Source organism: Beta vulgaris, chromosome 6 (genome assembly GCF_026745355.1).
Source record: "Beta vulgaris subsp. vulgaris cultivar EL10 chromosome 6, EL10.2, whole genome shotgun sequence".
In the NCBI taxonomy this organism is placed as follows: Eukaryota; Viridiplantae; Streptophyta; class Magnoliopsida; order Caryophyllales; family Amaranthaceae; genus Beta; species Beta vulgaris.
The window spans coordinates 49859907-49931995 of NC_079207.1; the positions used below are offsets into that span (position 1 = coordinate 49859907).

The 72089-nt window shown below is 35.3% G+C and overlaps 1 protein-coding gene across 5 annotated transcripts; it reads left to right on the forward strand.

Annotated features, from left to right (window-relative positions):
- Positions 1 to 23967: 23967 nt before the first annotated feature.
- Positions 23968 to 51418, forward strand: LOC104897033 (hypothetical protein). Of its 5 annotated transcripts, none has more exons than XM_057395938.1 (12): positions 23968 to 24207; positions 25474 to 25620; positions 25748 to 25930; positions 29272 to 29354; positions 29452 to 29650; positions 30743 to 30864; positions 41145 to 41211; positions 44517 to 44567; positions 46545 to 46597; positions 46727 to 46937; positions 48458 to 48628; positions 48716 to 48736. In XM_057395938.1, exons 1-12 carry the CDS (start codon positions 24145 to 24147, stop codon positions 48719 to 48721), a joined length of 1356 nt encoding a protein of 451 aa, XP_057251921.1. In that variant the 5' UTR covers positions 23968 to 24144; the 3' UTR covers positions 48722 to 48736. The 5 variants fall into 5 exon arrangements, with proteins under 5 accessions (XP_057251921.1, XP_048502331.1, XP_010682144.2 ...); XM_010683842.4 differs by lacking the exon at positions 48716 to 48736 and adding an exon at positions 51090 to 51418 and having other exon boundaries at positions 23970 to 24207; XM_048646374.2 differs by lacking the exon at positions 48716 to 48736 and having other exon boundaries at positions 46727 to 46952; positions 48458 to 48593.
- The last annotated feature ends 20671 nt before the right edge of the window (positions 51419 to 72089 follow it).

The window sequence follows — 72089 nt, forward strand, 5'->3', positions numbered from 1 at the left end:
CATTCGTAATCTCAGAAGCTGAATTCCTTGCAGCCCAGATTTTCGCGTCTGTGTCCTTCTCATCTTGGCTCAACATTGTAATTTGGGACTAACTCCTAGCTCAGACCTCAAAATTGAGCAATTCAAAAGCCTGAAATGTTTTTTTACCATTTCTAAGGGGTTCGTGAGCTGAGAAGCTAAATTCGTTGAAGTCCGATTTTTCGCGTCCGTTTCATGCTCATCTTGGCCCAAAATCGTAATTTGAGCCTAACTCCTAACTCGGATATCATAATTGAGCGATTCAAAAGCCTGAATTGTTTTTTTACCATTTATAAGGGGTTCGTGAGCTCAGAAGCTGAATTCGTCGAAGTCCATTTTTTCGTGTTTGTTTCTTGCTCATCTTGGCCCAACATCGTAATTTGGGCCTAACTCCTATCTCGTATATCAGAATTGAGCGACTCCAAAACCTGACATGTTTTTTTTCCCATTTTTAAGGGGTTCGTGAGCTCAGAAGCAGACTTCCTTGCAGTCAGATTTTTTGCGTCTGTTTACCACTCATCTGTGCCCAAAATCGTAATTTGGGACTAACTCCTAGTTCGGACATCAAAATTGAGCGATTCAAAAGCCTGAATTGGGTTTTCACCATTTCTAAGGGGTTCGTGAGCTCAGAATATGAATTCGTTGAAGTCCGATTTTTCGTGTTTGTTTCATGCTCATCTTGGCCCAACATCGTAATTTCGGCCTAACACCTATCGCGGACATCATTATTTAGCGATTCCAAAGCCTGACATGTTTTTTTTACAATTTCTAAGGGGTTTGTGATATCAGAAGCTGAATTCCTTGCAGCCCAATTTTTCGCGTCTGTGTCCTTCTCATCTTGTCTCAAAATTGTAATTTTAGACTAACTCCTAGCTCGGACCTCAAAATTGAGAGATTCAAAGGCCTGAATTGTTTTTTTACCATTTCTAGGGGGTTCGTGAGCTCAGAAGCTGAATTCGTTGAAGTCCAATTTTTCATGTCTGTTGCATGCTCATCTTGGCCCAACATCGTAATTTCAACCTAACTCCTAGCTCGGACATTTGAATTGAGCGATTCAAAAGCTTGAATTGGGTTTTTACCATTTCTAAGGGGTTTGTGAGCTCAGAATCTGAAGTCGTTGAAGTCTGATTTTTCGTGTCTGTTTCATGCTCATCTGTGCCCAACATCGTAATTTGGGCCTAACTCCGGTCTCGGACATCAGAATTGAGCGATTCCAAAGCTTGACATGTTTTTTTTCCCATTTCTAAGGGGTTCGTGAGTCAGAAGCTGAACTCCTTGCAGTCAGATTTTTTGCGTCTGTCTACAGCTCATCTGTGCCGAAAATCGTAATTTTGGCCTAACTCCTAGCTCAGACATCAGAATTGAACGATTCCAAAGACTAACATGATTTTTTACTATTTCTAAGTGGTTCGTGAGCTGAGAAACTAAATTCTTTGATGTCTGATTTTTCGCATCCGTTTCTTGCTCATCTAGGCCCTTATCGTAATTTGTGCCCAACTCCTAGCTCGGACATCAGAATTGAGCGATTCAAAAGCCTGAATTGTTTTTTTTACCCTTTCTAAGGGGTTCGTGAGCTAAGAATCTGAATTCGTTGAATTCCAATTTTTGTGTCGTTTTCCTGCTCATTTTGGCCCAACATCGTAATTTGGGCCTAACTCCTATCTCGGACATCAGAATTGAGCGATTCTAAAGCCTGACATGTTTTTTTTACCATTTCTAAGGGGTTCGTGATCTCAGAAGCTGAATTCCTTGCAGCCCAATTTTTCGCATCTGTGTCCTTCTCATCTTGGCTCAAAATTGTAATTTGGGACTATTTTCAGCTTGGACATGAAAATTGAGCGATTCAAAAGCCTGAAATGTTATTTTTTACTATTTCTAAGGGGTTCGTGAGCTGAGAAGCTAAATTAGTTGATTTTGATTTTTCGCGTCCGTTTCTTGCTCATCTTGGCCCAAAATCGTAATTTGGGTCTAACTCCTAGCTCGGATATCAGAATTAAGCGATTCAAAAGCCTGAATTGTTTTTTTTACCATTTCTAAGGGGTTCGTGAGCTCAGAAGCTGAATTCGTCGAAGTCCGCTTTCTCGTGTCTGTTTCTTGCTCATCTTGGCCCAACATCGTAATTGGGTACTAACTCCTATCTCGGACATCAAAATTGAGCGATTCCATAGATTGACATGTTCTTTTCCCATTTCGATTTTTCGCGTCCGTTTCTTGCACATCTTGGCCTAAAATCGTAATTTGGGCCTAGCTCCTAGCTGCTAGCTCGGACATCATAATTCAGCGATTGCAACGCCTGACATGTTATTTTTACCGTTTCTAAGGGGTTCGTGAGCTCAGAAGCTGAATTCGTTGAAGTCCGATTTTTCGCGTCTGTGTCCTTCTCATCTTGGCTCAAACTTGTAATTTGAGACTAACTCCTAGCTCGGACCTCAAAATTGAGCGATTCAAAAGCCAGAAATGTTTTTTTTACCAGTTTTTAGGGGTTTGTGAGCTGAGAAGCTAAATTCGTTGAAGTTTGATTTTTCGCGTCTGTTTCATACTCATCTTGGCCCAACATCGTAATTTATTCCTAACTCCTATCTCGGATATCAAAATTGAGCGATTCAAAAGCCTGAAATGTTTTTTTTTACCATTTTTAAGGGATTTGTGAGCTGAGAAGCTAAATTCGTTGAACTCCGATTTTTCGCGTCTGTTTCATTCTCATCTTGGCCCAACATCGTAATTTGTTCCTAACTCCTATCTCGGATATCAGAATTGAGCGATTCAAAAGCCTGAATTGTTTTTTTTTACCATTTCTAAGGGGTTCGTTAGCTCAAAAGCTGAATTCGACGAAGTTTGATTTTTCGTGTCTTTTTCTTACTCATCTTGGCCCAACATCGTAACTTGGGCCTAACTCCTATCTCGGACATCAGAATTGAGCGAAGCCAAAGCTTGACATGTTTTTTTTCCCATTTCTAAGGGGTTCGTGAGCTTAGAAGCTGAATTCCTTGTAGTCAGATTTTTTGCGTCTGTCTAGAGCTCATCTGTGCCGAAAATCGTAATTTGGGCCTAACTCCTAGCTCGGACATCAGAATTGAACGACTCGAAAGACTAACATGATTTTTTATCATTTGTAAGGGGTTCGTGAGCTCAGAAGATGAATTCGTTGAAGTCCGATTTTTCGGGTCCGTTTCTTGCACATCTTGGCCCAAAATCGTATATTGGGCCTAACTCCTAGCTCGGACATCATAATTGAGCAATTGCAATGCCTGACATGTTATTTTTACCATTTCTAAGGGGTTCGTGAGCTCAGAAGCTGAATTCCTTGCAGCCCAATTTTTCGCGTCTGTGTCCTTCTCCTCTTGGCTCAAAATTGTAATTTGGGACTAACTCCTAGCTTGTACCTCAAAATTGAGCAATTCAAAAGCCTGAAATGGTTTTTTTTACTATTTCTAAAGGGTTCGTGAGCTGAGAAGCTAAATTCGTTGAAGTCCGATTTTTCGAGTCCGTTTCTCCCTCATTTTGGACCAAAATCGTAATTTGGGCCTAACTCCTAGTTAGCATATTACAATTGAGCGATTCAAAAGCCTGAATTGTTTTTTTTACCATTTCTAAGGGGTTCGTGAGCTCAGAAGCTGAATTCGTTGAAGTCTGATTTTTCGTGTCTGTTTCCTGCTCAACTTGGCCCAACATCGTAATTTGGCCCTAACTCCTATCTCCGACATCAGAATTGAGCGATTCCAAAGCCTCACATGTTTTTTCCCCATTTCTAAGGGGTTCGTTAGCTCAGAAGCTGAATTCCTTGCAGTCAGATTTTTTTTGTGTCTGTTTAGTACTCATCTATGCCCAAAATCGTAATTTGGGCCTAACTTCTAGCTCGGACATCAGAATTGAGCGACTCAAAAGCCTGAATTGGGTTTTTTTACCATTTCTAAGGGGTTCATGAGCTCAGAAGCTAAATTCGTTGAAGTCCGATTTTTCGTATCTGTTTCATGCTCATCTTGGCCCAACATCGAAATGTGGGCCTAACTCCTATCTCGGACATCAGAATTGAGCGATTCCGAAGCCTAACATGTTTTTTCCCCAATTCTAAGGGGTTCGTGAGCTCAGACTGAATTCCTTGCAATCAGATTTTTTTTGTGTCTTTTTCCTACTCCTTTGTGCCCAAAATCGTAATTTGGGCCTAACTCCTAGCTCAGACATTAGAATTGAGCGATTTAAAAGCCTAAATTGGTTTTTTTACCATTTCTAAGAAGTTCGTGAGCTCAGAAGCTGAATTCGTTGATGTCCGATTTTTCGCGTCCGTTTCTTGCACATCTTGGCCCAAAATCGTAATTTGGGCCTAGCTCCTAGCTCGGACATCATAATTGAGCGATTGCAACGCCTGATATATTATTTTTACCATTTCTAAGGGGTTCGTGAGCTCATAAGCTGAATTCCTTGCAGCCCAATTTATCGCGTCTGTGTCCTTCTCATCTTGGCTCAAAATTGTAATTTGGGACTAACTCCTAGCTTGGACCTTAAAATTGAGCGATTCAAAAGCCTGAAATGTTGTTTTTTACTATTTCTAAGGGGTTCGTGAGCAGAGAAGCTAAATTCGTTGATTACCATTTCTAAGGGTTTCGTAAGCTCAGAAGCTGAATTCGTCGAAGTCCGATTTCTCGTGTCTGTTTCTTGCTCATCTTGGCCCAACATCGTAATTGGGTACTAACTCCTATCTCGGACATCAGAATTGAGTGATTCCAAAGACTGACATGTTTTTTTCCCATTTCGATTTTTCGCGTCCGTTTCTTGCACATCTTGGCCCAAAATCGTAATTTGGGCCTAGCTCCTAGCTCGGACATCATAATTGAGCGATTGCAACGCCTGACATGTTATTTTTACCATTTCTAAGGGTTCGTGAGCTAAAAAGCTGAATTCGTTAAAGTCCGATTTTTCGTGTCTGTTTCGTGCTCATCTTGGCCCAACATCGTAATTTCGACCTAACTCCTATCTCGGACATCAAAATTGAGCGATTCCAAAGCCAGACATGTTTTTTTTACCATTTCTAAGGGGTCGTGAGCTCAGAATCTAAATTCCTTGCAGCCCAATTTTTTGCGTCTGTGTCATTCTCATCTTGGCTCAAAATTGTAATTTGGGACTAACTCCTAGCTTGGACCTCAAAATTGAGCGATTCAAAAGTCTGAAATGTTTTTTTTACCATTTCTAAGGGTTTTCTGAGCTATGAAGCTAAATTCGTTAAAGTCCGATTTTTTCGCATCCGTTCTTGCTCATCTTGGCCCAAAATCGTAATTTGGGCCTAACTACTAGCTCAGACATGAGAATTGAGCGATTCTAAAGCCTGACATGTTTTTTCCCCATTTCTAAGGGGTTCGTTGAGCTCAGAAGCTGAATTCCTTGCAGTCAGATTTTTCGTGTCTGTTTACAGCTCATCTGTGCCCAAAATCGTAATTTGAGACTAACTCCTAGCTCAGACCTCAAAATTGAGAGATTCAAAGGCCTGAATTGTTTTTTTACCATTTCTAAGGAGTTCGTGAGCTCAGAAGCTGAACTTTTTGAAGTCCAATTTTTCGGTCTGTTTCATGCTCATCTTGGCCCAACATCGTAATTTCGGCCTAACTCCTATCGCGAACATCAGAATTTAGCGATTCCAAAGCCTGACATGTTTTTTTACCATTTCTAAGGGGTTTGTGATCTCAGAAGCTGAATTCCTTGCAGCCCAATTTTTCGCGTCTGTGTCCTTCTCATCTTGGCTCAAAATTGTAATTTGGGACTAACTCGTAGCTCGGACCTCAAAATTGAGCGATTCAAAACCCTGAAATGTTTTTTTTTTACCATTTCTAAGGGGTTCGTGAGCTCAGAAGCAGAATTCATTGAAGTCCGATTTTTCGCGTCCGTTTCTTGCACATCTTGGCCCAAAATTGTAATTTGGGCCTAGCTCCCAGCTCGGACATCAAAATTGAGCAATTGCAATGCCTGACATGTTATTTTTACCATTTCTAAGGGGTTCGTGAGCTCAGAAGCTGAATTCCTAACAGCCCAATTTTTCGCTTCTGTGTCCTTCTCATCTTGGCTCAAAATTGTAATTTGGGACTAACTCCTAGCTTGGACCTCAAAATTGAGCGATTCAAAAGCCTGAAATGTTTTTTTACCATTTCTAAGGGGTTCGTGAGCTGAGAAGCTAAATTCATTGAAGTCCGATTTTTCGCGTCCTTTTCTTCCTCATTTTGGCCCAAAATCGTAATTTGGGCCTAACTCCTAGCTCGGATATCAGAATTGAGCGATTCAAAAGCCTGAATTGTTTTTTTTTTTACCATTTCTAAGGGGTTCGTGAGTTCAGAAGCTGAATTCGTTGAAGTCCGATTATTCGTGTCTGTTTCCTGCTCAACTTGGCCCAACATCGTAATTTGGGCCTAACTCTTACCTCGAACATCAGAATTAAGCGATTCCAAAGCCTCACATGTTTTTTCCCCATTTCTAAGGGGTTCGTTAGCTCATAAGCTGAATTCCTTGCAGTCAGATTTTTTTGTTTGTTTACTACTCATCTATGCCCAAAATCGTAATTTAGGCCTAACTTCTAGCTCGGACATCAAAATTGAGCGATTCAAAAGCCTGAATTGGGTTTTTTTTAGCATTTCTAAGGGGTTCATGAGCTCAGAAGCTGAATTCGTTGAAGTCTGATTTTTCGTGTCTGTTTCATGCTCATCTTGGCCCAACATCGTAATTTGGGCCTAACTCCTATCTCGGACATCAGAATTGAGCGATTCCGAAGCCTGACATGTTTTTTCCCCAATTCTAAGGGGTTCGTGAGCTCAGTCTGAATCCCTTACAGTCAGATTTTTTGTGTCTTTTTACTACTCTGTGCCCAAAATCGTAATTTGGGCCTAACTCCTAGCTCAGACATCAGAATTGAGCGATTTAAAAGCCTAAATTGGTTTTTTACCATTTCTAAGGAGTTCGTGAGCTTAGAAGCTCAATTCGTTGAAGTCCAATTTTTCGCGTCCGTTTCTTGCACATGTTGGCCCAAAATCGTAATTTGGGCCTAGCTCCCAGCTCGGACATCATAATTGAGCGATTGCAACGCCTGACATGTTATTCTTACCATTTCTAAGGGGTTCGTGAGCTCAGAAGCTGAATTCCTTGCAGCCCAATTTTTCGCGTCTGTGTCCTTCTCATCTTGGCTCAAAATTGTAATTTGGGACTAACTCCTAGCTTGGACCTCAAAATTGAGCGATTCAAAAGCCTGAAATGTTGTTTTTTACTATTTCTAAGGGGTTCATGAGCTGAGAAGCTAAATTCGTTGATTACCATTTCTAAGGGGTTCGTAAGCTCAGAAGCTGAATTCGTCGATGTCCGATTTCTCGTGTCTGTTTCTTGCTCGTCTTGGCCCAACATCGTAATTGGGTACTAACTCCTATCCCGGACATCAAAATTGAGTGATTCCAAAGACTGACATGTTTTTTTCCCATTTCGATTTTTCGCGTCCGTTTCTTGCACATCTTGGCCCAAAATCATAATTTGGGTCTAGCTCCTAGCTCGGACATCATAATTGAGCGATTGCAAAGCTTGACATGTTTTTTTTACCATTTCTAAGGGGTTCGTGAGCTCATAAGCTGAATTCGTTAAACTTCGATTTTTCGCGTCTGTTTCATGCTCATCTTGGCCCAACATCGTAATTTCGACCTAACTCCTATCTCGGACATCAAAATTGAACGATTCCAGAGCCAGACATGTTTTTTTTACCATTTCTAAGGGGTCGTGAACTTAGAATCTAAATTCCATGCAGCCCAATTTTTTGCGTCTGTGTCGTTGTCATCTTGGCTCAAAATTGTAATTTGGGACTAACTCCTAGCTTGGACCTCAAAATTGAGCGATTCAAAAGCCTGAAATTATTTTTTTACCAAATCTAAGGGTTTTCTGAGCTATGAAGCTAAATTCGTTGAAGTCTGATTTTTTCGCATCCGTTTCTTGCTCATCTTGGCCCAAAATCGTAATTTGGGCCCAACTACTCGCTCAGACATGAGAATTGAGCGATTCCAAAGCCTGACATGTTTTTTCCCCATTTCTAAGGGGTTCGTTGAGCTCAGAAGCTGAATTCCTTTCAGTCAGATTTTTCGTGTCTGTTTACAGCTCATCTGTTCCCAAAATCGTCATTTGGGCCTAACTCCTAACTCGGACATCAGAATTGAGCGATTCAAAAGCCTGAATCTATTTTTTTACCATTTCTAACGAGTTCATGAGCTCAGAAGCTGAATTTGTTGAAGTCCAATTTTTCGTGTCTGTTTCATGTTCATCTTGGCCCAACATCGTAATTTCTGCCTAACATCTATCTCGAACATCAGAATTGAGCGGTTCCAAAGCCTGACATGTTTTTTAACCATTTCTAAGGGGTTCGTGATCTCAGAAGCTGAATTCCTTGCAGCCCAATTTTTCGCGTCTGTGTCCTTCTCATCTTGGCTCAAAATTGTAATTTGGGACTAACTCCTAGCTCGGACCTCAAAATTGAGCGATTCAAAAGCCTGAAATGTTTTTTTTTTACCATTTCTAAGGGGTTCGTGAGCTGAGAAGCTAAATTCGTTGAAGTCCGATTTTTCGTGTCCGTTTCTTGCTCATCTTGGCCCAAAATCGTAATTTGGGCCTAACTCCTAGCTCGGATATTAGAATTGAGCGATTCAAAAGCCTGATTTTTTTTTTACCATTTCTAAGGGGTTTGTGAGTGCAGAAGCTGAATTCGTCAAAGTCCGATTTTTCGTGTCTGTTTCTTGCTCATCTTGGCCCAACATCGTAATTTGGGCCTAACTCCTATCTTGGACATCAAAATTGAGCGATTCCAAAGCCTAACATGTTTTTTTCCCATTTCTAAGGGGTTCGTGAGCTCAGAAGCTGAATTCCTTGCAGTCAGATTTTTTGCGTCTGTTTACAGCTCATGTGTGCCCAAAATCGTAATTTGGGCCTAACTCCTACCTCGGATATCAGAATTGAACGATTCCAAAGACTAACATGATTTTTTATCATTTGTAAGGGGTTCGTGAGCTCAGAAGTTGAATGCGTTGAAGTCCGATTTTTCGCGTCTATTTCTTGCTCACTTGGAACTAAAATCGTAATTTAGGCCTAACTTCTAGCTCGGACATCAGAATTGAGCGATTCCAAAGCATGGGAGGTCGCCTCTGCCACATTGCCATAGTGGAGAATCCTGTTGCAGCTCTAGTGAGACGATTACCACGTTCACTGACGGTCCGACGAAGTTGTTTACACCTGACCTTGTCATGTGAACTAACACTAACCACAAACCTAAGAACTAAAGGATAACGAAAAAGGAAAAAATTAAAAAAGGGGGAAGGGGATGGGCCCAACAACCACCGTGATGCGTCGGAGGCGGTTCAGGCGACTATCGAACTTCCTAGGGTTTGGTTGGGGAGGTGAGGTGTTTCGGGGGAGGGGTTTTGTTTGCTTAGGGTTTTCTCTCCCAGAAGCTTATCTAGCAAAAGCAATCTAAGTAGGGTGACTTTGAAGTGATCTAAAATCATTATGGAAATTTCTTATATTTTTTTTTAATTTCCTCAGGTGGAAGTGGTAAAGGGTAATAAAGGAAAAAAAATGAAGAAGGACCCTTAAAAGGTAGAATTATAGTTATATAATTAGTAATAGAAGCCTATAATAGCGAGAACAACTATATATTGTTGCTTTTGATCTTTTAGGAGTTTACTAACGTGTTCATACCTCCTATCGTATTAGGTGGGGTTTTATGTTTTATGTTTTTTTCATTCTTCTATGAAAATGTAAGTAACAAGGATAATTTGTTAATAATCTTTAATTTAAAAAGTAACAACACATTGATGTCCGATGGTGATACTAGGTTTAACCATATCATAAATAAAATAATCTAAAATATATTCACCCAACAATATAGTTTGAGTACTTGAGTGCGAACACAAAGACTTTGTAGAATAAATAAATTGGAATTTCTGTTTCAAAAAAATAAGTATAGAAGAATTGAGACTCGAAATGGATTGAACTTACATTACATAGCTGTTTAGTAAAAAAAAAAATATTTAACGTGAACATTTATAACTTTTCAAATCAACGTACTTAATTGGTTAAGTAATAAATATAATTCTTAGGCCTCTAAGAATGTGCTGATACCTCTAACATATTGGTTACAAAATGGCTGCTAAATAGATTGATGTTATACTTGCTGTCGATTTCAAGTTTTGCTATTCTCTACAATCTACCTTAGGGTGGATTTTCTATATTTTTTCCCCGTCAAAGTCATGAAATTAAGAACATCTGATTTTCAGTCTAGAAATCTAATTATTTGACTTTGATTTCCATATTAGAACAGGAATTTTCCTTAATGAATTTCATCCTCCAACTTTCGGCCAATATAAAGAACATTCTAAAGATTGATTGTCCATGAAATTTTCCAATCTTTAACCTTATACATTTTAATCTTTGAACATTCTTCGTAAAGAAAAGAAAAAAAATGTGGAGATTTTCTCTAACTAATTTTTGTGGGTCCATTTATATCATATACCGTGCAATTAAGAGAAGATGTGGATTTTTTTTAAAAAAGGCAAACGTTTACAAATAAGGGATAAACTATAATTTACATATATTTTATCTTAAGCTCTCGTTGTTTTGTTTTGTCCTAACAGAAATCAACGATCAAAATAATATATTACAACCGACTTTCTTCAATAAATTATAAATGAAGAATTCAGCTTCAACCTTTCTTTATCCATTCTTCCCCCTAAAAGTAGAACCCTAACAAAAAAATCGTCGGGCTTCACATTGAGAGATAGTTGGGAGGATGGAGAATTGGGAGGAGAAAGAGATGAGAGGAGAGAGAGAAACTTACATGGGGAATCAACAATAATTAAACTCTTTGGGACCATAGAAGAAAATTTGAAATTCAAATTCAAGACATTTATATTTTCATTTTAAATTTCAATTTAGGTCATGTTCTTTTGTATTTAAACTCATTGTAGTTCACTTCACTTTAGTTTCATTCTATTTATTTCAGTTAGGTTCACTTCAATCAGTTTCCTCTTATAGTTTAGTTCAATTCAATTTAGTTTAATTCGTCCAACTCAACTAATCTATATATAACTAGTGAAAGTATTGGGTCAGAGCGTCTGACCCAATACCTTCCGTCGGATGGGCTAAGCCCATCAAAACGCGCGCGGGCTTTTTTCATATTTGTTTGTTTTTTTAAAATATATTTAACGGTTATTAGGTTATATCTTTTTACGGTTTTGAAACTGTTTTTTATTTAGTTTGTGCTTGATTCTCGCTAGTTTTAAAACTGATTCTTCTATATTAATTACTGATTATTTCTAGAATTTTTCTGCTTCTCTGCTTCTCTGCTGTTGAAATTTAGCTTGTTTTTTTGTTCGTAATTCATTACTGTTGCATCGCAAATATGGTGAAAAGGATCAGAGATGATGATTCTAGGTATAATTTGGTTTGATTTTTACTGCAAATTTTTTTTTCAAATTCTTAGTGTTTTGTTGTTGTAATTGTAATGTAGCCCGAAGTCGAAGAAGGTGAAGACTGACGCATCTTCAAGAAAAATTTTGGTTGTGTCTACTGCTGGGAAGAAGAAAGAGAAAGATGGTGTTATGATCCAAAGTATATTTCAAGTTCTTAGTGTAATTGTTTTCAGTTGGTGTTGTGTTTCTTTCATTTAGACATTTTTACCTTTCATTTGGTGTTTTTGATTTTGTTTTTTTCTATTTTTCGACGTTTTCAGTTGATTATTGTATTTATTTCATTTTGTTAGGGTTTGTGTTTCAGTTGATGTTGTTTTTGTTTCATTTACATATTTTGTTTTTTTTTTGGTATGTTTTAATTGTTGTTTTGTATTATTCACATATGTTTTCAGTTGATGTTGTTTTTCTTTCATTTAGACATTTCTACCTTTCATTTGGTGTTTTTGATTTTTTTTCTTTGTTTTTTTTGTCGTTTTCAGTTGATCTTTGTATTCTTTCAGTTGATTGTTGTATTCTTTAAGTTGATGTTGTTTTTCTTTCATTTAGACATTTATTCCATTCATTTACATATTTTTCATTTTGTTATTCTTTGATTTTTTGACATTTTTAGTTTGAAATCTTGTATTCTTTCAGTTGATTGTTGTATTCTTTCAGTTGATAATTTTTAGTCTAATTGGAATAGAATGAAATGAAAGAATTATTATACTAAATAAAATAATAAGTAGACCAACTGAAAAATAAAGATGTGTAACTGAAAAATAAAGATGTGTAACTGAAAAATAAAGAAGTGTAACTGAAACAATGTAAATTCTAACTGAACATTTTTAGTCTAATTGGAATACAATGAAATGAAAGAATCATTATACTAAATGAAATAATAAGAAGACCAAGTGAAACATATAGAAGTCTAACTGAAACCATGTAAATGCTAACTAAAAGTTTTTAGTCTAATTGGAATAGAATGAAATGAAAGAATCGTAATACCTAATGAAATAATAAGAAGATCAACTGAAAACTAAAGAAGTCTAACTGAAAAATATAAAAGTCTAACTGAAATAATGTAAATGTTAACTGAAATGTTTTAGTCTTATTGGAATAGAATGAAATGAAAGAATCATTATACTAAATGAAATAATAAGAAAAATAGCTGAAAAATGAAGAAGTCTAACTGAAAAATAAAGAAGTCTAACTGAAACAATGTTAATGTTAATTGAAATTTTTGTCTTATTGGAATAGAATGAAATGAAAGAATCATTATACTAAATGAAATAATAAGAAGACCAACTGAAAAATAAAGAAGTCTAACTGAAAAATAAAGAAGTCTAACTGAAACAATGTAAATTCTAACTGAAAATTTTAAGTGTAATTGGAATAGAATGAAATGGAAGAATCATTATACTAAATGAAATAATAAGACGACCAACTGAAAAATATAGAAGTCTAACTGAAAAATAAAGAAGTCTAACTGAAACAATATAAATTCTAACTGAAAATTTTCAGTGCATGTAATTGGAATAGAATGAAATGAAAGAATCATTATACTAAATGAAATAATATGACGACCAACTGAAAAATAAAGAAGTCTAACTGAAAAATAAAAAAGTCTAACTGCAACATTGTAAATGCTAACTGAAAATTTTAAGTGTAATTAGAATAGAATGAAATGAAAGAATCATTATACTAAATGAAATAATAAGACGACCAATTGAAAAATATAGAAGTCTAACTGAAAAAGAAGTGACCTTTGTGTTCTTTCAGTTGATCTTTGTATTCTTTCAGTTGATGTTGGTCTTCTTTCAGTTGATCTTTGTATCCTTTCAGTTGATCTTTGTATTCTTTCAGTTGATGTTGGTCTTCTTTCAGTTGATGTTGTTGCTTGTTTTCAGTTAGTCTTATTATTTGATTAAACTTTCTTTCTTTCAGATGTGATAAATCATTGTCTAAGAAGAAAGGCAAAGCTGATTTATCACCAGTGAAGTTTTCATTTGCAAGGTCTAATCCAGATGAACAGAAAGACACTTTTGATAGATCGTACGTTTTTTCGTTATTCTTCTTTTATATGATATGATTGTTTATTTCTTTTTTTTTCATTTATTTTTGTTCACTTTTCTTTGGAATTTGACTGAGCAAGATATGAAGTCTATTAGTCTACATGTATTGTCAGACTATTCTCATTTACATGAAGTTGTTAGTAACTTCAGTGATGAGCAGAAAAGAGAGATTAGGGAAATTGGGTTTGGCAGTCTTCTAGATATTAGGATAAAGAAGTTTTGTCCCAATCTGAATTTGGAGTTGTTGTTGAATTATAATGCTTCCGGAATGATGTTTTCGACAAAGAATGGTAAAGTGATTTTTAATAAGTTTACCATTAGTGATGTTTTGGGTTTACCTGTATCAGATAAACCAGTTGAGGTTATTGATGATGATACCTTTAGGAGGAAAGGTAGTCAGGTGGAGGCTAGAAGTGCCAGGAGGGATTGGCATAGGTTCCTTGATATTTCTGATCCCAATAAGCCATACATTGCTAAAAAACATTAGGATGATTTGTTTAAGAAGCATCAATGTGGGGATGATTTAAAGAAGTTGTTTGTTATTTTTTGCTTGTCCAAGCTCCTATGTCCAATTGCTGATTTCGGGCCTGCCCTGAAGTGTGCCAAGAGTTTGGAAGATGTATCTATGATTTCAAGCTACGATTGGTGTGGATATATCTTACAACGTCTTCGTACTGCTGTTTTGGACTGTCATCAGTCTATAATGATGAGGAAGAACGAGCTGGGACAGAAGAAAGTGACATTCAAGCTTCGGGGATGCATGAACGCTCTGGCTCTTGCTGTTATTCACAACTTCAAATGTCGTAATCTGGATTTTTCAAATGTCAGTAAGCCATTTATCACTTATTGGCAGGAAGAGAAGGATTTGAGTAGTGTTGTGAAGCAGTTTGAGATCAACATGGATTTTATTCTGCCAGTGAAGCGTGAAAAACAGAAGCTTCAGTTTAAAGCTCCTAATGTTAGTGCTGCTAGTAGGAAGTCTGCTTTTCCTACAATAAAGGTGGTTGAGGGTCCATCACCTTCAACTAGGCAGCTTGTTATGGATCTTCCTCATAGTTTGATGACTGATGAGGAAATAGATGCTCTTGATGTTCATGTGAGTTTCATTCATCTTATGTTTTTATTATTGTTGTACTCTTAAACTCTAACTGAAGACTGTTAAACTCTAACTGAAATAATGTCAATACTAGCTGAAAAGTATATAAATACCAAATGAAACTATTTCTATCTGTTTTTATTTCATTGAAGTTTTCATTTGATTGCTGGGTTGTTTCAGTTGGTCCTTTTTTTTGTTTATGTTGTTTTTGTTTGGGTTTGAGTTGTTTTTGTGTCATTATGATATTGATTTGTTTGTTTATTTGTTTTGCTCTTTTAATCGAAGGAATATGTGAAGAACATGCACAAGTTAAAGAGGAATGCGCTTGCATTCTGTCAAGTGAACTTGGATATTGCCCAAAACATTCGGGAAGAAGGCGAGAAGCTGTCTCAATACAGTATTTCTCTGGATGACAGTGAAGTTTTTAATCCAGAGTTTTTGAATCAAATTGACGACATATGCAAGCGTCATTTGGAAGCGAAAGATAGCGCAAACAAAGTTGATCCTACAATTGCACTATTGGTGAAGCGGACTGTGGATTTGGAGTTCGAAAGAAATGAAAGTGTTCCTGATTTGGATGCTGGTGTTCATGGAGGTGAAGAGAAAGGAGGAAGTAAGTTCCTTTCATTATATTGTTTTCATTTGATTGTTGTAGTTTTTAATCTGGTTGGAATAAAATTTATTGTTTTCAGTTTTAGTGGAATACTTTGTTTAAATGAGAAAGTTAAATAGGTAAGTGAAAGAATACAAAAACCAACTGAAAACTTTCACACTCTAACTGAAATAATATCAACACCAGCTGAAAATTAGATAAATACTAAATGAAATTTTTCCATTTGTTTTTATTTCAATCAAGTTTTCATTTGATTGCTGGATTTTTTCAGTTGATGAATTTTTTTTTTCATCTGGTGGAAACATTGTTTCAGTTCTTGTGTATTTAGCTTGTTTTTTATTGTTTTTGTGTTTTGAATGAAGATGATGAAAAAGAAGAAGAGGAGGATGATAAGAAGAGGAATGCTGATGATGATCAACTTAAAGATGGTTGTGGTGATGATGATGATGATGATGATGATGATGATGATGATGATGATGATGATGATGATAAGGATCACCATAATTATAATGAGACAAAGAAGCAGCAGGATGATACTGATGATGATGATGCTGGTCTTCAAGGAGATGAAGAGAAAGGAGGAAATAAGGATTTGGATGTTGGTGTTCATGGAGATGGAGAGAAAGGAGGAAGTAAGTTCCTTTGATTTTATTGTTTTAATTTTATTGTTGGAGTGTTTCATCTGGTGGAAACATTGTTTCATTTTGAGTGGAATACATTTGTTTAAATGAAAAAGTTAAATAGCTAACTGAAAGAATAAAAAGACCAACTGAAAAATGTGATACTCTAACTGAAATAATATTAATACCAGCTGAATATCATATAAATACCAAATGAAACTTTTGCTATTTGTTTTTATTTCATCTGGTGGAAAAATTGTTTCAGTTTGTCAATGAATTGATTCATTTTTTATTTTGTGTGTTTTTCAGCTCTTGTGTATTTAGATTTTTTTTATTTTTTTTGTTTTTGAATGAAGATGAGGAGAAAGAACCAAAGGAAGATGATAAGAAGACTAGGAATGCTGATGATGATGCTGGTCTTCAAGGAGATGAAGAGAAAGGAGGAAATAAAGATTTGGATGCTGGTGTTCATGCAGATGGAGAGAAAGGAGGGAGTAAGTTCCTTTGATTTTATAGCTAACTGAAAGAATACAAAGACCAACTGAAAATTGTGATACTCTAAATGAAATAATATTAATACCAGCTGAATATCTTATAAATATCAAATGAACTATTGTTTCAGTTTGTAACAATATGAAGACGAACTGAAAAATAAATAAGGCTAACTGAAGTACTATAAAGACTAGCTGAAAAATAAACAAGTCTAACTGAAGCACTATAAAGACTAGCTGAAAAATAAACAAGTCTAACTGAAAGAATAAAAAGACCAACTGAAAACTGTGATAATCTAACTGAAATAATATTAATACCAACTGAATATAATATAAATACCAAATGAAACTTTTTCTATTTATTTTTTATTATTTTTTTTTAATGAAGATGTTGAGAAAGAACCAAAGGAAGATGATAAGAAGACTAGGAATGCTGATGATGATCAACTTAAAGAGGCTAAGGATAAGGATAAGAGTTCTACAAGTATCCCTACTCCTACCGCTCGTGTTGAGCTTGTTGATCTTTCTACTCCTACTCCTCCTCCCGTTGTTGAAGTTGTTGAGAATGTCTATAGTAGAAAGTCTTGGAGAGTTGATTCTTCTGCTAAAAGGAAAAAGATACCTGATTTCAGTCGCCCTTCATTCCAACTATTAACTCCGAGTCCTGTTGTTGAGGATGTTGGATTTGTAGACAGTGGTGAACTGGTTAGTTGGATTGTATTATTGTTTACCATTTTTTTATTCCTTTTGATTTCAGTTAGTATTAGTTTATGTTTCATTTAGTGTATGTTTGTTGTCAGTTAGTGTATGTTTCATGTCAGGTAGTATTAGTTTATGTTTCATTTAGTGTATGTTTTTTGTCAGTTAGTGTATGTTACTTGTCAGTTAGTATTAGTTTATGTTTCAGTTAGTGTATGTTCTTGTCAGTTAGTAATAGTTTAATTTTCATTTAGTTTGTATTTCTTGTCAGTTAGTATATGTTTCTATCTCAGTTAGTGTATTTCTATTTCAGTTAGTGTATATAAATCATTTGGATTAATTATATTTCAGTCAGTGTTTTCAATCTTTCAGTTAGTGTATGTTTCTGTTTCAGCTAGTGTTGTTAGTATTTCATTTAGTTCTTTGTTCTATTTCAGGTAGACTTATTGCTTTTGTATCTTATGTGTATTTTCCAGATTTTTGTTCCTGTTCACAAGGATGATCATTATACTGTTTTGGTGCTCAACAAGAAAGCTAAAAGGATTGAAAACATTGACAATCGTACAGACATGAAGGATATTGATAGATAGATTTATGAGGGATTTAACGGTCTTACATACTTTGTACGTACCCTTTTGTATCGGATTGTTTTTTATTCCATTTTATTACTTGTTTTTTTAATTGTTCTTTACTTTTTCATCTTCAAATGCAGTGTCGTGCTTTTGATGCTTTTATGCAAAGTAATATGAGATGTCGTGATTTTGATCATCTCCAACATTGGGAGAAAGTGACTCTTTTTTTCCCTTGGAGAAACAAGGAGAACAATCATGATTGTGGTGTGTATGCAATCAAGTGTATGGAGCTGTATGATGGTCAAAATGCTAACGAGTTTCCACTTGTTGACCTGAAAAGGGTATGATAATTTTATTGTAATTTTTACTTGTTAGATTTCTGTTTTTGAATTTTTTTTAATAGTTTTGATTTTTTTTTTTATTTTACAGACAGCCACCAAAAACCTTGAGCGTTGCAAGCTTGCACTTCGTCTAGTGGAGCATCCTTCAAACAAATTGAAAGACAAAGTGAAGCATGATTATTGTTATGTTTGGTCAGCAAAGAAGCCTGAACTTATGGTAGGACAAAAGTTAAGGAAGGAAAAAGAGGTTGTTCTAAATAGATTAGCATTTAATCGATCAAAGAGGACAAATAGAAAAGAAGCACAAATTTTAGAGAGACGGAGGGAGCACGAGGAGGAAGTCGAAGACGTGTTGAATCATCACTTTGAAGAAAAAATCAAATTAGACAAACTGTTGAATTTTCGTTATTCTTAGTTGCCAAACTGTCTTTTTTTATTTTTTTTTATTTTAATGTACAGTAGAAATAGCATACAACTCAATTTTGTAATGTACAGTAGAAATAACACACAACTCAATTGATATTTTTTATTTTTAGAACTGTACATTTACACTTACTTTGAGTGTAATACATTTGTGTAAATGAAATTGTTTGAGAATTAAGTGGAAAAATACAATCCCCACCGGAAAAGTGAAAAATCTAACTCATAATGATAAGTGTATGACATATATTTGTAAATATAAATTTTAAGTCTAACTGAAGCACTGTAAAGACTAGCTGAAAAACAAACAAGTCTAACTGAAGCACAATAAAGACTAGCTGAAAAACAAACAAGTCTAACTGAAGTACTGTAAAGACTAGGTGATAAACAAACAAGTCTAACTGAAGCACTATAAAGACTAGCTAAAAAATAAACAAGTGTAACTGAAGCACTATAAAGACTAGCTGAAAAAAAAAAAAAACAAGTCTAACTGAAGCACTATAAAGACTAGCTGAAAAATAAACAACTCTAACTGAAGCACTATAAAGATTAGCTGAAAAATAAACAAGTCTAACTGAAGCACAATTAATACTAGCTGAAAAATAAACAAGTCTAACTGAAGCACTAGAAAGACTAGCTGAAAAATAAACAAGTCTAACTGAAGCACAATTAATACTAGCTGAAAAATAAACAAGTCTAACTGAAGCACTATAAAGACTAATATTACTAACTGAATCTCGAGTAGCTGAAAAATAAACAAGTGTAAATTTGAATACAATTACTGACTGGAATACAATTGAAAACTAATATTATTTTTACACTATTCAACTTCAGGTACATTTGAGGTTTTTGTTCCATATTCATTCGGATGCCTTGTCTTCATTATACGCTTCTCAAAATGTCCTTTTACTCTCTTGTTTCCCTTTGGGGGGTCTTCCTTTTGTCTTTATCACCTCGGGATTTTCAACTGTCTGTCTTCGTAGTTCTTCGTCTTCGATTTCTTGTTGTTTTTGTTGATCGGTCTTGAAAACTTCTTTTACCGATTTGTATAATTCCTTCAACGACTTATCACGTAATTTTCTTGCATCCTCAATTGATTGACACTAGGTTGTAGAAATTCTTGGTTATTGCATGTCTCCATGGTGTCCATAACAGTGCATTTTGGTTTTGGTCCTTGTCTGCTGTAATAACAGTTTCTTAGTCAATTATTTCATTTGATTAACTAAATTTTTCAGCTAGTTGATAAAGTGTTTCAGTTGGAGCTTTACTTTTTTCAGTTGGCTAACTAAATTTTTCAGATAGTTGATAAATTGTTTCAGGTGGTATCTTTATTGTTTCAGTTAGTTAAGTGTTAAACCCCACACCCCCAAAACCCCCACCACCAAAATCCCCCTCCCACAAACAAACAAAACCCCCAAAACCCCTAATTAATTTTCTGTTAGTAACATTAATTGTCAGTTAGTTATACTAGTTTTTCAGCTGGAGCCTTTTTCTTTTCAGTTGACTAACTAAATGTTTCAGGTGATCTGAAAATTGTTTCAGTTGGAATCTTCAATTTTTCAGTTAGTTACATTAATTTGTCAGTTAGTTATATTGATTTATTTTACTAACCTTGAACATTCTCCTATACTGCTGACTTTGTAAGTCTTGTCCATCTCTTAAGGATATATTGTTCTGGGATTTGAAATATACTAAACATGTGCATGACCCTTATGATGTGAAAGCAAAGCATCCCTGTCTCTGTGAAGCATTGACATGAGCACACTAATTCTGTTGTAGCCTCATCGTATGCTACTGTATGTGAATTGCTGAAATCTTCTTCTGGTGAGACTTCAAACAACTTCAGCTCTGAGTTTTCTGTTGCAAATGCTCGTAAAAAGGATGCCATTGCCCACTCATACTCTGTTTCAAAGTCATTATACAGTGCTAGTGTGTATACATCAGCTGCGTGTTTCAGAAGCTTTGACTCGGATTTGACAACTTTGGGACGTTCGGTTCTGTTTCGGAAGTTGTCACTAGTTTCATTGCTTCTCCATCTCTTCACTGTTTGCTCAAATATATGTAGAATTCAAACAAGTTTGTTGTTGCTTTTGCATTGAATGATATTGCCTGTTTTTACTTCACTTCTTTGTGATGATAAGATTCCAGCTGAAAACATATCCCTATTTAACGCGGTGCACCACTTGTGTCTCTGATCATATACTTGATCGAACCATTCCTTTTTCTCGTGTCCATACATTTCCATCATTTTCGTCCATAATTCTTCAAAGCCTGATTCATTTTGACACCCCATCAAGCAGTTCTTGAACATGTTCTTGAAGTCTTCATTGGTCTTGAGGGATCCGAAGTGGCTTACAAAGTTCTTCTCTATATGCCAAAGGCAAAGCCTATGTCTTGAATTTGGGAAAACCTGTTTTAAGATAGTACATATTATGCTAGAAATCATTTTCATTTTCATTTGGATGCTTGTGAATCCAACTGAAAGAGTAAATAAAAAAAAGATAGAAATAAAAATAAAGAAGTCTAACTGAAACAGTGTAAATGCTAACCGAAAATTTTTAGTCTAATTGGAATAGAATGAAATGAATGAATCATTAGACTAAATGAAGTAATATGAAGCCCACCTGAAAAATAAATAAGTCTAACTGAAACAATGTAAATGCTAACTGCAAATTTTTAGTCTAATTAGAATAGAATGAATTGAAAGAATCATTATACTAAATGAAATAATATGAAGACCAACTGAAACATAAATAAGTCTAACTGAAACAGTGTAAATGCTAACTGAAAATTTTCATTTGAATGCTTTTTAATCTAAGTGAAAGAGTAGATCTTTGAAATGATCGAAACAATAAGACATGCAACTGAAATGATAAGAATAATTACAAATTGACATCTTTGTATTCAGTTGTGTGAGTTTATGTTATTTATACCTTTTCAATTGAAATGAATGCAATCATGAGCTAACAAATCTTGGCAGGTTCTTGGTTTTTCCTGCTTTGGCATGCTGTTCTTGTCTCATTGACTACCCTTTCCTTTCTTTCCTTGGTTGGGTCCTCAACATCTGGTATCTGAACATGATCTTGTTGTGTGTCTTGTTCTTTTGGTTCTCTTATTTTGTTTGTTGATTTTGAGGCTCCTTCCTTTGAGCAAACCAAGTAGAATTCGTATATAGAATTATCAATTCTCCTCCTCCATAGAGTTTGTTTCCTAATACTAAATCCTAATGCTCTTGAGTGGGCTTGATACAAGTTGTAACCATCTTTGAGATCTGTAACATGTCTCCCTATTAAACTGCTACTGATATTCTCGTCATTGAAAATGTACTTGAGATATTCATGTTCAGCTGTTGAGTTTATTGACAAAAAATAAGGATACTAACTGAAAGAACAGAAGCACTAACTGAAAACTAAACAAGTGTAGCTGAAAATAATTGTAATAGTATCAAATGAAAGAATCATTATACTAAATGAAATAATATAAAGACCAACCGAAAAACAAATAAGTCTAACTGAAAATTATAAGTCTGATTCGAATAGACTTTTGTAAATGAAAATTTTAGATATACTAACTGAAACAATGTAAATCCTAACTGAAAGAATGAAATGAAAGAATCATTATACTAAATGAAATAATAAGAAGATCAAGTGAAAAATAAAGAAGTCTAACTGAGAAATAAAGAAGTCTAACTGAAATTTTTTAGTTTAATTGGGATAGAATGAAGTAAAAGAATCATTAGACTAAACGAAATAGTAAGTAGACCAACTGAAAAATAAAGAATAATTGGAAATTTTTAGTCTCATTGGTTACACTAAATGAAATCATATGAAGACGAACTGAAAACTAAATAAGTCTAACTGAAAAATATAGTTGTCTAACTGAAAATTTAAAGTATCATTGGTTATACTAAATGAAATCATATGAAGACAAACTGAAAACTAAATAAGTCTAACTGAAAAATATAGAAGTCTAACTGAAAATTTTTAGTCTCATTGGTTGTACTAAATGAAATCATATGAAGACGAACTGAAAACTAAATAAGTCTAACTGAATAATAAATAAGTCTAACTGAAAAATATAGAAGTCTAACTGAAAATTTTTAGTCTCATTAGTTATACTAAATGAAATCATATGAAGACGAACTGAAAACTAAATAAGTCTGAAAAATATAGAAGTCTAACTGAAAATTTTTAGTCTCATTGGTTGTACTAAATGAAATCATATGAAGACGAACTGAAAACTAAATAAGTCTAACTGAATAATAAATAAGTCTAACTGAAAAATATAGAAGTCTAACTGAAATTTTTTAGTCTCATTGGATATACTAAATGAAATCATATGAAGACGAACTGAAAACTAAATAAGTCTGAAAAATATAGAAGTCTAAATGAACATTTTTAGTCTCATTGGTTGTACTAAATGAAATCATATGAAGACGAACTGAAAACTAAATAAGTCTAACTGAATAATAAATAAGTCTAACTGAAAAATATAGAAGTCTAACTGAAATTTTTTAGTCTCATTGGATATACTAAATGAAATCATATGAAGACCAACTGAAAACAGAATAAGTCTAACTGAAAAATAAATAAGGCTAACTGAAAAATAAATAAGTCTAACTGAAAAGAGAAGTAACGTTAACTGGAAAAAGATGTAATTGAGACAATGTAAATGCTAATATGAAGACTAACTGAAAAATAGACTTTTGTAAATGAAAATTTAGACATACTAATTGAGACAATGTAAATGCTAACTGAAAATGAGTAAATGCAATTGAAAATTATTTTTGTTGCACCTGTTTCTTTGTCATCTTTTCCAGCTGATTCTCCTGCTAATTTCTTTTTTTTTCCTGATCTGCTATCTGTATCAAACAATTTTTGATATGAATTTATAAGTTGAGTTACTGTGTGAAACTTGTTGATTAATGTGAGATATGTGTTACCTTTTTCATTCGTTAGTTCAATTTTTAATGAACTTTCGATTTGTGAGTTCGAATCTTCAGTTGACATTCTTTCTTTACCTAGATTGAGAAGTGGAATGTCGAAATGAGATTTACTTGCAGGGAGAAAGCGGATGTGTACGTCAATTTCCCGTTGAACAATGGCGGATGAAGCTGTTGGTTTTGTTTTTTTTGTTTTTATTTTTTCCGGCCGTTATAAATTTTGCTGCGCACGTGGTTTTATATTGTTGTCCGACGAGAGTGTTGTGTCGGACGAGTCTGACACAATACGTTCTCTTAAAAAAATTCAAAATTTTATAATCTTCATAATTATACACCATTTGATTACATCAATTATATTTTTACACGTTAACCTAAATTTCAAAAATAAGATTGTATCATATATTTTGTATCCAATTATATATTTATAAATATGTAATCTCTTAGAGTCGAGGATTACATTGATGAATAACTCATATTATTAAATACTACTTAGAAAATTTAAAAAGATTTAGAAGATCATTTTCAGAGTACAAGTCAATACCTATAATCTTTTTTCCCACTTATCTTAAAGTTTTTGATTTAAGACACCATATTGTCATTAATAAATAATCTGCGACATCGTCCAGTCTGAATTAAAAAAAAAAAGAAAAAGGGCATTATGGGTTTTGAATCCCAAGCAATAGCCAGTAATATGCATTAGAAACTCTCCAAAATTATCATCCGTTCGTTGTCTTGAATTTTCCAACTGTATTCTTCTGTTGTCACTACTGGAAACTTCACTTGGTGGAGAGAGAAAATCTGCGCACAACAATGGCAGTAGTATTCAGCTACTGCCCACCCTCAAAATTTCTGGGTCGAACCCCTTCTTTCCTCGTAAGCCCATTTCACCTTTTCCTTGCTCATATAATCTCTTTTATTCTAGAGTTGAAGTGTTTATATAAATTCTCTTGTAATTGCTTACTGTGATGCAATCTTTGAAAAGTTGAAATTGATTATTATCTCAAATTTAAGATTAAATAGCTATGTATTAGAAAATGTTTAGGACTCACTATTTGTTCTTAGTTGTTTCTCAATTTTTATGGTCATTTCTATCACTAAGCTAATGGATAAAAGATGGAAGGGTTGGATGGTAAATAGCACAAATATCTTGGTAAAATGCATTAAGTTTGCAAGTTTCAATAGAATTGGAATGTACTACCATGTGAACTAAAATTGCACAATTCATTGAAATGAGATAGTGAATAGTATGACTATGTGCAAATTCTATAACATTGGAGGACATAATTTAGTTTGTATTGAGCTAAGGAATTCCATATGAGGATTCAAATTCTTTTTTCTAATGACCCTGCATTGACGCTTTGTGACAATTGAATTAATTTGGCTCTTCAAGTCTCTCAACATTGATAGATTAATCGGGAGCATTACTGACCCAATTGATACTCCCTCAGTTTTGTGAAGTTTTACTCACTTTCCATTTCAGTAGTTCTATAAGTTGTTTATACAAAACATAGCCTTCCCGTCACTTTAAGTTGAGTAAAAACTAGTTTAGTGAAAACAAGTTGATACAATATATAGTTGTAACGAGCAAAAATCAGTATAATCAGAAGAAAATAAATTTAGTTCACTAAAGTATACTTCCTCCACTTTATAATAGTTGCAATGTTATGACTTTCACCTTGCCAATATGTATTACTCCCTCCGTCCTCTATTAGTTTACCCGTATTTCTTTTAAGGGTGTCCCTTATTAGTTTACCCCTTTCTCTTTTTTGCTGTTTTTGGAATGGGACCACAAACTTTTCATCACATATACATTTAACTCTTAATATAAAATAATAGTTTCTCTTTCTTTCTATGACCCACAACATTATTTCTCCTAAAACTCTGTGTAAAAGAAAGGGGTAAACTAATAGAGGACGGAGGGAGTATAATGGTGCAAAAATCCAATCATTGCAACTAATAAAAAACGAAGGAAGTTGGTAAAGTGAATAGGGCTTGAGTAACAGTTGGCATATTCCAAGAGAGAACAGTGATAATGGTTTCATTGGAATTATTTTGTGGAAACTCGTCTATCATGTCTGTGATTTTTTTGGCATATACTTATTAAAGGTTGTTTGATTGTGATTATTAATGCAAATGTAGGAAAAAGTACCATATCAGCGCATGTCACAGAACTATAGACGCAGTTCAAGAATTAATGCATTGTTTTGGGGATCCAAGAACGCAGTGGAGCCATCTGATATGAATATATCACTGGGTGAATTCTCTTTGATAGGGTCAGGCTCAGAGGTGTTTCGTTTTTTGGTCTTTCCTATAAATTAATTGAGGTTATCTATTGTGATAATGGAATAACATGATCACCTTAAAGCACTTGAGAATTTGGCATCTGATTCTGTTTCTGTCTTATTGCTGACAGAGAGCTGATGTCGATTCATTATTACCCAAGAAAGTTTCACTTTCAGTTGTTTCATCTATCTCTGAAGTTCCATCAGAAGAATGGGATGCCTGTGCTGTGGATATGAATGGACCTGAAAAGTTAAATCCATTTCTTTCTCACAGTTTTCTTTCAAGCTTAGAGGAGTCTGGTAGTTCTGTGAAGGTATTGCAGTGCATCTTGAATACAAAGATTTATATCTAATTGTGACTGCTTTATTTGCTTGGAAAGTATCAAGTTATTTGTTCAATGCTACAAACCTTTTATTGATTTCTAGGTGTCACATTTGCTGAATGAATTACTATGAAAGACGTAAAGGTGCCGTTTTGTTACTCAGTGTCTTGCCTATGTCCTGTCTATATTGGATGCATTCTTTATTGTAATCCATGTTACTGAAATCAACTTAATCTTGCTTACACCTCTCATGAAAGAGATTTGCTTAGGGACCAAATTATCTTTGTTAAGGGAATTTATCAATTGATGGCAATTTATTAGAAAAAGAGTAACGTAAGGTTGTTATATTTGAAAAAGAATTTATAAGGTGGTTATATGAAGAAAGTTGATATTATATGGTGGTGAAAGTAAAAAAATCCTTATGAACAACAAAAACTAAAGAAATTAGTAAATAAAAGCGGAGCTCGGGGCTTGCCAGTTGCCAACATTGAAAAGAATGGTGACATCCCTGAACTGGATGAAATAAGACTAGGATTTTTTAAAGGAGAGAAAAGGGAGAGAGGTGGCTGCTAATTTTCATTACTTCATCAAATTTTTTGGAGATGAGCTTAATTTCCACTTTAATAAGTTGTTTACCGAAAGTAACCAAAACTGATGACATAATGACTTGAGTCCTAATAGTTTTATCGGTAGTGCTTACAAAATCATGTCAAAGGTTTTTGCTTTCTGGCTGAGTCAAGTAATAAACTAGTAGACTATATGGAAATTTCGAAAAAATGAATAGTTTTTGTTTTTTTATTACTCCCTCTGTCCCACCAGAAAGATCTAAACACTTGATGTGACAAATATTTTAAGGTGATAAGTTGTAGTGTGGTTATCAATGTTATTTTATTTAAAAAGTAGATGTGATAGGAGTTGATGAGCTATTTTTTACTAGAGGAGAGAAAAATTTGGGTAATTTTTTATTGATAAAAGATAAAGTGTGGGACAAAGGAGCATAAAAGAAATAATGTATTAACAGCGGGACCATGCCAAAAATGGAAGTGCTCACATTTATTTAGGACAAACATAAACGGAAAGTGCTCAACCTATTATGGACGGGAAGGAGTACATTAATGGATTTTGTGGCTATCATTCGATGAACAATGATGATTTTTCGTTGATGCATTTCTGCATTGGTGCGGAAAGATGTTTGTGGCAAGGAGCAAGACTGTAGGAGACTAGGAGTAAGAAGAACTAGCTGTGTAGAAGACGTGTTCAGTTCTATTTGGTTGTAGTAGCAGCACCATACATTTCAATTCTAGTAGGAGTTGCATTTGTTTGTTAGTATCAATAGATATATTTAATTAGGAGGTGACAAATTGTGCATACTGTATAGTGCAAACTCAAGTGTTCTGTTTGGATTTACTTATCTAGTAGGCGTATTGGGGGAAAACTTGCAGAATGTTTCCTTGTATCGAATGATGGAATGAATAGAGCTGCATAACATAGCAAATGTTGAAAGCTTTGTATAGCTTTTAAACTAATAAAGAGTGGGAATTCTCAAGAGTGCCTCTTTTGGCCTGATGTCCTAGATATTATGGGAAGATGTGGGACGTTTCAACTTGCCTAGAGTACATTGAGGGCTATGCAAGCCATTAACCTAATGCGGGTTTTCAACGTAGCTCTTCTTTCAACTGCATTCGTATGTGGAGCTAATCATTGGAAATTCAAGAAAAGACATGCAGCATGCAACTAGAAGCTATTGTCAAGTGGAGTAGATTAACATTGAGAAGAAGCACCCTTTTCAATATGTTGGTTTACTTTGTGCCTTGTTTAGCAATATAGCTTCGGGTCTAGAAATATTGGAGGGGACTTCTTATGGCTGAAAATGATTCAAGGGTTCTCGTTAGGTTAAGTGGTGAAATGTGTGCTGTCCCAAGAATGCTAAGATGCCTTGGCATTAGAACCATATGCACTGAATGAAGCTCTTAAGACGAAGTGGCTTCGGAGGCTTGTGAATGGAAGACAAGGCATTGCGGAAGAATATCATTATCCAAAGAGGCTAAGTTGGTGAAGCTAGAAGGTTCCTTTTTTTTTTCATGGAGTAGGCACGTGTCAACTTATTTGAGGAGATTTCTGTACTTTTAAGTGCATTGGCAACATTTAAATAAAGAGTGGTTGAAGGGTTTTGTTTTGGCATGAAATTTAGAGCAAAGCTCAATTTTCATAGCTGTTAAATAAAGTGTTTGTGTCAAGTGGTAACTAAAAGAATTGAAATATTTTTTCATTGAGACTGCCTAATAGTTAGGCAAGATTTGGAAAGTCATGTGGTTGAGGAGGTCCATTTGGAGGGGAGTGCTAAGATGGTCTCACCGCATGATAAGTGTGGTTTATGCTCAGTTAAGAGTTTGGTAATTTTCTTAGAATACAATATTCCTTGGAAAGATCTGTTAATGATATTGGGATGAAGAATGCCCTTAAAGCTAGCGAATGGTTTGTTTGCATGGGCAGCTATAAAAGAAAAATCTTAACTTATGATGTTCATAAAGAAATCATGACTTACGCACTCCTTCTAGAGCTTCTTCTAACGACCTATGCATTTTGTTATCATTTCCATACAATGTTCTTAAAAGGAGGATTGTCTTTCTCGTGCAATTGTTGTAGTTTGTGTCATTAGCATGACGAGTCTCTCAATCAGTCTTTACACTTTTGTCCACGGTTTCTTTCTCTTTGTTACTTTTCATAGCCTTGTTTGGGTGTTGAGTTGGATGCAACTTTCTTCTGCAAAAGATATTCTTGTATCTTAGAAAAGAGGATGAAGAAAGGTTAGCTTGCTGTAGTGTGGAAGATGGTTTTCTTGACAATTTGATGTGCAATAAGGAACCAACCGATTTTGATGGTAAAACTTGCACTTGTTGAGGTTTTAGAGTTCCTTCTTTGATGCTATTTTATAGCTTAGGACAAGTATTAGATTCTAAAGAGAACATCTTTTAATCTTATGGGTATTTGATTCATGATTTCTCAGAGGGGAGGAGTTGTCATGTCCTTAGCCCTTGTATGTGGGTGACACTCCCTTGGCCCTTGGTGTCTTTCTACTATAAAACTTTAGTAATCTAATATACTCCATCTCCCTAATCTTCCATCTTTGAGATTCTTGACATTATTGGACTTGTCACCAAGTGATTTTGACTTTCAGCTTTCAGTTAATAAGTTATTCTATCATAGGTTTATAGCTAAATTTATGTCCTTTGTTCCCGTTCTTTTCTCTGTCCTACTGTCTGAATACTAGTTCATTGCCATTGTAGACGAGCGTGAATTTTCACTTATAATTAAGGATGTAATTGCTTCAGGAAACAGGATGGGCACCAAGGCACATAATTGCAAAGGATGAAGTTGACAATGTCATTGGTGTGGTTCCACTATATCTTAAAAGGTACTATAAATGTGAAGCTGTTCAAAAAGGATTATTGTCATGTCTTATGTGTTTCTCTTAGCTGACTTTGGCTTGTGTTCCTAAAATGAGCATGCAGTCATTCCTATGGTGAATATGTTTTTGATCATTCATGGGCCAATGCCTACTATAGTTATGGTTCGAAGTACTATCCCAAGCTACAAAGTTGTATCCCATTTACTCCAGTTACGGGTGCAAGAATCTTACTACGTAAAGCTCCCTGGAACGATGAGGTTTTCAATATAATAGTGTCTGCACTGAAGGATCTGACAATTAAGGTACTTGTCTATACGATGCTCAAAACCTATGATGTAATTTTTGCTGTTAAAAAAATTGTGGCTCCCACCCTTTTACCTTATTTTACTTCACTGTAACTAAGTGACTTGATAACAAGCAAAACTGGCCTTGTATGAACTTATTTGTACTCCCTCTACCTCCCCAAATTTGTCGCGCCTTGAAAGTAGAAAACAAGAAGGAATTTAGATTCGTGCATTACCCCGTATTAATATCTTATGTTCGTTTTACGTTTATATATGTATCTGGATTGAACATGCAAGTACTTTTACCAGTTCTTGTTGCTAATCTAATTTGGGAGATGGGAGAGAAACTCTTGGCTTCAATCGTTGTGTACATAATATTTATAATCTGGTTCCAGATTTTTGTCACCTTTTGCTGATTAACATAACAAATATTTTGGTATGGCTACTTTTAGAATTTCTATTGTTCCTATTTGAACTAAGATAAAAAAACCTGCTTGAAAAATACAGACAGCGGGCCAGTCGTTACACCATTCATGCAGGTCGCTACTTACGCAACACTATCCATCACCTTAATTATCCAGCATTTGGCTGGAGAAGATATGGTAAAATTGTGAAAGACCAAGATCTATGTAACCCAAATCTCGTAATCTACTAGGATGATATCTTAGATGCATTTTCATGTAGCTGACGCCTTAAAGGCGGTTTCTCTCTTGCATATAACATGTCTTCTGATTACATGATAGAAAGAATCTCCCATCTTATCTGGCTTCATTCTTACGGTCCGTTTCTTTTGTTTATTTCTATTCCATGTCTATTTGAATGCAACCTTTTTGATCACTAAATTTGCATTTGGAATGATGTATCTCATTATGCCATGAAAAAGAAAAATGATTTATTGGTGTTGACAATCTGCCCTCCCTATATGTCAAAGACATTTCTCACTGTTCTTTCAGATTAGTCTTCAAAGGCATGTTGTTCTGAGGACAACTTGTCCTCTTTCTTTGTATATCTTAGTTGATATATATTTTGTATGGTACAAAAAAGTTTTACTGAATTCTTAGCTACTTGCATTATATCTGGGTTTGAATTGTTCTATATGTCTTGTTCCAGCTCCAGGTCTCATCAATGCATGTTACATTTCCAACTCAAAGTCAGTGGCTGGGAATGAAAGAGAAGGGCTTCCTTCAAAGAATAGGCATGCAATACCACTGGAAAAATCGGAATTACAAGAAGTAAGTGAAGTCTAAATTGGTGTCATGTGTCTTCTAAGGCATGTGAGTGAATTATTATTTGTTAGTAGCTTCACAATCAATTTTTTTCCCTTTTTCTCATTTCCTATTCGCATTGGGGCTTGTGTGAGTGATTGTGGGAGTGAGAAATTTGATGAAAGAGAAATCCCAGTGTGCTAGCCACATACTATTTCTACTATGACAATCATAAATATTTTGCTAAATAGCCGGGGATTATATTTCTCTCAACCGCATATGAAAAGATGTATGTGTGTATTTGTGCATACACACACTTCCTCATTCAAAAATAATTGGAACATGAAGGGGGGGGGGGGGGATCTTAATCAAAGAGCCTATGTGATGAGGAGAGTTAAGAGAAACTATTATTCAAGGTGATGTCATAATTATTTTAGAGCATAGTAAGTATATACTTCATCCATTCCAAAATAAATGTAACACTTCTCTCAAAAAGCTCTCACACAAAGTAGAAAAGTGTTACATTTATTTTGGACGGAGGAAGTATGTAACGAGGCCAGTATAGTGACAGGCTAAAGTCGTATCACCTAATCAAAAATAACGTAAGGTCTACTAATTGGGTAGTGAGGGAAGTGAGATTGAGTCCACAGGAAGATAGCTATACTATTATGTTTGAACTCTATTATTAAACTAACTAAATCAGATATAAAATGAGTTTGTTTACTTAACTAAATTCAAATGATCAAATCAAGGAATCAAATAAGGGAAAGACTAGGGAAACAATTCTCTAATTATGCCATTCAGGATCCTAAGAACAATTGAAGAAATTCAATAAATCAATCTAACTAGCGCACATGTAATTTCTGTCGAACATTATCTCCCTCGAAGCTCACTAAGCCGCTCTCGTATGGTCATAGATCACTAAGCCTACTATTAAGAACCTATACAAAATCCTACCTCGGGGTCTACAATTTTGCAATGCAACACTAATCAAACAAAGTGGGCCAAACTTGTAAATTTACATAAATGAGTCCATAGCAAGAATGAAACAGATCAACAAAGCAAATAATCATTCAATTAATCCCTTCTATGCATACATAGATCCCTAAGTCCCTAGAAATTTAAACTGCTCACTCATAGTTGGGGAAAACATAATTATAATTAATTAAGCAAGCATCATGAACTAATAATGAAGAATAATTAAGAGAAGAGAAAAATACCAATTGAGAACAAATCTTGAAACCAATTACTTCTAATAAGATGTTCAATGTACTTAGGAATGAGAATAATCTAAAAACTAAAACTAGGGTTCTTGAGAGAATAAAAGTACTTAAAAAACTAATAAACTGAATAATAATATCAAACGTTGTTTTTCTCCACTTAAAGATGTATATTAAACCAATAAACTGCACAACACGCGCTTCAAGATCGTCGAATTTCGACCCCCGGGCAGATACTCGACCGGCCGGTCACCAACTACAATAGAATCCTCGTATTGCCCTATCCGGCGGTTCACAGCCCTATCGGGCGGCCTTCAACTGCCTTTTTTGTGCACTAAAACTTCATCTCGCCCGACCGGGTAAGATTTCTCGAGCCGGGCTCGCAAGCACTTCTTCTTTTCTTCGAAAATTGGTTATGTAAAGTCGCCCCACCTGCCGAGGCAGAACTTGCCCAACCGAGCTGCCACTAGGTGCAATGATTTCTTCATAAAATCCATCTCCAGAACTTGCAATGCTCAGACCCGTATTCAGCGGATGATTCTTCCTTTCAACAATGTTCAAACACACAGGGTAAAATTAATCAAAAAGCACCTCTTAAGTTGTGATTCTTGCATTACAAGTTCAGAAAAACAAAAGTACACCAAGCGTAAAATCATAGCAAAATCGATCCAAAAGAGCTATCAAATCTCTCTTATATAAGCGAAGGGGGTAGCTACGGCGTCCCCCTATCAATTTACATATTCACCCTTCCACAACTCATTAAACACATAAACTTAGCCAAAAAGTAATTCAATCAAATCTCTATTAAACCCAATCAACTCATATAACGGTCAATCACATACACTTGCCTATAAAAAAGATTCAATCAAATTAAATTCACATCCAATCAACTAAAAAAATTCATTTACCAAAAATTAATACCACAGACAATAACAAAAATATACGACATTCTCATAACTGAGACAACTCATATACAAACCCAGAAGAAATGAGAAATAGTGTGAATTTTCTTGCCTTTGAAGTGCAAAAGTCAAAGCTTAATTTCCTGTGAAAAAAAAAGATGGAAGCTTTGGAAGCAAGCACAGAGCTCAAGAAGGTTAATTTACAAAGATGTGTGGACTAACCCAGTTTCTATAATCAAGGAAAATTAGCAAAAAAAAAAAAAAGAGAGTAAGAAACTAAAAAAAAGTTGAATGCTTCTAAAAAAAATTGAAGCTTGAAAATTTGTGCACTTAAGAAGAAAAAAGAAGGGTGGAGAAAAGTTGGAGAATGAAATCTCTTACGAAAAAAAAACGTAATGAGTGAATTTCTGCGTGAGTTTGGGTAATTTTTGGTGTGTACGTGTATTTGTACAGATTAGTCGTGGACTTCTCTTTCTAAAATTTATATGAAACGTTATATAAGCTCTACAAAGAGAAAAAGATACATTTCTTTTTAAGATTTATGAAAGATTATTATATGGTTATTAGTTTTTTAGATGGAGTTATTAATTTGGAAATTGCTAATCGCATGCTGGAAGTAACTCAAGATATGGCACTAATAGTGATATATATACACGCATATTGTATTAACATAAATATGAATGCAAATTTTTGTCTGCATACTAAATTTTGTAATATAATTTTTATGTACTCCAGCCTAATATTTTACGACTAAACTATAACATATTTCAAGTATAAAGCCTACACCAAGAACTTCCGTTTTTAATTTGTTTTAAAACTGAGGAATAGTTATGGCCAAAATGTTGCTGCATGCATAGCAACATAGCGTGCATAAAAAACTAGTCTCACATAATGTAAGGGGAAAAGGGTTAAAATCAAATAAAATAAGAACATATCAAACTCTTCCAAGCTAGACTTTTGCTTGTCCCGAAGCAAAACTTGTCTAAAAATCAAGAGTTCAATTAATAGTCGTTTCACCCCATCATAAAATCGTTGCGAAAGACATAGGTGACTCGAGATGAAGTCCAAGCATACCATAAACCATAATTTATAAAGCTCAACAAATATGCAACATCATGGATAAGAATCAAAAGAGGCCACTAAATATGCACTACAAATCAATGAGAAGAACTTACAAGGGCGCTGTTGATTCATTTGTAAAACACTCTCCCATCAGTTAAAATGACTCCTTTTATCCTTTACCCATGGTGTTCAATCCCAACTCTCACACTCATGAGTTTGAAAGGTGATCGACGACACTCAATTGCCAGGCTTCGCCAAGATAGTCCATAGGCTTGAGCCATCTCCATATTAGGTAAACATACATACATACAAATCATATGACTCGTTAAAGGTTGTAATGAGGCTAATAGTAATAGGTGTCATAAATATTTTGGCATTGTGGTGCTAAAGGAAGTGAAGTATTACTACAACTTTGATGAAACAACCCACACAATATATTAAATATCAACACAACTACAATCAATTTCTTTTTGTCACATCTCCTTTCTTCTTTTGTGGAATCTTAGCAAAGAATTTTGACTCAAATTTCTTTTTTCATTTTTTTTAAAGCTATTAAACTAACTAAACCAACTACACTAGCACTAAATTAAATTAGGAAAGCAATAAACTATCTAGGGAGTGAGAGAGAGACAAACCATATGTACAAGAGACATCCTCCCTTAAGTTGCACATGGTGATGTCCTCATTACAACAAGGGGAAGGAGAGGGACATGTACCTCACTCATCCATGTATTCATCGTCGTCCTCATCATCAGCATTGTCATCATGAGCATTAGGACTGGCACCATATGTAGGATTCCATGTGTACTAATTGGGATGTGCACTTCCATGAGCTATAGGATCCCTCCTGTAATATTCATCATACATAAGAAACATAGCTAGATGTTCGTCAGTTTGGATAGTGTCTACGAGGTGCTCAAGGCGCTAGCCTTAGTATAAACAGTTTTATTAGCAAAAAACACTCATTATACCCTCAAAATCACATCTTCTCAACACTTTAGCCAAATTCATCAAACATGTATCAAAATCAATTCCATATACGCTAAAGTCATCCATGGAAACTTCCATAATAAACTACATAAACTCAGAAAAATAGCCATCATACAACGTCATAAAGTGGTGAGAGTGTTATATAGTCCGAATGACATCCTTCGATGTGCAAAGGTACCATACGAGCATGTAAATGTGTTTTTTTTCTTATCTATCTAGGTAGATAGGTATTTGAAAAAAAATCACACTATCCATCAAGATAACAAAAGTAAGAGTGACATCCAACCTTTCCAACATTTGATCAATAAAGAGAAGGGGAAAATGATCTCTCTTGGTGACGACATTTAATTTTCTATAAGCGATGCATATATGCCAACCAGTTACTACTCTTGTAGCAATCAATCATCTTTTTTATTTTTTACAACAGTAGTACCTCCCTTTTTAGGAACCACTTAGAATAACTAGCCCACTTAGAATGAGACGTGGGGTAGATGATTTCGATATCAAGCAATTTCATTAGTTCTTTCTTCACTACCTCTTGCATATTTGGGTTCAAACAATGTTAAACCTATGTGCTAGGGCGATAATTATCCTCCAGGTAAATTTTATGCATGCAAAAATCAGGAATTATACCCTTAAGATCTTCGATACTATATCCAATGGCCTTTTTATGTTTTCTTAAATCAGACAAGACAATTGGCCATCATTCAGCGAAGCACTAACAATCACATGATAATATTTAGATTCATCACGAAAGGCATATCTAAGAAAAAGGGGAAGAGGTTTAAGCTCAAATTTCTTTACCGCAACTGGTTTAGTATCGTGTACTAACTGTTCTTTCTCTTGATTGTTAATACAACCAAACTATTTACCTGAAAGAGCAGCTTCAAGACATCTACTTCGGCGCTCACTGGGCTACCATCACCTATGGAAGATTTAAGAAAGACAAAGCCTCCAAAGGATCTCCAAGAAGGGATTGAGGCACATCATCACTAACCAGCATCGATGAGACGATGACATCAATTTTATGACACGCTTCCTCTAGCATTGGACTTTTTAGAGCATTAGTAAAACTAAAGGTCACTTTATCATCTCCTACAGTCAAAGTTAACATCCCATTCTTTACTATAACCACTACAACAGTGTGTAGGAATGACCTCCCTAAAATGATTGGGATTTGAGTATCCTCTTTCATGTCAAGCACAACAATAAAAATTTACCTACCCTCATAGGAACGTCCTCTAAGATACCATGGGGTATTTAACATAACGATCAACCATTTGAAAAGTAATATCGATGCATTTTGAATCATCCATGTTAAGTTTTTTACAAATAGTAAGAGGCATGACACTAACACTCGCATCTAAATTACATAGAGCTTCATCAAAAAAATGGTGCCAATGTTACATGGGATAGAGAAACTCATTCGGTCTTTCAATTTAGGTGGGGACTGATTTGACAATAAAGCACTGCATTCCTTAGTGAATGCTACAGTCTCCGTTAAAATCTCTCTCCCTAGTCAAAATATCCTTCAAAATTTACGCATACGCAGGCACTTGAGTAATAAGTTTAGTAAAAGGAACACTTACCTAAGATTTTTCACTACCTCAAAAACTTATGAAACTGGTGATCAAGCTTATTCTTTAACATGCGATTGGGAAATGCTAACTTGATTACATGAGTCGTAGGAGGAGCTTTATCTGATGTTGTCTTCTTCCCTGATGGTCTCTTCTGTATCAACTTTATTTTGTTCAGCTGATCATCCTTAGGCATATCTAGTCTATCAGAGTGTGTTCCATTCCTAAGTGTTATGACATTCTTAGTTGCACTGATTGTGAAGCTAATGACCCCGATGGCCTATTAGGAGAGGAACAAGCCATAGTTGAGTCTCCAGCATCTTGTTATGTGTATCCAAGTTTTCTAGCTGAACTTTTGTATATGCTTAAAAAACATTGAGACCTTTTTGTGTGTGAAACATCATGTTATTTAACTCTATCATTGCTGGATCGACAATAGGAACAAGTAGTGGTGCAGCTTGATTTCTTGTTACTACTAAGGTTGAAATTGTTGAACTTAGTTTTGAGGAATATATGGTTGTTGTGGTTGAGGTTTCAACACATTATAGCTCCTATATGATAGGTTTCTATGGTTTCTGAACCCCATGTTTTAAGTGTTGGAATAAGGATTGAACTAACCCCTAGGTTATGACTAAAAAGCATTGACTGACTCACAATTGTCCCCCACATAGAGTGGGGCACTCGAGAGTTGTGCGTAGACAAGCATCACATATGAAAGAATAGTATCCAAAAGCACCAATCATGGCATTTACACTCGTGTGGGAGGAGGGTTCATTATTCCCAAGCTCCAAAGAATCAATCTTCTGATTTAAAGTAGTTAGGTATCCTGACAGTAGGGAGTAGGCCTCATTATCATGCTTGCCTCCTTTCTTTGTAGAAGAGCGAATAGTAGATGCTTGATTAGAAGCCACTTTCTCTAGAAGTAAATATCCGTCATCAATGCTTTTATCCATGAAAAACCGCTGGAGGCTCCATCAATTCTCCGAAGCTTCATACAAAGATTGTGCTTGGGCGAAAGTCAGTATCTCATGGCGCATAATAGCAGGCAAAGAACAAAGCTTTGTCTCACAGGGAAAAGCCAAACAGAATGATTTTCATCTCATCAGAAGAAATACCAGTTTGTTTCTCAGTACACAACTTTGTGAAAATCATTCTAGGTGTTGGTTTGGTTCTTTAGAAGGTAACCTAACAAATTGATTGTTTGAACGATGTTCACCACATGAGACTTAACTTTAGAATTTGTAACACCAATATTAGTGGGTACATTATTAGGCGATGGTTATGCATTTTCACCTATTGTAAGGGAAATAGGGGTTACATGGAATCTGTGATGATGTTGAAGTAGGTATTCTTTGGGAGGCATCCCTGTGGACAACTTTTAGTTTTCTTTTTGAGCAGTCTTCTTAATCTTACAAACAAATGGAATTAGATTCCGGGATTTTAGTTCATTGTCATACACCAAAAGCACTAAAACAAACGTGAGATGCTCTAAAGAAGAGGTGTTCTTAAGAGTAAGTTAGTGTAATACTATGATAAAAAAAGAATAGAAATAAGCCGTCTCCCCAGCAACAGCGCCAAATTTGACAAAGTTGTATTACCAAATCAAAGTTAACTTAAGGTCCACTAACTAGATAGTTTGGGAAGTCAGGATTGAATCCACGGAGATAGTGATGCTATTATGGCAGATATAATGAGTTGGTTTATGAATCTAAGTTCAAATAATCAAATCAAGTAATCAAGTAGGGAAAGATTAGGGAAACAAATCACTATGTATGCAAACTCAATAAATCAATCTAACAAGGGCACATGTAATTTCTCTCGAACACTACATTTCTCGAGGCTCACTAAGCCGCTCTTGCATGGTCATAGATCGCTAAGCCTGCTATTAAGAGCCTATACAAAATCCTTCCTCTCCGTATGTAATTTTGCAATGCAATAATTTTAAACAAAGTTGGCCAAACTTGCAGATTAACAGAAACAACTCAATAGCAAGAATCAAACAAATCAACAAAGCAAATAATCATTTAATTAATCCCTCATATGCATACATAAATCCCGAAGTCCCTAGAAATAGAACTACTCACTGATAGTTAGGGAAAACATAATTATAATTAAATAAGCAAGCATCATGAATAATAAATAAGAGAAGAGAAAAATATCAATTGAAGAACAAATCTTGATACCAATTACTTCTATTAAGATCTTGTGCACTTGGAAATGAGAATAATCTAAAAACTAAAACTAGGGTTCTAGAGAGAATAAAAGTACTTACAAAACTAATCAATTGAATAATAATATCAAATGTTGTTTTTCTCCACTTGAGAAAGAAGTATTTATACTAAACCAATAAGCGGCTTAACACGTGCTTCAAAACCGCACGGGCGCGAGTTTCGCCTTGGTCATTTGCCACAATAAAATCCTCGTCTCACCGACCGGGCGCCCTTCGGCTGCCTTTTTCGTGCATCAAAACTTCGACTCACCCGACTACGCGAGATCCACCGGGCCGAGCCCACAAGCACTTCTTTTTTTTTTTCAATTCTTCGAAATGGTTAGGTAAAGGACCTGGTGGAGGTGCAATAATTTCTTCATAAAATCCAGCTCCCAAACTTGCCATCCTCGGACTTGTATTCGGAAAATGATTCTTCCCTTCAACAATGCTCAAATACATATGGTGAAATTAATCAAAAAGCACCTCCAAAGTTTTGATTCTTGAATTACAAGTTCAGAAAAACAAAACAACACCCAAGCGTAATAGCAAAGTAGAACCAAAAGAGCTCCCAAATCTCACATAATGCTAGGGAAAAAGGGGATAAAATCAGATTAAATGAGAACATATCATTAAGTTGAGAAGGATTTATGGCCCTTGAATTACTAAATAACCCATCTGACTACATAAGATATATAAATTTTTATTTTTGTATTTTTTCTCCTCTACATCCTTTCGATCATACTGATTCATAACTTTCCTTGTCCCAACCCTTAGAGTCAAGGTTATAAAAGGACATGTAATGTCTTATTATTAACCAGAAATATAACAAGACTTGGTCAGTAATAAGGCACCAACAATGAAGATGGTAGCTGAGTCCATTTCTTTTTCTTTTTATCTCGATTAATTGACTTACCTCTCCCTTTTTTGGATGGCACATGCCCCACCATTTTTTTAAAAAAAAATTAGAACTTGTGGGGAGAAAAGAAACAAAAATAAAAGAGAAAGTTAAAGAAGTGCATATGTGTAACAATTAGCTATTTTACCTTTCCTCTTTGACTCGTTGTTAGATTAAGAAACAAGGAAAAGAAACGCAATCTCTTGGATTGAAACCCAAAAAGTCTTGTCTCGTAAAAAAACATAATGTATTACATTGAGTAGAGAGAGGAAAGAACAAACAATTGTAAATTGAATATTTATGTATCACGATCTTTGGGCCTTGGCACAATATGGGCTTGATTAGATGGCATGATTTAAGAAATATAGTGTATTATTCTTGATCACTTGTGCAGATTTGACTTAAGATTTTGATAGACTTCCAGTATATGCTAGCGGGTCTTCAAATAAGTAATAATCATCAACTTGTCATTCTCATAGAGTATTGTTAAAAGGACACAAGCTGTTTTTCCTATGGATGAAGAGGAAGTATAGGTAAAATAAATAATCATCAACTTGTCATACTCATAGAATCACTTATAATACGGAGGACTAGAGACACCTAAGAAAAAATAGGCCTTTTACCTTTTAGTGAAGTATGCTCTTATTTAAAAATCGAGATTGGGCAACAGTTTGCTGTTCGACGCAGAGCTAGTGCACCTTTTCTTTTGGCTGGCATGGTGAGCAATAATACATAAAATTTGCAACTTCCTAGCTTCCTTACGGGAACAAGAGATACAAGAGAGCTTGCAAGGAACAAAAGGTGTTTGTTTCACAATTGAAAGTGTCTCTCTGACACAGATACGATAATCATTGCAACAGCCAATGCAGAACTAGAAGATCAGTCAACAACAATACTTTAGTGAACTAAAGAAATCTTCGGAAGGATGTTATAGGAGTACATGAAAATATCAAGCCTCTTGGATGAGGGTATTCTAATATCACCTGTCTGTTTAAGTAGGGATACTACTATGTTTCACAACTTCTATAATCACAGCTTTTTCTATGTATAGGACGATCAAATACTTTTAAGGATGTGGCTTCCCACTCCCTTACATCTACGCCAGGCTTAAGTGTCAATCCTTTAGAAATACCAAAAGAGCATGCTTGGCATTCTTTCTTTTCCGAGGGGAGTACTTGAGATTTAACTTCAGATTGCAGAATAGTACTTGGCCAAAACTCAAAATTGATCTTCACTGAATGTTGTGGACTTGTATGCAAAATATATCCACTATATGCCTTGGGCCTTTTGAGTATAAATGTACATCCTAAAAAAGGCACTCATACATATTTTGAAACCCTAGATTACATATTTTTAATTCCGCTTATTCATCAATACTACACTGCAAGGTCAAGTGTTTTAATATAATTGTCTAGTTGAATCGTGCTCTTATGATGTGTTTCATTGGCACAGTTTTGACGAGTTCATGATGGACTTGAAGCAAGGTAAAAGGAAAAATATTCGTCAGGAACGCAAAAAGGTCAGCCCAGAAGATATTCATACTTAATAATTCATCTATTTATCTCTCTTTCTCTTGGGAACTTATATGGTCCAAAAAGGGGTAACTATGTGAACTGGTGGGTAATAGCTCTTCTACACACTTTGGTAGTACAATGTCATTTATGGTTAAATGTTAAATTTCAGAGGTGAGGCTTCCCTGGCACTTGCACTTTCAGCAGTTATACATAGTACTTTGTCTTATCAATTATATCATATAAGTCGCTGTAAAGGAAGGTAGCAAAACTTTAATCTTGACCCGGGTGTTACACTTATATACACAAATTGGAGATTATACGTCTGAGGATTGTTAATTGTTTTTCAAATTAATTTTATATCTCATTTGCAAGTCATAGATGGCGACATTCTCTTTCTCTGATGTTGCATGTACAAAAATTTTCTTCTCTCCTACTGATGTTTCCCATGTTCTCTTGTTTTCAGATTATTTTCGGAAACTCCTAGGTTGGTGGGATAAATATGGACCTTTGTTTATTTTAAGTTATCTTGGATTTGCTAGGCGTTGCGACCCCAGAGCATACCTGTGACCTGTCTTGCTGTTCCTCTGGTTGTGGACCCTCAGAGGAGTTCTTTTTGTGGCCCAATTATAGAAATTATCTCGAATAGGTTTGATGAGAGGAAGTGGGATGCATTTATTAGTGTCGCCATTAGTCATTGTTTTGGTAATTGGAGATTTTCTCTCTGGTCTAAGGGGGGAGGATAAAGAGGATTATCTTATGGGGTTAGTAGGTTTATAGGACTAGTATGGAGGAGTTTGTGTTTGTTTTGAGAGTGTGATGTACAAGAACAATTAGGAGTAAGTATGGTCATCAATGGAATGGTTTCCTATGGCATTGAGTTATTGGGACTTTACGAGTAAGTATGGTCATTAGAGCAATGGATGGATGCTCTTGTGGTTACAAGATTCTCTTGCTCCAGTATATGGAAATTTATCTTCCCGGTATCCTCACTTTTCTTTTCGTTGGTCTGATATAAAATTTGAGGCTTTGAGCTATGAATAAGATAATGATTTTGGGAAGAATTCTTGGGAAAAGGACTTTCCTGCTCAGTATATATCCGGCATTGTATCATCTCTCTTCTTCTCACTATGCTCATTTCATTAAATTTGAAATTCAAGGGGTTCTATTTGTGAGCTGATCATTTTGTTAGGTTTGCTAGGGCCTATGGGGGGTTTGAGAATCTGTTGGATGGTGTGGTCGAGATTCGTAAAGAGTATTTCTCTTGTGGCACTTTTTTCAAGCACCTTTTTCCATGTTTCCTCGTATTTCTTTTCCACTTTCCAGTTATATTTGAAAAGCAAAGGCTCCTAAGAAATTTAAGGCGTTCTTTTGGTCTGCATGTTTGGATAAATTTAATGTAGCACCGCCAAAATGCATAATATTTATAATCGATAAAAAGAGATTCTGAGTAACAATTGTATGAAAAGATTCTTTATAATAATCTTGCTTATATGAACGTTGGCATGTATAATCTTTTTGGTAGGAGGTAATAAATGGTGGCGATGTTTATGACTTTAGTGTAATTTTTTTGGGGGAACTCATGTTAATGTCCACAGTAACGCTTGTCTACCTGTAAAACATCTCTTATCTTCGTAGAATTTCGTTACCTTCTATTACCACTTTGAGAGGTGTAATTCAGTGCTATTCCGCATAATTATTGTAGATAAGACTAAAAAAAAGGTGTTCTGGAAGGAAAGACCTAATAGCACATGAGAATGTTTCCAGCCGAAACCAAGTATAAAGTTCAAGCCTATATTTCTTAAATACTCCTATTCACCTGCGTATCACACGACACTTAGGCCAACACGACATATGACGCGCATCGGATACTCCACATTCCTTATACATGTCAATTTATCAAAGAAAACCAGAGGAGATCGATGACACGACTCACTCTGTTTCCTTACTTTCCTTGTGCTGCTAAGTATATTTTAAGTGCTATGATTTTTTGCACATGTTGGTGGAAATCATCATCCCATTGTTAACTATGTTTAAAAATAAAATACATGTGCTTCTCTCTTATATGTGGTTTATACTCACTTGAAAACACTATCTCAAGACACTTTGAGATATGTCGTATCAGCGTCTACAAAAACGTGATTTGAACGTATCCAAGTGTCGTACAATTTTATGTAGTAAAGTGCCGATCCTTACATTCCTTTTGCGTTGGGATTCCTTGGAACAAACCGTCGCATCTTCCGATTTCTTACAAAAGATATTTAGTCTATTAGAATAGATTATAAAGAGGATATTTATACTTGTTGTGTCCTTTATTTGGAAACAAGAGGCCAAGGACCCATTCCTCTCCCGTCTATTCATCGGAAAGATGGAATTGATTTGCTTGATCCCCCACTCTTGCCTAGAGGAGAAGTCAAATGTAGTAAGGTGCTCAGGTAGAGTGATCTTGCGGGTAGTAGCTAAACCATATGTATGTCGAAGAAGTCTTCAGAAAGTATCTTTTCAAGGTAGTTGACTTACTTAGTGCTTGCATTAAGGGGCGTGTAGCGAATAGTTCGCATTCAACACTCCTTGTAGAGTCTGTTTAAAGTAGGTTCAAGCCGATCAGAGTTTAATCTTACTCAATGCGTCCAAAAGGTTTGTTTCCAGTTCATCATGCTAAAGCCAATTGTATCTTATGATTTGGAACTGAAGCAATTGCTGCCCTCTGTATTATTTGGTAGTTGTCTACTGTATCACATCAGTTGGAATTGAAAGTATTTGTTCTTATGACTTTTTTCCTTTTTTTGGACTTGTTGGGAAGATTCAATCTCCTGACATACAATCTATTGCCTTATTGGAAGAACCCAACTTGTCTATGGCTCATAGGTGTTATTCCACCATAGTAACTTATTATTTGAGTAACTGAGTTAAAAGGGCACCTGAAAGTAATGTAAACAAAAAAGGGACCCTTTCTGATAAATAGTGAGACAGTCTCATGGTAAGACCGTCTCATTTGAGAATTTCTCTTCCAACTAAATCGCTATATATGGATTCAAACATTAAAGCACTATTGTGATGCTGGACAAAGTCTCTGCTAATATAGAATAGAAATTGAGAGATACAAGAGAGAAGAACAGAACAAGAGAGTCTCAGAAATAGAGTAGAGAAGAATTGAGATTGATACTGATAATTTTCTTGAATGATTACAAGCTAAACATTTGCTATTTATAGAGATAGAGGTAATACAGAATCAATAACAGAATTTCAAGTAATAACAGAATTCACTACCAAACCTACTGTAACATATCGACTGCTTCATGCTTTATTACAGATATCTGCACAAAACTTGACTATGAAGCGTCTTCGAGGATATGAGATAAAGGTATACATTTGTTATAAGCTATTTGCATATTCAATTCTTTTTTTGTACATTTTCCAGGCAAGTGTAAAGATTTACTAATCCTTCTTTAACAACCTTTTTGAAGATTTTTTCATGGTTTTTGTGGATGATTTTATGTTTTGTTTTCAGAATTATACATGTATCACATTCACAAAATGATTGTAGTTCAGTTGCTTGCTTCTCCTTTAATATGTTATTGGAGATGAAAGTTAAATTGAAGATGGGGCAATCAAGCTTAAATAGATCCGTCGTTTAAGATTTGATGATACAACTTATGTCACCAAGGTTTTTCTATATGAGAGCCCCATATATTAAAGTGACATCCTGTAAATCTGTAATGAACTGATATTATAGGGTCAGATTAAAGACTAAAACTGATATATGATTGATAGTCGGGTAATTTACGCAATATAAAGATAGTAAAAAGCTTTTGAGAGGCTTTATTCTTTCCCAAAACTAAACCACTAAACTCTCCAACATTTTCTTTATACCTCTTCCTAATACTAATCTCTTCTATTTATAGAGCTAACTTACTTGCTTACTCTCCAAGCCAACATTATTATATCGTACTCCCCGTATTACCCCTCCCCCCTAAACCCAATGCATAAGACATCCTAGGATGTTTAGTAGGGTGTGTGTTAGTGACTTGTGCTCGAGTTTCTCATTGATTTGTGGGTCAGTCTTCACCTCTTGCCCTCTAAGTCAATACTTCTAGCCTCAGAGGGGGTGACGGTGTTATATATTACAACTGATATCAGATTAGTCATGCGATAGCCAGAACGCACTTTCAGGCATGGATTCAGTGGAAGGTTCCTCGAGTAGGGCTTGTTCTCCAATATAGAGAATGCATGAGTTAGTACAAAGTGAAATGAGAATATGGAATGAAGGTGTATAAGGTCCATGGTCAAATTGTGTTTAAAGGATTTCATGGTAGTGTGTATAGCAGAAGTGCTTAACATAAGACTACATCAGATAGAGTTGGAAATAGTTGACCCACAATCATGTGGCACGAACCGAACGCGAAACAAGTGTGTTAGTGTTAAGCATTTTTTACCCATATATTACCAAGTTAACATGAGTTTAATTGTTAATTTTATAGGTCGGGCTAGTGTTGGGATTTATAACCCGAAACTTACATGACTTTACCCGTTAGACGTATAAAAATATAAAGACCAGTACGTTTTAGCGGAATGTAAAGGTCTGAGTTATCATAATTTCGATCTTGTTTACAACTGTTTATTTTCTGGCAGGCTAAGGGTTAGCTTAACATGAATTGACAGAATAATATAACAAAATCGAACTTAAGAATATATTTTAGTATTTTACTGTTAGAAATTTTCTTTAACTTGAATGGGTTAGATGGGTCGGCACGCGTAACCGCTTAATTAAATAGGTCGATAAGTGTCAATCCAAATGACACATTCAGTATCTAACAGATATCTGATACGACATGACTCATTTGCTAGTTAAATATTAGGATGAATAATCTCTTAGGAAATTTTACTGGGTTTGTATATGTTAGGACAAAGAGCATCAGAGGCATGACGTGTCTTTATTTTACGTGCCAAACTGATATTTCCCAAGTCAAAGGTATGTGATGTATTGGCTGATAGGCTCGACATAGAGCCATTTGGCTAATGCAAGGTTATGAAATCTGTGCTCACTTCTGCCAGCAGTATCTAGTAAATAGTAACTATCCACGACCTGTCAGCTGAATGTTGGTAAGTCCTTTTTATCACATAAGCGAGATTCTTTAAGGAACTTAGCATGGCACAAAATAGTTCCTACTTCAAGGTTCCTCACTCACTGCTACAAGGCTTTTTAACGCCAATGAGTGGAGAGGTCCCCAAGTGATGTTAAGTAATCTAGAACTCGATACATCTATTGTGGAAGTATTCAAGCTTTATTCTGAGCTATATTATGTGATTTATTATAACTTATTAAATTTGCATTTGGCAGGCAAAGCACTGGGATACCTTCTATCAATTCTACAGGAATACTACTGACAACAAGTATAGTTCATTTATTTCCTCTGTATTTGCTTATATTTCTAATTGTGATGAGTTGGTAAAGGTTCAACATAAGGTCTTAGAAGAAACGATTCGGAGCAAAGTCATCTATATGCTATTCTGTATATGTAGGTGGGGTACTCCTTACTTGACAAGGGATTTTTTTCACCTCATGGCATCAAAGATGGGAGATCAAGTGCTGCTAGTCATTGCTGAAGAACAGGATGAACTTGTTGCAGGGGCCCTGAATCTAATAGGCGGTGATACCCTATATGGACGCCTATGGGGATGCCTTCCAGAATCCTATTATCCGAGTTTGCATTTTGAAGCATGCTACTACCAGGTATGTTCAATATAGGTAAGTTACCGTTCAGTTAACAAATATGTAGGTAAGTTCAAATTTGTGGTAATGGTTATAACATAGACCTTCACCTTAGATACTGGGATGCTGTGGTCTACGGCAGTAGTAGTCCTTAGAGTGATTGGTGCACACTATCCAATTGTAAAGTTTAAGCTGTACTGATATGGGTACCTAAGCCAATTCAATCAAAGATGATCATTTATTGGTTTGTACAACTTATGATGTCTAATATAATCATAGTCCATGAATAAACTAATTGTATAACATCTAACTACAGTACAAACACATCATGTCATCATTCTTGTTGGCCATTTTTATATTCTCAGTCAAAAATGCGGACCCTAGTTCATCAAGCAAAAGTTCGACAAACTGAAGATTCTGCGCGCTTGTATTATAGAATAAATTTTCTATAATCCAGACTATTCTTGGTGTTAGTACTTATGGTGGAAAGTGGGTAGTAGGGATAGTGGCAACTAGGTCGGGGAAAGGGGTGGAGTTCAGCTGTGGACTCTTGGAGGTGATCAAGGTCGTGGCGATGGGGGCCACACGAGGGGGGAGTACAGAAAACAGAGGGGACTGTTGAGGAGTGGAAGTGGCTGAAAATCAAAATACAGAAAAGGACATGCTTAAAAATATGTTAAGAGAAAGAAAGAACTTAACAGCCGGTGCTAATATTTTATGTTACAGTCAGAGCTGCAACTGAATAAGGTGTTCTCAAATAAGCCGCTTGCGAAGAAGTGGCTATTTCATCCCTCTCAAGGTTGGAGGTAACAATGGACTGTTTTGAGAAGGGTAGGGCTATAGCTCAGATTTTTATGAGTTAAACAATAGTTGGGAGCAATTTGAGAAGAACACTGATAGCTCGGGTAGTTGTTAATTTTTTCTAAATTATTTACCAGATTCACTACCTGCATTCCAAATAGTCTTCTCCTTCATGTTTTGCACTGTTTCTTAGCAGAAGGCAAATTTGTTTTGGATAGAAACCAAATCCTGCACCTGCTTTGGAGTTATCTGAGTAAAAAAGAAAATAAGTACTTATCCTATATAGCACAAAGATGGGTAAAGGCAAAGACAATGGCTAATTTTTAAAATTTCTAGATTGGCTATAGCAAATTAATTATGTATAAAATGTTTCATAGGAAAAAAATAATATCAGGACAAATAGATAATAAAGATTATATTCCTATGTCTTGATGTAAATTGAATGTGCGTGTTGAATTTCTAAGAGGGATTGGTAATTAAGTTTTCACCATATATGAAGGGAGCAAAAAAGGTTTAGCAATATCAGAGTAAGAGTACTAAGAATATAAATCATATGCTTTTATTGAAGTTTAGATGTAGACCTGCTTGTTAGATTAGAATTGAGAGAGGAGTTTTATCTCCAGTAAGAAGACCGCTATGACTATTCTTCAAGCCAGCTCCGGGTCTTGTTTAAGATCTTGCTCGTATTGCAAGGTTTAATTAGAAATAGGGATTTGTCTATTCATATGTTTGTATTGCAGGCAATAGAAGCTGCTATTGAGTTCAAGTTGGACAAAGTGGAAGCAGGAGCTCAGGGTGAGCACAAAATCCAGAGGGGTTACCTACCTGTGACAACATATAGCTGCCATTACATTGTTGATGAAGATTTCCGAAAAGCTATAGAAGATTTTCTGCAACGAGAAACAGACCAGGTATTAGCTCATTGTATAGAATTGTTTCCTCTTAAAGAATTGCACCTTTTTCTTTTCAATATTGGGCTGATAAAGTTATATGCTCAGTACTAAGCTCTGAGTAAGGATACGCACGATTTTTACTTTGACAGAAGGAGCGCCCTCATCCCATTTCTTAGCAGAAATGGTACGGGTGTGATTGCTACACTAGCTTCATTTATTCTCAGCATATATTACTTCCATATCTCTTTCTACCATTATCTAGGCCCGTGGATGGTCATATTCTCCCTCTCCTCATTCAAGGTCCCCTCTTTTATGGTGTAGGGGATGGGTAGAGGTGATTGAAGGGGTAATCGGTTCTCATCTTCGTTTATTTTTGTTGGGTTATATGTCAAGTTCCACACAAGACTCGTCTCTTGTATCTCTTAACATAGTCTTGAAGGTGCAAAAAATTTTATCAGTGTTACCTGTTTATGTCAGTTCTGCAATTGAGGGTATAACTTTTCTATCCCAAAGCTTGCTTAATAAGCTGAATAGTAGGAAGATCAGACCCAGTTAACAAGAGATCATCAACATATGCTACTATAATAGTGAAGTGCTGCCCATCATATGGAACTGTTAAACAGGTTACTCAAATTGGCAACATTCAATTAACTCCTGATATTTTACTTAAACAAGTTCTTTATCTTCCTGCTTTTCATCGTAACCTTTTATCAGTTGGTAAACTTCTAGATAATCACAATCTTATTGCTCTGATACCATAATAAGAACAAGATACTTGTTCTAAGAGGAGAAAAATCCTCACAATGTGTGAGAATTATTAATGTGTATTGAAGGAATTAATCTGCCTCTTACAAAGAAACCTACCTCCCTTATATAGAGTGAGAGTAAGGTTATTACAAGCTCTAACAAACTTAACAAACTCTTAACCACTTGTTCTAACAAACTTGTAACTAACTAACTAACTACTTGTAATAACAGAAAATAAATTACATAACTATGGTATATCTGATATCCCCCCTGCAAGCTGGAATTTGGTAGATGAAGAAGGAACCAAACCCAGCTTGAGAGACAGAAAATGATGTTGATCAGCACTTAAGGCTTTAGTCATAATGTCAGCCAATTGTAATCCAGAAGAAACATGTTGAAGTTTAAGAAAACCAGATTGAACGTTTTCTCTAACATAATGAACATCAAGCTTGATGTGCTTTGTTTTGTGATCCAAGCTTCTAAAATCCCCCCCTATAGATTAGTTTGATAATGTGTAATACAACTACACCAAGCCTTAATCCCAAAAGATAGGGTCTAACAGTCTCGCTGCATGAAGTAAGAATCTATCTCCTGTGGCAGTGAAATATATCCACTTCAGTCGTTCACTTTTATTTAGAGCTATATGCTCGTGCAAGTCCAAATTCTTCATATCTTTCTAAATTTCTTCCATCCAACTCTTGTTTGTCCATACTCCATCCTCCGCTTCTCCTTAAATCCCCATAATCCGAGCTCTTCACGCTTGTTTCCTGTGTTTCTTGTAAATGACAATGCCCAAACACGTAGTGAGTCCCTTATTCTATATCTGTAACTCGAACCTTCCTTCCTCTTAATGTATCATTTCAAAGTCTATTCCTTAAGGTGCTACCGTGCATTCTTCTCAACTTATGCATGTCTGCTATACCTGTATACTGAATACAACCTTCATAGAGATGCCCACAATTCCAACCTGTTTAATAACTCTAGTCTTATAGCCACCTTATATTTTAACCTAAGGGTACACTGCGGTTGCACAATATCATGTTGGTAGACTTATTCATGTAGGTCACATATTTATCAATATCTCCATCCCTATGACAAATCGGCCTCTTAAAACACTCATTTAGAATTAACTCCATACCATCTAATGTGTATTAACTCCATTGCAAGATAGTTTTGAGAAAACCTGCCATAGTTGAGATTATTATTCATGAGGATTTTTCCTTATTAATATTTTTTATAGAAGCAAACTAATTCAGACAATTATCAGCCTCAGATTTCATTGTAGCCGATTTCCATGATTAGTTGTAGCCGACGTCTCAACTTAGGCTATGTTTAGTTCACCTGAAATTTTCTGATCTGAACTTATCTGATCTGATCTGAACTTATTTTTTGTGATCTGATCTAATCTGATCTGAACTGATCTGAGCTGATCTGATTACAAGATTTTATCTTTTAGATTTTTCTCAATATATAAGAAAAATATAGTCATGTGGGGTCTTGTTTGATTCGTCTCAATGAGTACTTTATTAATATTCAATTATTATATTTTTTACTAATATGTAATGAAAGATATAATGATTTTTAAATATAAGCATGATCTGAACTGATCTGATCTGAACTTATTTTTTCTGATCTGATTAGATTTGACATAAGCAAAAATAAGGTGAACTGAACATAGCCTTAGTCCTATTGTCATCTGGGTCTTACGATTATTGTTGCTTTGGTCTCACAGATGAAGCTTGTAATGAAAGTTTTACGGGAATCTGGCCCCTTTAAGGATGATGTACTATGCGACATTGAAGAATGACTATGCGCTTCTTACAGTTTGTTGAGGCAGATATTCAGCTGAGTTCAGCAAACTGCGATGCAGAAAAGCGAAAACTGTACAAACGAAGAATACTTGCCTTATTGAACTAATCCTTTAGAAACATGTATAAATTAGTTGTATACTGCCTCCATTGAAGATGTATAGATGTACATGTCTCAAAAATTTGTTGATTGTTAATTATGTAACATAAAAATGACAAATAAATTCCCGTGTTGATTCACAAGGTTGAACCATTTGCTTTGCTCGGGAATGGGAATTCCTTACCTTCATAACTACTTATGAGGTATGGGTTTAGAATGAGCAAAACCCATACCTAGTGTTTGTTTAATAATTTTATAGATTTAAAACCCATACCTCAAACCCATAAGGTATGGGTTTAGAAACCCAAGGGGGAGGTGGGTTTGGCTCATACCAATACCTCTAGGTATTAAATAGAAGAAAAAATTTCATTCCCAAATAAAACCAAACACATGGTATTAGGTATCAAGTTCGAAACCTATACCACATTGATTTCATTCCTGATTCCAAACCCATATCAATATGTGAACCAAACGTCTCACAAGTATGGGTGTTGACGAGCCAAATGGGATTGCTCGGCTCGGATTATTACACTTTTACTTGAACTCGAGCAGAGTTTCGAGCTTTTTTGAGTTTGAATTTTCTAGTTTAATATATCTTAAAGCTCAATTTGAATTAAAAAAATATACATCTATTCTATAAAATAGCTTTAGACTACTTACTTTGAGTTTTTCACAAATATTGTGCATAGTTTAAGTATAATTTTTCATTTACTTAGTATATATGGAAAATAATATAGCTAAAATATATTTCGCACGTGCTCACTGTAATCCTTCGTAAATTAATGAATTTTATAAATATATTTTAATGTATAATTATATTTAAATATCTTTTAGTATTTAAATGATTCATTTCTGTAAAGGTTGACTATTTGAAAGTCAAAAGAATTATTTAAATGATTTAAAGAAGTTAAAATATTTTATTTAGGTATGTTTTGAAAAATATTTGAGCTTAAAACACTTTTCGAATTTGGAAGAGGATTTCTAAGTGGGTATGAGGAGCCCAAACACTATTTGGATTAGGAAAATGACTCCTAATTGGGTATGAGAAAACCAAGCACAAATTTCATTAATCATTAAATTTTATTTGAGCTCAATCACCTTTTCCTAAACTCGCAAGGGGAAAACCAAGTAAATCCCCATAAATCCCAAAATTTTCCCACACAATTATTTTCTCTCTCCTCCTTCCCATATTTTCGGCCCTCCTATTTCTTTTTCTCTCTCCTTTTCTTTTCTTCACTCTTCCTCTTCCTTCGATTTTCTTCTTGTCGACGGCAGCTGCCATAGCTGCCACCGCCGACCACCCAGTTGTGCTATGCCGCGCCACCGTGCTCCTCCTCGTCGGCGTACTGGTCTTCATTCCTCCTCTTTCCTTTGCTTTGGTTTGATTACTTTTCTTCATCCTCAAATTTTATTCCATGTTTATATGTTTAAGATTTCTTTTAATTTGTTTATGTTTAAAAAGTTCTAGTTTCATGATTTACTTATGAATCTAAGTTTACATAATTTAAGTATTGAAGAAATAAAATTCAGATTTACTTATAATATTTAAATTGGATTTTTAATCATCAAAGCATGGATTTAAAGGTTAAAAATCATAGTAGAATATTATAATTTATGAAATTGATTATTCTTATGATTTTAAATATATTTAAGCATGTTTAAAAAGAGTTTTAATATATAATATGTTGCTGAAAATTTGAAAAGAGTATTGTTAATGGAGATTTATGATTTCAAAACATGGGTTTTGAGAGTTGTTGGCAACTAGTATAGTAGAGGCTTTAATACTTAAGTTCCAATGATGGAAAAGGTTTTAAACACTTTTAACAAGGGTTTAAATGATTTCATTATTGCTGTAAATTCATAAAGGATTGATTGTGAATTTATATTGGTTGTTTAAGGCGGAGAATACTCTTTAGGCGACTTTTAAGGTTGTGAAAGTGGCCACTCGTTTTGTCTACACAAGGTACATACATACCTATGTATTGATTGGATTAGTATCATGATTTTAAGGATGAGAATTATGCAGTATCATGTATATGAGCTATTTTTAAGTTCATATATGATTTCTATTGTGTCGGATTTGCATGTTTTATGCCATTGTATGAAACATGTTGATTATGGGATTTATATTATGTTTGTATGGAAGATTGATGCAAGCATATGGTTGGAACTTTATTTTATTAGTTCATGTGGGGGAATTAATGTGTGTTTATTGGCTGGATCATGATTGATCATGTGGGGGATTTATATTATGTTTGTATGGAAGATTGATCACTGCTATAAGTTGATATTTTGTACATTTAAAAGGTTGGTTGTTGTTGGCTAGGTTCAACAAATAAAGAAGATTGGATTAAAGTTGGAATTAATCTTGGGTTGTTAAGTTGTTTGATCACTTATCTAATCTTAAGATAAAAATGAAAGTTTATGATTGTTTGATGATTGTATTATCTGTATTGCTTGTGAGTAATAACAAGTAATAAAGGATTAATCATGTAAAGTGACACGTGGATAGCAATAGCTTTAGACTTGTGCACGTCTGAAGTGTTGGACAAGTAGAGAGATGAAGTACATGGTGGTGGCACGTGACTTTTCCTATGACCGAATTGATCACCGTGTCCTATTTTTATTTAAAAAGTTCCTCGATATCGTAGGTCATGGGAATACGGAGTTGCGCTCGTATTTCGTATTCCAAAGGGAAGACTGGTTTTTAGTCATACAACTCGTTCCATTGACTATTCCATTTAACCTAATTAAATTAGGAAAAATTTATTCTAATAATCTAACCTTTAGGCCATTTGCTCAAAATAATCTCACCTTTTGATTATTTTTAAATAATCCAACCTTCTAACACTATCCGCTCATTTTGAATCGTGACCTGTTGAAATAGGTTGATGACCAGGAGAATGGGTTAATCGCACACTTGTCTTGTTCTGGTTTGATCGGATTTAATTAATTAATTTAAATTTTAATTAACTTAACCAAAACATATAACTACCAACACCACCAAGGCACCCTGCCAACAACACCACACCTCACCCCTGCGAGCACCACCACTCCCGAAACCACCCTCTCCCGACCTCACCCCTGCCAGGACCACTAGTCTACCACTCCCGAAACAACCATCCCCCTTCAACCTCACCACTGCCAGCACAACTCTCCCCCTTCGACCTCATCCCTGCGAGCACCACCACTCCCGAAATCATCCTCCCCCTTCGACCTCACCAATGCCAGCACCACCCTCCTCCTTCGACCTCACCCTTACCAGCGTCACCCTCCCCCTTCGACCTACCCCTGCCAGCACCACCACTCCCGAAATCACCCTCCCCATTCGACCTACCATGCCAGCACCACCCTCCCCTTCGACCTCACCCTTACCAGCGCCACCCTCCCCCTTAGACCTCACCCCTGCTAGCACCACCACGAATCGATTCCACCACCGTATGTCGGTCTGAACTTTGTCCTTAACAATGTTTTAGACCAACGTAGAGTAATCAAAAATATATTGAAATTGATTTGATTTTTAGTAGGGTGGGGGTTGTTTGCTGGGGGTGGGGGTTGTTCGCTGGTGGGAAGGAGGTTGTTTGCTGGGGTGGGGACGAGGTTGTTCGTGGGGGTTGGGGGTTGTTTACAGGGGATGGGGTTGTTCGCCGGGGGGAAGGGACGGGGACTGTTAGTAGGGGTGGGGGTCGTTGCAGCGGAGAGGGGTGGGGGTGGGGTGAAGGAGGTGTGGCTGCAGGCTTGCAGCCGACAGGAGGTGGTTGTTGTTGGTGCAGGGGAGAAGGAGAAACATTAGGAGAAAGATTAGAGAAGGAAAAAGAAAAATGAAAATTAATAAATTAATTTTACCATTTCATCAGGTAAACGATTTTGTGGTTCAAAACGAGCGGATAGTGTTAAAAGGTTGGATTATTAAAAAATAATCAAAAGGTGAGATTATTTTGAGCGAATGGCCCAAAGGCTGGATTATTAGAATCAATTTTTCCAATTGGTTGTGAAGTTTATTTCAGTAAAAGTTATCTGCAAGGTTATTATATTATTATTTATTCTTGTTTGTTATGTAGTAGTATCATGTTAGGATTATTTCTTTGTTATTATGTAGTACTTAGCTTTGCTGATTACGTGCATTATCCATTTACAGGTTTGACGATGATGCATCATTGGATTCGGGATTGGAGAGCTTGTGTAGTCTATTTATCATACATTGAGTTTATACTTTTTGTAGTTGGTTTTGGTTTTAAGTTTGACTTTGACTTTTGTGGTTTGACTTTTAGAGTTGACTTTGTAGTTGACTAAGTTTTTTTAAATAAGTTCATTTATTATGTTTTCCGCTGCAAAATTCTGAATATGCCGATACGTTATCACACGGGCGATAATGTTTTGATGATTCTCTAAGTTTTATATTGAAAATGTATTTTGAAAAAGAGAGAGTTATCGGGGTGTTACAAAGTGGTATCAAAGCTTTAGGTTTTTATTGGCCTTTCGCGCCAACTTTAAGTTTATAGGCGCCTAAATAGCCAATTACTTCAAATGAATTTCTTATAATTGAGCTTCTACTTATTTGTTGTGTGCAAATTACTTTTCAGAAGTCCTTTTTTCAAAAGATTTTAAGATTTAAAATATTATCTCAGTCCGAATTAATTTTTTTTTCAAAGGGTCTGAATTTTTTTTTGTGTTCTGAAATTTGAACTATTATAGTTAATTTTTATTTATTTATTTTTTGTTTTCTTTTCGGTTCCTTAAAAAATTCGAAATCATTTATTTATATAAATACTCTAGTTTATTTTGATTACTTCCTTATTTTGTGAGTGATGGGTAGTATAGGATAGAAATATTATATGTCTGCATTAAATAGTTAGTTCAGCATGATTATATTTTTATTCCCTGCTAACTGTTTATTTTATTCTTGTGTTTATGTTGTTGGTTATGCTTACTTATTGTTTATTGTTGGAATTATACGTTAAGTGAGAGCATCAATTGCTTATAGAAGTTATGTTTATTTGTTGTAGACCTCTAGCCATGTCTGATAGAGAAGATACTAGAGTAGGTAGCTACTACAACCCTATTGTGCTGAGTAATGATGAGAGTGATGGAGATTATGAGTTTGCCAGTAATAGCTATACTAGCCTAGAGTTCATTATGTGTAATGTATTAAGAGCAGGCATACCTGATAGTGACGATGAGGTTCTTCACGAGTTTGCTCGTGCTAAGGGGCAAACCATAAGAGATCTTTACTATGTTGTTATGAGACCCGATACTGACTCTAAGTCTGAAGAGGACGAGCCTCAATCTAAGAAGCTGCGAAGATCGAAGATTGATGACTTTGAAGATGAGGTTTTCACTCCAGAACTCTACCAGGAATCAAAGGATAAGACTGATGATGTCTCACCTTAGATTTTTTTTTATGTATTATGTTTTAAGAATAATGATTGATAATTTGTCCATCAGTGGTTTAAATTTATTTCATGGTACATTTTCTTTGTTTAGGAAGAATATAATATTATGGTTTAGGAAAATTATTTTTAGCATATTTTGAGAAATAAAGGAAAAATATTTTTTTACTCGAGTGAGCAAGAATTTATCTTGGGCACGCAAATGGAAATATTTTATGTATTTATTGTGATTGAATTCTTATTTACTGATCTCCACATGTGTATTCTTAATGTGAATATTTCCATGAATGATATGTGGTTGATGATGATTATTCTGTGGTGTTGTTGTAACTTCATGAAAATTGTTTGTTGATGCGATCTTGTATGATCAAATCAAATGTTGTCTTCCTAGAGAGTGGCATGTAAGTTATGTATCCTAAAGTAGAGTTACATTAATTTCAAGTCGCACAGTAGAATGGATAACAACAATAACGACTTAGCTGCTGCTATTCGCCTTTTGACAGAGAAACTGACTTCTTTAAGGGGTAAGCTGATCCTACCTTCTTAGAGAAGTGGATTAGGGACTTTGAAAAGATTTTTGGGGCTATGAACTGTCCTTAAGGGTATGAGAGTAGGTCAAGCTATTTTGTACCTAAAAGATGAGGTTGATTTATGGTGGAGAGAAAATGGGATGAGACTGAGTGTTGTTGAAGGTTTTAATTGGGATTCTTTTCTCGCTGCTATAAGGGGGAGGTTTTACCCTGCTTTTATGAGGAAACAGAAGGCCTAAGAGTTTATTAACCTTAGGATTGGAAGTATGACCATCTCCAAGTACTATAGCAAGTTCATAGCACTGTCGAGGTTTGCACTTGAGTAATATAAATTCACAATTAATCCTTTATGAATTTACAGCAACAATGAAATACTTTAAACCCTACTTAAAAGTATTTAAAAACTTTTCCCATAATTAGAACTTAAGTATTAAGCCTCCTAGTAAAGTACTACTATACTAGTTGCTAACAACTATTAAAACCCATGTTTTCAATTCATAAATCTCTATTAACAATACTCTTTTCAAATTTCCAGCAACATATTATACATTAAAATTCTTTTTAAACATGCTTAAACATATTTAATATCATAAGAATAATCAGTTTCATAAACTATAATATTCTACTATGATTTTTAACCTTTGAACCCGAAAAATGCATGCTTTCATAATTTAAAAACCAATTGAAACATACTAAGTAAATCTGAATTTTATCTCTTCAATACATAATATGTAAACTTAAATTCACAAGTAAATCATCAAACTAGAACTTTTTAAACATAAACTAATTAAAACAAATCATAAAATATAAACTTTGAATAAAACTTGAGGTGGAAGAAAAGTAATCAAACCAAAGCAAAGAAAAGAGGAGGAACAAAGACAAGAACGCCGGCGAGGAGGAGCACGACGGCGCGGCACAACACGACTGAGTGGTCGGCGGTGGCAGTGGCGGCTACAGCGGCTGCTGTCAACAGCAAGAACACCGAAGGAAGATGAAGAGTGAAGAAAAGAAAAAGAGAGAGAAAAAGAAATAGGAGGGCTGAAAATATGGGGGGGAGGTGGAGAGAGAAAATAATTGTGTGGGAAAATTTTAGGTTTATGGGGGTTTATATAGATTTCCCCTTGCGGGCTTAAAAAAAGGTGATTGGATTCGAATAGAGTTTAATGATTAATAAATCAGTGTTTGGGTTTCCCATACCCAATTAGGAGTCATTTTCCTAATCCACATAGTGTTCGGATTCCTCATACCCACTTAGAAATCCTCTTCCAAATTCAATAAGTGTTTTAAGTTTTTCAAATATTTTTCAAAGCATGACTAAACAAAATATTTAACTTCTTTCAATCATTAAAATAATTCATTTGACTTTCAAATAGTCAACCTTCAAAGAAATGAATCATTTAAATACTAAAAGATATTTAAATATAAATATAACTATACATTAAAATATATTTATGAAATTCATAAATTTACGAGGGACTACAGTCTACCACTTAAAAGAAGTTTCGTCCAGAAACTTGACACAAAAACTCACACATTTTTAAAAGATTTTAGCTCGACTTTCTTTTGAGAAATACTTGTGTCACTCATGTGCACACTTTTACCAACTTTAAAATCACTTTGTTTTACTCATGAACACATTTTTCATGCGGAGAATCTATTTATTTTGCACCAACATGTGCAAATCGCCAAAATAAGCATAAAAATACCATAAAATAGGTAAAAAGCACGAAATTTTATCGCATTCTACCCTCAGTAAAGAAAATGATTTATTCCCTCGTAACTCCGCTCAAGGAAAAAATCTAGATACTTCTTCTTCATCTCATCTTCGGCGTCCCACGTTGTCTCTTCAGACTCATGGTTAGACCAAAGCACTTTCACAATATTGACATCCTTATTGCGTGTACTACGCACCTTCTTATCAAGAATTCTCACAGGCCTTTCCTCATATGTGAGTCTACTATCAATATGAATCCTTTCAGACTCCAAAATGTGACGCTCATCGAGAATATAACACTTGAGTTGGAAAATATGAAACACATCGTACATCTTCTCAAACTCCATTGGCGAAGCCAGCCTATAAGCTACCTTCCTAATTCTTTGCAAAATCTTAGATGGGCCTACATATTTGGCACTTAATTTGCCTTTTTTATCCCAAATATCATCATCCCCTTAGTTGGTGATATTTTTAGAAACACTTTATCACAAACTGCGAACTTATCTTCTCGTCGCTTTAAATCGGCTTAACTCTTTTGCCTATCTTGAGTAGCTTGAATTCTAGATTGAATCAACTTGGCATTCTTAATAGTCTCATCAATAAATTCTGTCATCAATACTATATTCTCTCTAACTTCATTCCACCAAATGGGATTTCTACACTTCCTTCCATACAGTGCCTCAAAAGGTGTCATCTTAATACTCGCAAGATAACTATTATTGTATGAAAACTCAATCATGTCTAATTGGTCTTCCCAACTACCTTGGAAATCAATAGCGCATGCTCGTAATATATCTTCCATAGTTTGGTTAGTCCTCTCAGTCTAACCATCGGTTGGAGGCCGGGTGAAAGGAAGTACTCATTTTTAATATTGTCTCAAGATTCAATTGGACCTTTTGCCAAAATTTCGGAAGGAATCTCAAATCATGATCAGAAATGATATATTTTGGAACCCCATGCAATCCCACTACATGCGTCTTTACAAGTTGTTTCTTCTTCCATTTCTCTTTAATTGGTATGAACACGACAATCTTCGTCAGTCGATCTACAATAACCCATATAGTATCATTGCCATTTCTCGTCCTAGGCAAAGCAATCACAAAATCCATTGGAATGGAATTTCACTTCCATCTAGGAACCTCTCATGCTTACCATCCCAATGGGTCTCATATGATCTATCTTCACTTTCTGACAGGTTAGACACTTAGACACGAATTCAGCGACCTCATGCTTCATGTTTGGCCACTAATAGATCTCTTTAAGGTCTTTATACAACTTGTCACCCCCAGGGTGCACAGAATATGGAGTGTTATGCCCCTCATCCATAAGACGTCTCTTAAGCTCATCACATTTTTGTGATACACACCACCTTCCCTTAAACCTAAAAATTCCATCATCGTGGATCTTAAAATCGACTTCCTTACCTTACTTCATCTTCTCCTTAATCTTGTCAAGATGCTCATCTCCAACTTGACTCTCTTTGATCACGTCGAAAACTGACAATTCCAATGATAAGGCGCTCAATCTTGCCTCACTCTCCCTAAGATATAAGATTTCTAGACTAAGCCTTTGCATATCTCGACACAGATCTTGAGGAACTACCAAGGCACTCATGCTATGGCTCGACTTTCTACTTAAGGCATCAGTAACTACATTTGCTTTCCCTTCATGATATTGGACATCTAGGTCATAATCCTTAATCAACTCTAACCATCTTCTCTGTGTCATATTGAGGTCTTTTTGGGTGAAAATGTGCTTCAAACTCTTACGGTACATCTCTTACAGGTTGCCCCATGAAGGTAATGTCTCCAAATTTTCAAGGCAAACACGATATCAGCTAATTCTAAATCACGGGTGGGGTAATTAGCCTCATACAGTTTCAATTGACGCGATGTATATGCAATTACCTTCCGATTTTGCTATAACACACATCCTAAACCATTCTTCAAAGCATCACTATACACCTCAAACCCCTTATTACCATCAGGCAGGGTCAAAACAGGCAGAGGTCAAACGTTCTTTTGAAATTTGAAAAGCTTCTTCACACTTCTCACTCCACTCAAACTTTGACTCTTTCTTCATCAAATTTGTTATTGGCCTCGCTATCTTCGAGAAATCTCTCACAAATCTCCTATAGTAGCCAGGTAGACCTAAAAAAACTTCTAATATTTGACACATTTTTTGGAGTAGGCCACTCATTAACTGCTTGAATCTTAGCACGATCTATAGAGACTCCTTCTTTATACACATAGTGACCCAAAAACGCTACTTTCTCCAAACGAAACTCACACTTAGAGAACTTGGCATACAATTGATTCTTCGTAAGTGTCTCCAATATAATTCTCAAGTGCTCATCATGCTCTACTTCACTCCTAAAATAGATCAAAATATCATCAATGAATGCCACTACGAACTTATCTAAGAACTCATGGAAAATCCTATTCATCAAATCCATAAATATGGTAGGAGCATTTGTTAATCCAAACGGAATTACAATGAATTCATAATGACCATAACGCGTCCTAAACGCAGTCTTAGGTACATCCTTATCAACTACCCTCAACTGGTGATACCCCGGACGCAAATCGATCTTCGAGAACACGCTTGCTCCATTCAACTGATCAAATAGGTCATCTATCCTAGGAAAATAATACTTGTTCTTGATGGTTACATTATTCAGTTTTCTATATAGTCAATACACAACCTCATACTCCTATCCTTCTTTTATACAAATAGTACATGAGCTCCCTAAGGTGATGAACTAGACCTAATATAACCCTTATCCAGCAGCTCTTATAATTGTATCTTCAACTCACTCATCTCAGGAGGTGCCATTCTATAAGGTGCCTTAGATACAGGTGGAGTTCTAGGAACTAAGTATATGGTGAACTGAATGGCCATAGCAGGCGGCTTACCCAAAATCTCACTTAGAAATACATCCGTAAACTCATTCATAATTGAACATCCTCAATATTCATCCCAACCTCTTTACTCACATCCTTCACACTATAGAAAAATAACTCACACTCATTCTTCATCAACTTCCTCACTTGCATTGCAGAGATAAACCCAAAGTTCTTAGGTCATTTTCCTCAAAGGGATTCTTAATGCTACCTTTTGAGCTTCATATGCTATTTTGGCCTTGTAGAAACCTAACCAATTCATCCCTAGAATAATATCTAGGTCTCCCAAATTGAATTCTATTAAGCAGAAGGGAATACACAGTCTCCTATCTTCAGAGGCAAATTCTTAACCAACTTGGTACACCTTATGATCTCTCCAGTAGGTATACTAATGGGCAAACAAATCACCTCAAAATCTTCTAACCCTAGACTCTTAATGACAGACGACGAAACAAATGATAAGTCGCCCCCGAATCAAACAATGTTTTAACAAGAACAAAGTTAATAGAAAAAGTACCAGAAAATATGTCGACAGATCGTTCAGCTTCATTGCGACTCATCACAAACAGTTTACCTGGAGCCTTGTTCTGGTTGTGGTTCTCACTAGCAGCCTTACTGTATCTCCCTTGATTGCTTTGCGAGCCTACAAGCTTAGAACCTTGATTCCCCGACTGGTTGAACCCATACCTCACCTGGTTACCACTCTCATTGCCATTTTGCTCTTTCTTTTGCTTAGCAAAACACTAATACTCTTTATGGCCCTTCTTCTGGCAGTAGTTACAGGTCACTAAGGCTATGTTCAGTTCACCTTATTTTTGCTTATTTCAGATCTAATCAGATCAGATCAGAAAAAATAAGTTCATATCAGATCAATTCAGATCATGCTTGTATTTAAAAATTATTATATCTTTCATTACATATTAGTAAAAATTATAATAATTGAATATTAATAAAGTACTCATTGAGACGAATCAAACAAGACCCCACATGACTATATTTTTTCTTATATATTGAGAAAAATCTAAAAGATAAGATCTTGTAATCATATCAGTTCAGATCAGATCAGATCAGATCAGAAAAAATAAGTTCAGATCAGATCAGATAAGTTCAGATCAGAAAATTTCAGGTGAACTAAACATAGCCTAAGTCTCCCTTGTAATATTTACCAGGATGGTTATTACTGCACTACTTACAATGGTACTCTCTTAGATTGGCCCTTATTGTCGTAGTCCTGATTATTCCTTAGCTTCTTTCGAAATTTCGATTCCCGTTAATGTTCTTTTGAAATCCCCTTGATTTCCCTAGCATTGAAATCCTTTCTTTTTTCACTCACTACAACATTCTTCTTATCGCGCCTCGATCGAAGACCATATATGCGAGCGACCCTTCCATGCACAATTATATCTAGAGATGAGAAAGTCTCACCCCCTAACCCCAGCTGAATTTCCTCGATCAGGCCTTGCTCAAACCTTTAAGCCTTTGACTACTTAGTAGCTACTCCCTCATTTTTATCTTAGGATTAAATAAGTGATCAAACAACTTAATAACCCAAGATTAATTCCAATTTTAATCCAATATTCCTTATTTGTTAAACCTATCCAACAACCAATCAACCTTTTAAAGGTATAAAATATCAACTTACCAAATAAGGTCCTCGGTCTTTATAAAGCGGTGAACTCAAAAGGGAACAACATGATCAATCATGATCTAGCCAATATACATATATTAATTCCTCCATGTGAACTAATAAAATAAGTTCCAACCATATGCTTCCATTAATCTTCCATACAAACATAATATAAATCACATTATCAACATGTTTCACACAACAACATAAATCATGCAAATCCAACACAATAGAAATCATATATGAACTCAAAATAGTTCCTATACATGATACTACCCAATTCTCATCCTTAAAATCAAGAGACTAATCCAATCAACACATATGTATGTACATATGTTGTGTAGACAAAACGAGTGGCCACTTTCACAACCTTAAAAGTCGCTTAAGAGAATTCTCCGCCTAAAACAACCGAATCAAAAATAAACCATGAGGGTCTAAAAGTCCTCTTTATCAACTTTTAAAAAAATGTTCCTACTTCGATAGATTGATCATTTATTAGCTACTTTTTTTCTTTTTATTTTCCGATTTACTGCAACTTTAAATTTAAAGGAATTTATAATTGTAGTCAGATGTTCTGTAAGGCGTTTTGATTTTTGTTGATCTTGTTGCTACTTGCAACCAAAGTTAAAAAGTAAATTTTGGTTCCTACTGTTTGGACCCACACTTGGTCCAATGATATTTTATAGAAGTCCATCAAATAGTCAAAAAAAACATGCTCCCAGCGAGCCCATATAAACCATTGTGAGCTGAAAAGACTCTTACAAGAAAAGGGAGACAGTTTTCCTTAAAGTTGATATATTCCCCATTAGGTTTTCATGTTTGGAAAATCACCAACACTATTAGAATAAAGGCAATCTCATCAATGAACTACTAAAATCAGAGCTTCTATCTATATATTTACTCACCTTCGTTCTCTATCCACTCCTATCTCAACTGACTTGAGCGTCGGAGGGGAGTTCCTGGAAATAACCCCAGGCCAGTTTGACTGTAACTTGCAGGATCTCCGGTGACAATTCTCTCGGGATTGAACTCTATTTCGAGATTTTGGAATCTCAACAACACTCACTTCTTTGACTAATATCTAGATAGAAACAGTTTGGTGCTGTCTGTAGAGATGCTACATCTCAAAGTCACGTACCGAGAGCAACATGGCACCCCAAAGAAAAACAACTCGAGCTCCATACACAAGTCAGCCCACAACGATACAGTTGTCACAGCATAATGTGCTTGTAGAGTCACTTGCACTGAATGATGAGTGATCCCCCCCCCCCCTCTCAGAACGGGGAACAACCTATCTATCTGGATTAGTATCCTCCAAACCTTTTCCCAATCGTGACCATGGGGAACAAGACCTTAGCCTAACTCAACCAGCGAACACCTTAACCCAACAATGGGGGTAATGGAGATTAGGCTAAAGGTGAGCGGCAAACTCGGCAAGACCCCGGGTCTCGCATACCTAACCGGGATGGACAAATAGATTGGGGGAGAAGGACCACGACAAGGTACCTCAAAGCAGCCCTGAGACTTGGACACCCGACGTATCATGGAAAAAAACCGACGAAGAGCAAAAGAGGAGGATGCGCGAAATATAATCAACAACAAGCGTAAGATAAACCAAAAAGAGAAGACTCGACATGAGGAATAAACCAACTCCTTGATCCCCGAAGGGAACGAGAGGGCACACTACTCGACTCAAAAAGAACTGGAGAAGATGAAAGGGACTCGGGGCCGCCACGTTACAAAGTTTATGCGTATTTATATTCGCTACGCGGTGTGAGCGCGTATTTAACTACCTCATTGTAAAGGTTTTGTTTTGAAAATTGTTCTAAAATCAAGAAGTCGCCAACAAGTCTTCAAAGGAAGACTCATAAACATAACCTAATTGGATATTGGGAAATCGTAGGGACAACATATAGACTTATCCAGTGTAGATTTTCCTGTCATGACTCCATTAATGTTCAATGAACCATAGATTGAGCTCGTGGGTGAGGGTACAAATAAGATCAGGAAGTAAATCGTCCATTGATGGCCTCTACTTAATATCGAGTCATGTCAAGATTTGTGCAATTAAACAAGCACATAATATGTTCATGCAATTTATAATTAATCTATGTTTGTTCGTTAAATAAACAAAAGACTAATTTTTAGGTGACGTGTTATCAAAACAATCAAATTACTTTGTTCCTAACAAGTTGTCCAATTATTTGATTTAATGTTGGAACAATTCTTTAGGTATTTTATTAGCAATAATAATCATATGACGTGATAAAAACATTAAATCATTCATCATGCATATAGATAATGTCAATGAAATATACAAGAAAATATAAATAAGGGAGATTTAGAGAAGAATGTATTGTATAGCGCTATTTCCCTTTAAGATCTACATCGTGAAAAGTATATGGTTAGTAAAATGAGGATTAGTTTGGAATTGACCCTTAGGAATCATACCTTTTTCGCTTGATTCTTATGCAACGATCTTCAGGATGAGCAATGAGCAATCTTTAAGCTTGAAATAAGAAATTCGAAGGTATATATGAATGTGCTAGAATATGATTTTTAGCGTTTGATATTAAGGATGTCATGGTATTGAGGTGTAGGAGAACATTGTGAAAAGTCGTTCGAAGAAACGAGATATTTATAGGCAAAGTATACTCTCCATTTAAGGATCCAATGATGAAACATACTGTAGTTTTAATTGGTCCAATCCAAGGGGAGAACAGTCTGAAGAGCCGACCCAAAACTGTTTTGAAGTGTAAAGCTTATTTTAATAATCCAAAATCTTTTTTTAGCCCACTTAATTAGTTATTACTGATAATTAATTGTATTTTGAGCCCATAAAAATTGTATTTTGATCCCAATCCTTTGAAAAAGCCCAACTAATTGTTCAATGATAATTAATTATTTTTATTTAAATAAATGAATATTTTCAAGGACATTTTTCATTGGAATCGGATTTCATGCCGTAAAATTGAATTCGGATTTAAATGATAAATGAAAATTGTTCAAAACACTTTTAAAAGAAAGTTAATCGAAACATGTCTGACGCAAGACAGTGCGCGCAATGCACTGGCCAAGCTTTGTCAGGAGCACCACTCCACGCCTGACGCGTCACTCTAGCATTACACAAAAACGTGACACACAATCTACTTTTCTATCTTTTTTAAATATTTCCTATAAATACGCACAATTCGACGCAATGTTTTTTCCGAATCAATATACACTTCGACACTGACTGTAGACTTCGAACATACAAACACTTCGACGAATAGAACACTCTCTATACTTAGAAATTCTCTCCTAAACAAATACCTTCAAACACACATACAAACACATATTTTTAAACACAAACACATACTTTCAAATAAATTCATAGTTCAGGCTTCAAGATTGCTCGTCTTGAAGGTTGTCTTTCTCTCATATCTAATCCGCATAGGTATAAACTTGAGGGTCCTTGATAAGTACATTATTTTTATATTGAATTTATTAACTATTTCTTTCATGATATGTAGATCTTTAATATAAAAATCATTCTTTTGTACATTCTAACCCTACCTTTTTCTTGTCTTTTTATTTTTCATACATATACATGTTACATGATTGTCCCGTCTAATGCTTTCATCACTCACATTTTATTTTTGTTGATCAAGACCTAAGGAACTATTCTAATATTAATCAGTTATTTCGAACAACATGTTAGGTTCCTTGTAATTTGATTGCTTAATAACATATCACTAAAAAAAATAGTATTTTTATGTGTTTCATGAATCAACCTAGACTAGTTATTTTTAGGGTGCTTGAAAATATTATTGGTTATTCTTTTGCATACAACTTGACATGAATCGATATTAAGTAGAGGCTAGCAATGGGTGAAGATGGTTCCTGACCGTGTTCGTACCCTCACTCCCGAACTCAAGCTTTGGTTCATTGACCATCTATGGAGTTAAGATGGAAAAATCTGCATTTGTTAAGTCCTTGATTTGTCCCTTTCCAATATCCAATTAGGTTTATGATTCTTTCTTTAAAGACTTGTTGGCGACTTCACTAGAGAGGATTTCAAAAAGTTGATTCTTTTAAATGAGTGGGTGAAACTTGAAAATTTCCAATTCATTCTATTCTTATGCCTTAGAATAACATTACTGTTTTGCGTATGCATGGCTACTGTTTAAGCCACCATCAGGATAATCTTCCTTGCCACATTAGCACATGTTCTATGCATGAGGGCATCCCCAGGGGGTTTTTCTTTGTCCTTCCGAAAGCTTCCTGAGTGATAGTGTTGAATCTTAGTCATAAGCAAACCTATCCAAGCATGGCTTTTTTCTCCTCTTCCTGACTTAAGAACTGGAGTGCGTCTTACATGTAGCCACCTTTTTAAGCAAAATTACGAAGCGAGAGATCAATCTCTTAGTCATGGACCTTTTTTTCAACCTTAATCTAAACCTGACCATAGTTTCAAACATAGAATTTGACTTTTAAGTTGAAACTCTTGCATACATGTTATATGACATTTGCTTGTGATTGTGATTTTTGCCTATTTTTAACTTGTCAAATTTTTGTTTTTATGCATTGCTTCAAAAATCGCGTCTAAAATAAAAAAAAAGATAGTCAAAATTGACCAAAACTTCGCCAAAATCTCTGAAAAACATCTTGAGGGATCAGTGTGTAATCCCGAAAATTTAAACTTGTTTAAATTAAATAACAATAATTAGTGGATAAATTTTTCCTTTAATCATAAGTTATGACTGAAATTTTGTTACTCCATATCCAAGTAACGATAAAGGATAATAGTTCGTTAAATAAATATATGTTGTATGGATGGCAAGAATTGCAAATAATAACATGTTACGTTAAATTAAATAATTCCATTAGTAAAAGTAAGAAGAGAAATAATAAACAAATTAATTACTAGAGTACTTCGAATCCCATGTTGGCACAAATTGATGGTATTAAGAATAAAAAGGAGAAAAGAAAAGAAAAAGGAAAACTCAAAATAGAATTATTGCTTCATTATCATCTCCATTTTTTTCTTCACAAAAAAACTCAACAATGGAGTTTTAGTTCAACACATAATTTATAGACACAATAAAACTCTTCTTCAATTAAACTCCAACACAAACCAAACTCTCCCAAAATTTAATTTTTTCATCAAATCAACCAACTCAATTCACAAAATTGAACCCCCAACAATGGCTATAAATAGCCATGGTTTCTCCATCATTATCACCCACTCACCATTCACAACTCCACTTAAACACCTCGCCAGAAATCTACCACCCTCGCCGGAAAACACCACCAAAAACACCCCCCAAACCTCTGTTTTTTCGCAACACACCACACTCCCTCTCTCCCCTGTTTTGAATCAGCCACCACCCTTCGGCCCCCGCACCATCGAAGCACCACCCTCCGGCCTCAGTCACGCGCGGCAGCCCTCACACACCAGCAGGCCTCCTGTGCGCCACCAACTACACCGTCAACCACCCACATATTTCTAATCTCCCTCCTTCTCTCGCCTACACTGTCTCTCGCCCCACCTCTCCCCTGTTTCACGCCGCAGCCACTGCAGCAGTGGACCACCGTTGCCCGACGAACTCCGACGAACCACCACCGTGTCGCCTCGCGGTCGGAGCCCCAACCCACTGCCAGCTGATCTCCCTCCTCTTCTCTCTCTTTTCGAGTCTGCTCAATTGAGCAGAGGTATGAAAATACCTCTCTAACTTTGTTTTCATTCTATTTCTCTTTGTTTTGTTTAAATAAGTTAAGCGCAAACATAGGCCATGTTAGTCACCGAAATTTGATTTTTGATTTCAATTAAACTAATCTACAATATTCATCAACCTATTAAGCTTAATGAACTAATTAATTAGGTTAAATATTTAATTAGTTGTTCTAATCAAGCAATAAGAACTAAATTAATTAAGTTAATTATCACCAATGGTTCACCTTATTTTTGTAATACGAAATTTGTTAGATTTACTCAAGTTTGTATGTTAAATTATGAATTTATGACAACTATTTATGATTATGTTAGATAAATGTATAATATTACGAATTAACGAGTGACCTTAGAAATAATCACTTAATAATAATAAAAAGTAATACTAAGAACTGGAAGGCCAGTTGTTAAAATAATTCGAATATTTATACTGGTGTTGCGTCATTTCATGGTTAGATTAAAAGGAAAGGATATTACAGTCTCCCCCGGCTTTCAAGGTTATTAAGCAGAATTCGAGGTAACATCTATTATTAACACCCACGATGCCCTTCGAAATGTGTGTTGTGAAATGATGTTTATAATTATGTTAAGGATTTTGTGATGTGATTCTTTATATGGATTGTAGGATACTTAAATTGTTTTCGAATGAGATTCGTAAATGATGATCTTATGAGTTATTGATGTCCAAGTATGATTCATGAAATATCTATGGCTTATGCTGCTGAATGCAAAATAAACGAAACATGATATATAAAAGTGAAAGAGGTTATGGCAGTATAATGTTACGCTTATCTACTTTATGGTCGTGCACGTACCTTCGCACCCGACGTACACCCGAAAAGGGAGCTGGGATCCTTGAGGGGTACCGCATGTTATGTTACTACTCTATTTTGGTGCGAGTGGTGTATCCAACAAGGGAGTTGGACTCCTTGAGGATCATCGCATGGTGGGAGACGTCCCGCATGTCTATACTCGCCAGTTACCAAGCTAAAACATGAAAAGATAATGGGAACTTATGAAGTTTGAAGACACTACTTAAAAATTATTCACCTTGTTATTATTTCATTACTGATTTCAAATGTGTTTTAAGAATAAATAATATAATAATAACCTTACAGATAACTTTTACTGAACTAAACTTCACAACCAATAATTTAATTACTTTGAATAGAATAGTCAATGAAACGAGTTGTCTGACTAAAAACCAGTCTTCCCTTTGGAGGACAAAATACAGGCGCAACTCCGTATTCCCATGACCTACGATATCGAGGAACCTTTTAAATAAAAATAGGACACGGTGATCAATTCGGTCCCAGGAAAATCCATAGGCTACCACCATGTACTCCAACTCTCTACTTGTCCAACACTTCAAATGTGCACAAGTCTAAAGCTATTGATATCCACGTTTCACTTTACATGATTAACCATTTCTTACTGATTATTACTCACAAGCAATACAAATATACATTCATCAAACAATCATAAACTTTCAAACTACTTTACATTATGAAAAACTATATTTGTTATGTAAAATAAACTTATGATCACTAGAACACGAACTTAGTTTAACTATAACTACATAATTATCTATGCTTAGCTATTTATATTTATAAAATTAAGATTCTTATTAGTTTCAATGATTATAATATGTTTAGCGTCATAAAAAAACGTTTGCCTTGTATTTTCTCGAACTGAAAATACGGCATTAGCGCACCGACCATCTAAGTTCCGCTGCTAATGATGGATTAATTAACTTAAAAATGATGTTTAGAGGTCGGGGCGTTACACATTGTACCAAACGCATTAAGTTGTGCTTGGCGCACCGCTATCACGCCAGACGCACGTCTATGTGCCGCACCCAACAATGTTGTGTGGCATGCATCATGTGCATCGCATGTTTTTGTCGATTTAGTCATCGTGGTGGTCGATCCTATATTCTTTCCATCTACAGTCGCGTAGAATCATGTTCATTCTAGGGGTCCTTTTTGTCTAGAAATAAAACTTACCTAATTTGAAAAAATCAGCCTTTTCATGCATCTAAAAGAGTGATCATGGCAGAGTTATAATCGTCATGCATCTCTACCTTCTGCTATCCAACAAATCTTCTCTATCAATCCTAGTCTATCATATTCAACCAATTTCAAAAAAGTACATTCTTCAAAATCAATCCTACGCCCTCTTCCATATTGAAAACATTTAATAATCATCTTCACACCACTTATTCAACAAAAAAAAAATATTTTCAAAGTTAATCCGTCATCTTTTCCCAATAAAAGAAAAAAAACAAGGGATCCCTTTCATAAAATGAACACCTTCATTCAATAAAATCCAATCCAATAATCCATTTGCATTCATTTCAGACCCATGTGCATTAGAGTCCATTTACATTCATATTAAGTCCATGTACATTCGAGTCCATTTAAAATTCATATGAGGTCTATCTACATTTGAGTCCATACATTCATATTCAGCCCATTTGAGTCCATGAATTCATACTAATCTGACTTGCATTATAATCCATCTTGGGCCCAATCTAATTCTCATCTCATTCTTTCCAATCCTGAGCCAATCCAAAGCTTGGGTCCATTTAGGCCAAATTCATTCTCTAGGTCTACTTTGCATCACTACATAATCCTAGTCAAGTCCTTGGACTATAAATTATCAATTCCAATCCTAAGTCTAGTTTCAATTTCTATGTAAACCTTTTTTCTTGACAATTCAAAATTTTTATTGAAAACCAAAAAGAGGATGAAAAAGAACAACCTAGCATCTAAAAGTCAAGCCTCATAAAGATGAAGCCTCCCCCACCTTCTAGGAAGGGTTTGGAGACAACACCCACAAGAGAAAGACCCTGCCAAAACCTCTGAATAGGCTTAGAGGAAACATACAAGAAGAACTAGTAAAACAAACCACCAAAGCTACACAAAAACAAGAAGCTTTACACATT

Bases quoted from the DNA above. Each gene is read 5' to 3' on its own strand.
- LOC104897033 (XM_010683842.4), top strand. From the start codon at position 24,145: ATGGCAGTAGTATTCAGCTACTGCCCACCCTCAAAATTTCTGGGTCGA. The intron at 25,931-29,271 runs GTATTGCAGTGC...TAATTGCTTCAG, and splicing joins AGTCTGGTAGTTCTGTGAAG to GAAACAGGATGGGCACCAAG. The intron at 46,938-48,457 runs GTATGTTCAATA...TTTGTATTGCAG, and splicing joins TTGAAGCATGCTACTACCAG to GCAATAGAAGCTGCTATTGA.